General features: G+C 37.2%; 1 protein-coding gene across 1 annotated transcript; it reads right to left on the bottom strand.

The window, feature by feature from the left end:
* Positions 1-4,380: 4,380 nt before the first annotated feature.
* On the bottom strand, positions 4,381-57,363 carry LOC110458927 (echinoderm microtubule-associated protein-like 1). Its single transcript, XM_021510909.1, has 27 exons — positions 57,327-57,363; positions 50,477-50,614; positions 49,276-49,372; positions 48,630-48,793; positions 48,076-48,196; positions 47,277-47,479; positions 46,416-46,513; positions 45,842-46,016; positions 45,168-45,546; positions 43,211-43,282; positions 41,839-41,946; positions 40,934-41,096; positions 40,205-40,354; positions 39,492-39,558; positions 38,445-38,549; positions 37,520-37,606; positions 33,673-33,816; positions 22,938-23,078; positions 21,507-21,620; positions 19,823-19,978; positions 17,938-18,078; positions 15,362-15,432; positions 11,500-11,594; positions 7,493-7,599; positions 6,938-7,037; positions 6,367-6,593; positions 4,381-5,981 (listed from the first exon to the last, which is right to left on the bottom strand). The coding sequence occupies exons 1-27, from the start codon at positions 57,342-57,344 to the stop codon at positions 5,859-5,861; spliced, it is 3,564 nt and encodes a 1,187-aa protein (XP_021366584.1). The 5' UTR covers positions 57,345-57,363; the 3' UTR covers positions 4,381-5,858.
* Positions 57,364-60,948: the final 3,585 nt, after the last annotated feature.

Genomic DNA, 60,948 nt, shown 5'->3' with positions numbered 1-60,948 from the left:
TGAATTCGCTCAACTAAACATTTGATATCTGGAAAGTTGCAACTAATTCAATGGTTGTGTTTTAAAGATACACAAAAATCAAAATTTGCGCTAATCACTGATTAAGCTAATCACCTTTTGAACAACTAGGCCCAGGTGTTCAAACGCAAACATTGCCACCCGCGAAAATGTCCACTTTTACAGTATACGATCTTTTGTTATTGTAGAACTCTTCCGAGATTGATATTTCAGGCTGTCAGTGTTACAGGACGTATGCACACTCTCTGGATATGATACTTGATGATAAATCTGTACTACCTTTGGAATATCAGGTTATAGTCTTTGCGGCGATCATTTATAAGACGTAGTCAAGCTCTATATATAATATTACAGTGTATCAATGAATAGTGTATACCCAGTTTGGTTCTCGCGGTTACTTTGAATATGTTGGTATGAATGCTATTTAAAGTCATCACAACAACCAGGGCCATATTAAGACGGGTGACTAAGGAAAGGTTAGAGTATGGACGTGAGAGATATAGATAAATATCTTAAGTGTTTTAATAGGGGCAGCAAATGAATTTTGATTAGTTAAACCCCCTAACAGAAGATACGGGGGAAATACGGATTCTGCAGTGGCCCTATATTAGTCGCCTCTTTCAACATGGCTACCTGCACTGGATAGTTACTTTAAAAGCACCAAGGACATGTCATATACTCGTTCACGGTATATACATATACATTTCGTTATAACAATTGACAGTGCATGATTGCGCACGCAAGGAACAAATGTACATAGGAATGCAGCAAATGATGTTTCGTGTTGAACAGTATTGATATCATACACATCAGTAAAAATCATCGGTGACATCTCAATGTCACAAGGTAATAGTTTAATCATACCCTCATCCCATACAGGAACATACGAAGGACAAGTGTAGACAGCAGGTCAAACGAAGGCATACTCAAGAGCGATGGGAAAACACAAACGGCACGAAAATGTCATCCTCGATTAAGAAAAAAAATATTCTTAAATTTCAGCTTTCGTTTAGCTCATCCCAAAGTAAGTTTGCAAAAAGGGTTTAATTTCAAAAGAACTAAAAAAAAATGTTATTTATTGGTTTTCTATGACAAGTTTGCTCAACAAACAGATTTTGCACGTTACATCGTTTGATCTTTCACATTTTTATGGTCAACTTTTAATAATTAATCTTGCTTTTAACAAGCATTTTCATTGGCTTAAACAAATATTTTATCAGCCCAAAACGTAAAAAAGTGACGTCGCCGTTTGTAACGTCGCTTTTGTTTAGCTGATACAGCGGCGTAATAAATTCTAAGAGAAAAGAGTCCATCAATAAAAGTGGCGGTTTATTAAGAGCACACTCCGTTTTTTGTGTTATACCTCCATAACATAAAACAAAAATATTCAAGTTAATCCTTAATTATTTTTTTTTTTTTTTTTTTTTTTTTTTTTTTTTTTTTTTTTTTTTTTTTATAAGAGCATTAAAGTATCACCTCGTTTATTTCATGTATTTCATGTTGACGAAGAAATCATCGCTATACACTGAGAACGTTTCAACCATAACGTCATTACAAAACACAGTGTAGTTCACCCTATAGTTTTAGTCCTGAATATGGAAATCATAGTGGTGGATTAGTAAAGACCATTTATTGGAAATTACTTTAATTGCATGCTCAGTAGTAAACATTAACTGAACGGAAGCTTCATAATTTACTCTGGCAGAAATAACAGCATTACCCTAGCTCTAATCCAGTTATTACAGATTGAATCGAGTTTTGCAAATTCCAATATCGAGACTGTTGATATTTGTCCAAGATTTGTTCAAAATGAGTGGAAATTTAGCATAATTTACCACCCACGTTAATTAGAAAACCTAAATTATTAAATAAAACCTAATCATACATTTAGAACAAGAATCCCCATCAATAGTAGCTGTCGTATTGAATGACCGTGTTGCATCAACAACATATCCCCATAAATGACTTTTTTCTCGATGATAATTCTCCAATCAAAAGTAATGTTTTTCGAATCTGGAAAATGTGCTAAATATAAATAACTGAATACATCGCACAAGGCCACAAATACATATGGTTTTCAACCGAAAAGAACTAAACCTGCTCACATGTACTTAATATAATATTAATAATAATATTTCGTCTTGAGTATAAAGGATCGCATTCCGTGCAGGCCATCTAAATTTCCACAAAGCACGGAGGGTATATGAAATGCTAAAGGGTGATAAGCATGTGGTTTGAAATTTGCAAATAAAAAAGTGTTTTTATCATTATTCAGTCGAGTGTTTCTTTTGTATCTTCTGTTTAATGGACACCGAAAAACCAAAACCGATTCGTTGTCCACTCTTGCTTTGTTCAGAAAAAAAGGACATGCTCACGGAGGACTTGTTGATTTGATATTATGTATTCTGCCAGGGTTTATATAAAATCGGCCAAAACAACAAAACAACTACAAAACCCTATTAGTTTCGTTTTCAACTCTGCAGATAATTAGCATGTCCTTTTTTTCTGAACAAAGCAAGAGTGGACAACGAATCGGTTTTGGTTTTTCGGTGTCCCTTAAACAGAAGATACAAAAGAAACACTTTTATTATTTGTAAAATATCAATTCGTTGGACCAATACAAACCATACCCATTAAGATTATGTTTTGGCGGCAATGTTTATAGAGTATAGGGACTTTTATTTCATTGCATGATTTGTGGAGGTTGACTAATGAAGACTCCTCTGCATCATCGGTGTTTAATGTCTGAGGCGCACTTAGATCTTCCTTTTTTATATATCTCTCTACTTACTTTTATATTTGCTTCGTTAGTGTCTCCACTAGGCGCCAATTCGTGCCTGTTAGAATCAAATCAAAAGAAAATACCCCCATCCAGACTCTGATACTACTCACCATTTTCAATATAATAAAAATAGCATAGCTTAATTCACATTACACATTAAATAGCAAATGTTCACCAGTCAATGTTTTAAACGAATAAAGAAGAGAGACGAGTAAATCAAAACATATAAAATGTAGTGACCACTCACAAGTAACTGTCTGGCTATACGTAGTTACTCCACCCACATAGATGCCTGGTCTGTTTAAAGGGACATCACGGCGAAACATATTTTTTTTCATTTTTATTTCAAATACTTCATTAACATATCAAGTGAGTCTCCTTATGTAAAATAAAGGTCGGATTTGGCTGATATATATTCATGAAAATGAATAACATTAAGATAATTATCGGGATTTCTATCTGTCTGACCAACGTTTTGTTCAAGGATTTGCCTCTACTAGCGCATGCGCATAGCACACCATTATATTGTAAACAAAATGACTGGCTGTGAGAAGTTAGGGAGTGAAAATCGAGACCGCGTCAGCTACGAAGCGAAAAGCTGCCAAATGGTCAATAGATAGCCCAGTGATTACGTTACGGAAGTTTATTGTAGGTGGGAAGTATTCAAAAGAGAAAATAACTGCCCTAGCAGTTAGTGAGGTGCATGCATTCTTCTGGATAGCCGGTATAAAGCTGAAAACGAATCGACAGAAATGATGTTATGAATAAATATCTAAAAATATTAACCTCGCTAGTATCTTTGTTTAAGTTGGAACACAGATGAACTTATTATGCTATGTTATGGGCATGTATCGGAGACGGTCTACTTTGCGTTTCTGTATACAGTAGTTTATGCGGGAAAAGTGACTGGTTAATATGATTTCGCTATTGGCCCTTCCAAGGGGTAACTGTACATGTTGTGATGTCCTCTCCGAAGTGGCCGAAGACATTGAGTCGTAATAAAAAAAATCACAAACATTTCTTTTTTTTATGTATTTTTTTACTTGTCAATGCATACAGAAAGGTTTGTCCCATGTTTGAGGGAAGGTGTTCAGCTCCGTATCCATGTGTACCGGTCACATCCCGTATATATATATTTCCTGTGTCTATAAATAATGCCGAGAGGCCAACAAATATAAATTCATTTAAATTTTGAATAATGGCATGCGTGCAATTAACTTCTGATGATGAATAATTACTGCTAAGGGGATTCAAAAAGTTTCAACATGGACTATGAAACCATATTCCTTGATTTCATAGTGCGGTAAGAAGTGGCAGTTGCCTGACTGTCCCTCTCTGGGGGCCCCTTTGGAAACTTTGCATCTCGGTCAGACCACCATTGTTTTCTGCCTTGTTTCAAAACCTTAACGTGACGTTATTGGCACTATTTTTTACAGGGCATTCCCGAACAATTCAAGTGGTCAAACTGGACATTTGAAACGGACTATGAATATTGGGATAGCAAGGTTACATAAGTGGAAGTGCATACAACACATACTTTCATTAAAAACAATAACGCCGTTAACGTGATGTCCCTTTAATCATATGACGTGATACTGAATTTCAAATGTTGCACAATATATATGGATGCAACAGACACCTATAGAATGTCAACCCTTTGTCCTTCAAAACAATGTCATCTGTGATTTGCCGCAAACCAACTGTAATCATTCACTCACGAAAATTTCCAATTTATTTGTAACCGACCAGAGTGTTTGAGGATTGTTCTCACTAAAAGCGCCAATTTGTATATCGGGCAACATTGATACGAGTCTGGGTGAAAGTTGTGGCTTGGAGGTCCACACATCGAGACTTATATATATCAATTAACACCCTATAAATCAGTTTTCCGATATCTTTCTCAATAAATATGGACAGCCTATGTCTACGGTATGTAATTGGACAATATCGCCGTGACGTTAGCATTATCTTAAGCAGTAATTCCACTAGCATTGATCTGCTTTCCGGAGGCACTCCATCTGGGTACATGTTCGTCTACAATAGCCTGCGTTAACATAACTGTGGCATTGATGGATGGGAAGGATACACTTGTTTTAGTATGAGACATTATTGTGAATAAAAACAAAAGTTAGAAATAAAAATAACAGTGATTTATTTGTATGCGTCAAAACAGTCAATAACGTTATAATACAAGTACTTTTGCATCACACCGAAGGATATAACAAAAAACCGTGGGTTAAATTATTCTACCACTTGACGGTAAAATGGTGTAGACGTATCTTACCATCCTTAAATACTTCTGTAAGTAAGACACAATTTGTTGTTTCAAAGGAACTTTCTGCATGAAGAACACTAAATTTAAAGTTGTAACAGTTATAGATGATAAGCAAGTACTTAACAGAAAGAATGTGTTCATATAAGTATGAAATAAAGTCACTATTGTAGGTAATTGTGAGTGAAGAAGGTTTGATGAATCGAGGCCATTATACTGTAAACACATTATATTTACCTCCGGGCGAGGGGATGGTTGAATCAGGTCCCCTCAACCCCAATAATACTTATCATTTCAAATGTATTTAAATGGATATACATCTTTAAGATATGTATTTAGCAAATATTACTGATGAACTAATTTATTTGAAACCTAAAAAATGATATTCATTATGCTTATGTATCCGTGCAAATGTACAATGGTTACAGTAAATTGTTCAATCCCTTAAAAATTCAAAGCGAGACATGTTTGACTATTTGCACCGCACGCTTAGTATATATTTATCTTTATATGATAAACACTGCATCAGATGAGTTCCAAAAGAAGTGAATCAATCAATTGTCTTTTCCACTTTAAACTACACAGAGGTGTACTCCGAATGAATGATCAATGGACTTTATGGATGTGAACTTCAACACTGTATTCCGAATGATGCATAGGTTGTCGGTAGCACTGAAAACTGCACAAATGTACTCCGAATGACTGAATGCCGTTATCATCACATTAAATAAGAGAATATGCAGAGGTGTTCTTCAATATGAGACGCATATAACTTGTTGTTTGATATCACACAATCCTCCATTGTAGAATGCACGAGTCATTCCCACCGATCGTGATTACATATATCTTCCCGTACACAAACAGGACCTTCTGTATCGACGTATGGCTTTTGTATGTGTGACAGAACGCCTGAAAAGAAACCAGGAATCGGTGAACATTTTTTCAAATTAAAAGTAACGCTAACAGTGTATTCAACCAATTATATTTAGCAGATTTTCCTGATTGATTCAATAACCATTACTTTTGATTGAAGATTAATCATCGGGGAACAAATCAGTTATAATGATGTTGTTTGGTGCAACACGGTCATTCAATACGACAACTACTATTGATGGAGATTCTTGTTCTAAAGGTACGATTAGGTTTTATCTAATGTTTAAAAATGCGCCTCACCCACGTAACTTTCTAATATAAACACATAGAGTTGAATAATTAGATAAATACATTTAGTGTTGTAATTGACATATGACCCGAGGTGAGAAATAGACACTTAAAATAAAAGACGACTACATACCCCTCTCTTGGTACAGGGGTACCGGAAGAGACTGAGGTAACCATTACTGTCGCCCATGGCAACCAAATTCCCTGCATCATTGACGTCTATGCAATTGACATCACTCTCCTGGGCCTGCTTTGACCACCATAAACCAAACACGTGGCTGTCCAGTTTACAATGATGGGATGACCAGGCAACGGCCGCGACGTCAGGGCCACTTACTGCTGTTTGGTCGTCGAGCCGCCCTTGTAAAGTAATGTTAGAATACAGTTTAAATATGATATATTTCAACTACCAACTAAATTACACGTAAAGTATTTTATTTTATTATTGATTTAAAAGCAAAACGCACTATATATCAAGTTAGGTAAGAATAGAACTTTTAATTTAACATAACAATTTATATTATTCCAAACTTGGAAAAATGTGTGTTCTGTTTTTAAATCCATTATATATATCATATAAATTACAAATAAATAAGTTCAAATGTTCTAGTTAATTGCGGTACAAGTCCACGTTATAACAACGTTAGCATTGAGATCCTGTTTCACCATTTCGTTTTCAGATAAGTCTGTATCATGTAACTTACAATAAGAAATATCAGGTTTTGAAGAACAACTTTTTACAAGGTAGGACCCGTCTTGCTTTTCAGATGAAAAATCTAAGCTGTTTACAGGTCCGTTATGTCCCTGGAAGAAAATACGTAGAAATATCAACACAGCTGTTTAGGTCAGGTTAAAATTCAAAATATTTTTTCCTGATTATCAAAACTGAAAACAATCTCCAACAAAACCAGATGTAACAGAAAGGAACGATCCGTACCAAGCTGTACTCTTACATTTCAAATATGGTAGCATGACATGCCACCAGGTCACTTACCAGGGGAGGCCCTCGGGAGACACTGTGGGACAGACAGCTAGAGAGAAAGATCTACAGTGATATATCCTTAATGTGGGAAAGTGGGCAGCAGATCAATTATTGTCTCCGCGTTGTCTTCCGGTAAACGGACACAATGGCCGAATCGGTAGGAGGACAAATCCGCCCTTCTCATGATCATGCATGAGAAAACAAGATTTAATCCCTGAGCATGAAACGTGATAGCAAAATAGAGAGAACCTTGATAATAATATCGAATGATTCTTACATTAAATTTCCCAACAAATTCCCAAGGCGTAGAGCCATCTTCTTTGTTCTGGACGGAGAACACGTAAATACCGTTGTCATGACTGCCAGCAGCTAGATGTAGGTAATCTGAAATAAACAGAGAAACTGGTTACAGTGCTTCCTAATTCAACATACTTCGTTTTCGAACTTGAACGTCCTTGCGACATCTTTGGTAATATTTGTTTTTCATTTTTAACAAATTTCATTGTAAATAACAAAAAAAACGAAAGTCATTAGAAGACGAGACCCTTCGTAGACATTACCGGAAAGAGAGAGGATATAGTAAAGACAGATCGAGTGAGGGTCCTCATAGGGAAAGGAAAGGATGGCCAATGGGGGCAGCAAATTAACAATGGTTTCGTTAATGTCCCACATTTAAAAGACACAGAAGAATCTACCACCGATTATACAAGGGTAACATGAGTCAGCGCATACGATATCATGCGGTGCTTCTTTCTAGTTCGAAAGCCCGATATATGTCTCCTAGCTCAACCTTCATCTATTTAACGACCTTGCAACATCTAAGGTCATATGCAGATGGGTGCCTTCGGAGACACAACCTGAAAGGAAGAAAAGTAAATCGAGGAAAATCAAAGAAATGTCCCGTCCTCAAAGCAAGAAATTGGTTGACAATAAAACAACGAGGCACGCAATTATGTATGATCTAAATCATCGACCCTTCTTAACATAATCAGCTCTCTGATCGGGAATAGAGTTTAATATAAAACAGTATCAACAGACCAGGAAAACAATTCAGCATCGCCAACCGAGAAGAGCAAATATTAGTGTCAAGAAAAATGAAGAAAATAATATATAATACTGTCAACCGAGAAGAGCAAGATATGCTTCATTATCAACAAACAACGGCAAACAGTACTACAGCGTCACCACGGTACAAGGACAAACTGTACTACAGCGTCACCACGGTACAAACACAAACTGTATTACAGCGTCCCCACGGTACAAAGACAAACTGTACTATAGCGTCACCACGGTACAAGGACAAACTGTACTACAGTGTCACCACGGTACAAATACAAACTGTACTACAGCGTCACCACGGTACAAATACAAACAGTACTACAGCGTCACTACGGTTCAAACACAAACTGTACTACAGCGTCACCACGGTACAAACACAAACTGTGCTACAGCATCACTACGGTTCAAACACAAACTGTACTACAGCGTCACCACGGTAAAAACACAAACTGTACTACAGCGGCACCACGGTACAAAGACACACTGTAATACAACGTCACCACGGTACAAAGACACACTGGACTACATCGTCACCACGGTACAAAGACACACTGTTCTACAGCGTCACCACGGTTCAAACCCAAACTGTACTACAGCGTCACCACGGTACAAACACAAACTGTACTACAGCGTCACCACGGTACAAACCCAAACTGTATTACAGCGTCACCCCGGTACAACACAAACTGTACTACAGCGTCACCACGGTACAAGGACACACTGTACTACATCGTCACCACGGTACAAAGACACACTGTACTACAGCGTCACCACGGTACAAACACAAACTGTACTACAGCGTCACCACGGTACAAACACAAACAACTACAGCATCACCACGGTACAAACACAAACTGTACTACAGCGTCACCCCGGTACAACACAAACTGTACTACAGCATCACCACGGTACAAATACAAACTGCACTACAGCATCACCACGGTACAAGGACAAACTACTACAGTGTCACCACGGTACAAACACAAACTGTTTTACAGCGTCACCACGGTACAAATACAAACTGTACTACAGCGTCACCACGGTACAAACACAAACTGTACTACAGCATCACCACGGTACAAGGACAAACTACTACAGCGTCACCACGGTACAAACACAAACTGTATTACAGCGTCCCCACGGTACAAACACAAACTGTACTACAGAGTCACCACGGTACAAACACAAACTACTACAGAGTCACCACGGTACAAACACAAACTACTACAGAGTCACCACGGTACAAACACAAACTACTACAGCGTCACAACGGTACAAACACAAACTGTACTACAGCGTTACCACGGTACAAACACAAACTGTACTACAGCATCACCACGGCACAAACACAAACTGTACTACAGCGTCACCACGGAATATTTTTTTTTTGTATTACAGCGTCACCACGGTACAAACACAAACTGTTTTACAGCGTCACCCCGGTACAAATACAAACTGTACTACAGCGTCACCACGGTACAAAGACAAACTGTACTACAGCGTCACCACGGAATATTTTTTTTTTGTATTACAGCGTCACCACGGTACAAACACAAACTTTACTACAGCATCACCACGGTACAAACACACACTGTACTACAGCGTCACCACGGTACAAAAACAAACTGTACTACAGCATCACCACGGCACAAACAGAAACTACTACAGCGTCCCCACGGTACAAACACACACTGTCCTACAGCGTCCCCACGGTACAAACACAAACTGTACTACAGCGTTACCACGGTACAAACACAAACTGTACTACAGCGTCATCACGGTACAAGTGCACACTGTACTACAGCGTCACCACGGTACAAGGACACACTGTACTACAGCATCACCACGGTACAAACAGAAACTACTACAGCGTCCCCACGGTACAAACACACACTGTCCTACAGCGTCACCACGGTACAAACACAAACTGTACTACAGCGTCACCACGGTACAAACACAAACTGTACAACAGCATCACCACGGTTCAAACACAAACTGTACTACAGCGTCACCACGGTACAACACAAACTGTACTACAGCGTCACCACGGTACAAACACAAACTGTATTACAGCGTCACCACGGTTCAAACACAAACTGTACTACAGCGTTACCACGGTACAAACACAAACTGTATTACAGCGTCATCACGGTACAAGGACAAACTGTACTACAGCGTCACCACGGTACAAACACAAACTGTATTACAGCGTCACCACGGTTCAAACACAAACTGTACTACAGCGTTACCACGGTACAAACACAAACTGTACTACAGCGTCACACTGTACTACAGCGTCATCACGGTACAAGGGCAAACTGTACTACAGCGTCACCACGGTTCAAACACAAACTGTACTACAGCGTCACCACGGTACAAACCCAAACTGTACTACAGCGTCACCCCGGTACAACACAAACTATACTACAGCGTTACCACGGTACAAACACAAACTGTATTACAGCGTCACCACGGTACAAGGACACACTGTACTACAGCGTCACCACGGTACAAACACAAACTGTTCACCACGGTACAAACACAAACTGTACTACAGCGTCCCCCCGGTACAACACAAACTATACTACAGCGTCACCACAGTACAAACACAACCTGTACTACAGCGTCACCACGGTTCAAACACAAACTGTACTACTACAGCGTCACCACGGTACAAACACAAACTGTACTACAGCGTCACCCCGGTACAACACAAACTATACTACAGCGTCACCACAGTACAAACACAAACTGTACTACAGCGTCACCACGGTTCAAACACAAACTGTACTACAGCATCACCACGGTACAAGGGCACACTGTACTACAGCGTCACCACGGTACAAGGACAAACTACGACAGTGTCACCACGATACAAGGACAAAGTGTATCACAGTGTCACCACGGTACAAAGACAAAGTGTACCACAGCGTCACTACGGTACAAACACGATAGCATCAACATACCAGGAAAACATACAGGACAAAGTGTACCACAGTGCCACATGAAATATATATCCACCATTTAAATATGTTTTATGAAAACCAGGCGACTTTACTAAGGTGCTAATAGAACGTTAACCTAATAAAAAGAACGGACGTACTTCCATGTGTATTGTGTATGCGTGCACGTGTGTATGTGTGCTGGAGACAGGATATTTTGGTGTACTTGCGTCCTTGTGATAGCGCGGAACTGATGCATGTATACAGTTACGAATATACGTACCTGGCGAAAAGTTAATGGTGTCAATTCTATCTTTGCAGATTTTCTTATTAAAGGCATCCGAGCTGTTCTCTCCTTCTATCCTAATCAGCAAAACACTGTCAACATAATACAATTCTTATATATTCTACACAAATCAGAAAGCATCGAGACTGGATAGGAACAAGTATAGGAAACAACGCTTACAGCCATTTTTTGAGGAAAAAAGGACTATACAGTGAACTGACTAAAATTGAAATGTAAATCAAACGCTAACAATATTCTCGCACAAAAATATTCGTATCAATCACCATCTGTCACCGTTACATGAGACCCGTTAGAATGATAATACCACCCGGGCAGGGAGTAAAGTAAAAGAATGATAACAATAACGTTAACGTCGATTGCAACACATTAACACTTGTACTCATTTAGAGTACTGTCATAGCAACAACATATATTTTTTCTAGAGTTAACGACACAGATTTTACTAAACCTAGTAAGCCACATCCTGCCGGACTGTAACACCCTACAATGGATTCCAATTAACACAAGGTATATCCAGTAGATTGAGTGTATTCCGATAACGAACGTCATATCACGAGTTAGCTATCTTATGTTATTCCATAAGCTTGCACGTCATGCATCGTGTATCACAAGTTAGCTATTTTATTTTAATCCCATAAGCTTTACACGAAAGAAACAATAGTATGTGTTATAGCTACAGTATGCCCAAAATGAATAACCCTGTATCATTCAGCTGCTCCGTCCTACGATTAGTTATTGGTGAAGATAGGGGCCACAATATATATACTACTCACATTTTGCTAAGGATCACCTATATTTAAAAAAAAAAAATGTTAGAAAAGATATTATATTTTCTCTCCGTACTGTTTTGGGCGAATATGTTAGTCTTCCAAATCATCCTGTTTGGGTTTGTTCAGTCAACAATAAAAGCGCCTGCACGCTTTTCAACGTGTACATCCCTTTAAAAAGCTAAGCTAGGCTTAGTCCGAATTATTCTGACGTTTTATCGACTTTTCCTTATGTCGGTCTGTCGTCGATTAATGTCCGAACTCCGACCCTCTATAATATGCGGGAAATAAGCGACCCGCGCCAGGGTCGCTCTTTAAACTGATATTTTATAAACAAATCGTCACTTCCACACACATGTCGCACATGGATCGAACTATCTATTCTTTATGCAAAAGCTGAGCATACATAACATGCCTCAAACAACCAATACAATCACTAAAAACATATTTTTTCAAACTTACTCTGTTTTACTTAAAGTTTCTGATAGCCAGCCTTCTAATGTCACGTGACTAAAATATCGACGGCCTATGTCATAACGTTTGGAAAATACCTTCGGTAACGCGAGATCTCGTCAAGTCATGTGACATGGCTCATGTCCTAATTTCCATTTGATGCATGGGTTGGTATATAAAACGTTGGCAAATACTGTTGGTAATGATCTTTGAAACATGGTATTGATACCACCTAGTGCATAAAGAATAGATTTTTCGATCCATTTGCGACATGTGTGTGAAAGTGACGATTTGATTATAAAATATCAGTTTGAAGAGCAACCCTCGTGCGGGTCGCTTATTTCCCGCATATTATAGAGGGCCGGAGTGTTGGCGTTAATCGACGACAGACCGATATAAAAAAGACGATAAAACGTCAGAATAATTCGTACTAAGCTAGGCTAAGTAAGGCGTTGTTCAAATTGTTAAAGAAATCAATTTGATGAATATTCTTTGCGTGTTTTTGTTTTAATGTGGCACAAAGAAAAACCAGACAACGGTTAAATGACGGTGAACTGAATAGGGGCATCGGCATGCTGCAAGATAGCATGTCTCAGAGTCAGGTTGCAGCAGACATTGGGGTGGCAAAAATGTTGAATCGTTTCAAACTAACGGAAACCCTTCCAGACGTCAGGCTGGAGGTCGTTCTAGGGCTACAACGCAGCGCCAAGACCGATTTTTGCTCATACAGGCACGGTGTCACAGGTTCCAGACTGCCACAGCTTTACGAAATGACCTCCTAAATGCTTCTGGTACCCGTGAAGCCACTCAGACAGCTATGAACCGTCTTCATGATGCTGGTTTAATTTCACGTAGACCTTAACTGCCCGCCATGTTAAGGACCGTTTCGATTGGGCCCAAGTTCACAGCACTTGGACTCTTCAGGAATGGGAAACGGTTCTTTTTACTGACGAGTCCAGATTCCGTCTCGACTTCACCGACAGGCGCGTTAGAGTATGGAGACAACCTTGGGAGAGGTTCCTGGTAGGTAATGTTGTGGAACACAACCGATATGGCGGAGGTTCAGTAATGGTGTGGGGAGGCATAAGCCTTCGTGGGAAAACTGACCTCCATGTTTTCCATATTGGTACCGTTACGGCCCGGATTTACTACAATGAAATAATTGATGCCTATGTCAGACCCGACGCTGGCCCTATCGGCCCCTGACTTCGTCCTTATGGACGATAATGCTAGACCACATAGAACACGGGTGACTGAGCAGTATCTACAGCAAGAAAGTATTTAACGGATGGATTGACCAGCCCGCTCGCCGAATCTAAATCCCATCGAGCGTGTGTGCGACATGCTGCAGACAGCTCTCTCTGCCAGAAATGTTCAGCCAAGAACGCTCCATGAGCTGGGAACAGCTTTGGTAGCCGAGTGGAACGCTATCCCACAAAACCGGATACGCGAGCACATTCGGGGCATGCACAGACATTGTGAAGCTGTAATTAATGCTCATGGGCGTCACATTCGATACTAAAACAGTTTCTGTTAAGTTAGGATGAGTTTTGTTCAATTTAAGTTTTTTAGTGAATTCCTCGTTGTTAACAATTTACAGGGTAACCCTTTTCCTGTGGCTCATTTTCCATATAATTATTGAAAATCCAAATTGGTCTGAACTACTGTTCAAACAGAAGGGGCAGGTGCATAAACCCCTTAGTTTCTAAATTTCAAGATTTATTGTACCTACAAAAAATTCGATCGAGCCCTCATTAAAAAAGAAATGATATTGTATTGTGTTTAATAGATATCAATGACGTGTGGATGTTGTATTGGTTTAACAGGGTTGATAATGTGTGGTACATATTATATACAAAGCATTTGTTAGAAAACTATTGTCATTACTTTGCGCTCCCAGGACATGTTAAATTATGTAGGAGCATGGACAAAAACTGTTATATTCTCAAAACTGTTGCGGAACTTCTTTTATTTTCGTTTTAATGTGTAATTCATAAAAATAAATTTTGTTTTCTGTTAGACAGGTATTATTTATCGTGTAAGAAGGCAATTGTCTTAAAAACAATTAGTACACCGTGGTAGTATCGCGGTTACTTTGTGACCAGTAATACGACGTATCAAAATCAATGGAAACTGAACATTCAATAAATACGTCTGACCAATCAATTATCATCCAATCTTGTCTGGAAATAGAAGTTCCTAAGAGTTCTTCCGGTATCTTAAATATCCACTTATTTATTTTTTGTCGAAAAATCGATTCAATGTTTCTGTCATGTAATCCTCAATAGGTCAACCAAAGCGAGCGGTCACCACAGCGACTCCGTGAACAAAACAATCACATTTGCTAGAATCACTGACTAAATTTGACTTAATCATGTAGAAATGTTCTAAATGGCGAGGCGCGTAATGTTACTAGATTTTGTATAGGATAGTATGATGTTTTATATAGGATAGTATGATGTTTTATATAGGATAAGCAAAAACACGACAAGACGAAATTCGTCCGCGTACAAAACGTTAAAGACATTATACGAGAGCCGACATGGCATAATGTACTTCACGTGCGTCCCTAGTGACACATCTACAATGCATTAGACTGTGGGTATGTTGAAACTTACTGTCCATCCTTGGTCCCCAGGGCGATCAGCTTACCAGACGGATTACTGTCAATACACAGAAACTGCTGACCCTAGTATATAAAACATAAGTCAGTCATTTTAACGAAAAGCAAAATTTAACAACGTCGACATAAACACAACAGTCCAAATTCAACAGGGCCAAGATTCATTCAGTAAACATTAAATTAATCACAAATTAAGTTGGATATCAAAATATGTCCATTTAATCTGTATATGCACGAAGAGAATACCAACACAAGTAACAGTTGGATTGTAAGTCATTGAATAAAACACAAAAAATGTGCAGGCGATCAATAGCGTGGTTCAGCTTGTAATTAGAAGTATCTATGACGACAACGGACTAACTGAGTGGTTCGGTTAGTGACCTGAAATAAGTTAGTGTATACGGCGACAACACTATAATTAAAGGAAGTATCTATGAAGACGACGGACTGACTGAGTGGTTCGGTTAGTGACCTGATATAAGTTAGTGTATACGGGGACAACACTATAATTAAAGGAAGTATCTATGAAGACGACGGACTGACTGAGTGGTTCGGTTAGTGACCTGAAATATGTTAGTGTATACGGCGACAACACTATAATTAAAGCAAGTATCTATGAAGACGACGGACTGACTGAGTGGTTCGGTTAGTGACCTGAAATATGTTAGTGTATACGGCGACAACACTATAATTAAAGGAAGTATCTATGAAGACGACGGACTGACTGAGTGGTTCGGTTAGTGACCTGAAATATGTTAGTGTATACGGCGACAACACTATAATTAAAGGAAGTATCTATGAAGACGACGGACTGACTGAGTGGTTCGGTTAGTGACCTGAAATATGTTAGTGTATACGGCGACAACACTATAATTAAAGGAAGTATCTATGAAGACGACGGACTGACTGAGTGGTTCGGTTAGTGACCTGAAATATGTTAGTGTATACGGCGACAACACTATAATTAAAGGAAGCATCTATGAAGAGGACGGACTGACTGAGTGGTTCGGTTAGTGACCTGAAATATGTTAGTGTATACGGCGACAACACTATAATTAAAGGAAGTATCTATGAAGACGACGGACTGACTGAGTGGTTCGGTTAGTGACCTGAAATATGTTAGTGTATACGGCGACAACACTATAATTAAAGGAAGCATCTATGAAGACGACGGACTGACTGAGTGGTTCGGTTAGTGACCTGAAATATGTTAGTGTATACGGCGACAACACTATAATTAAAGGAAGTATCTATGAAGAGGACGGACTGACTGAGTGGTTCGGTTAGTGACCTGAAATATGTTAGTGTATACGGCGACAACCCACTAATTAAAGCGAAGTATCTATGACGACAACGGACTTACTGAGTGGTTCGGTTAGTGACCTGAAATAAGTTAGAGTATACGGCGACAACACACTAATTAAAGCGAAGTATTTATGACGACAACGGACTAACTGAGTGGTTCGATTAGTGACCTGAAATAAGTTAGAGTATACGGCGACAACACACTAACTAAAGCGAAGTATTTATGAAGACGACGGACTAACTGAGTGGTTCGGTTAGTGACCTGAAATATGTTAGTGTATACGGCGACAACACACTAACTAAAGCGAAGTATCTATGACGACAACACACTAACTAAAGCGAAGTATCTATGACAACACACTAACTAAAGCGAAGTATATATGAAGACAACGGACTGAGTGGTTAGATTCGTGATCTGTATTCAACACATTTGAAGTTTCTACGTCGACAATACACATACTTATGTTAAGTATCTATGAAGACAACGGGCTTTCTAGAGATATGAAGGTTTTAGCTTCTGGTGGGGTTTTTTTTGCATTGTTAGGGCTGAACGATCTCGCAACCGCTTAGGCTATCTGAAAACGGGCATTTAGGTAGATACCACCGAAAGGAAAGAACAGGGAAGTAAGAATAGGAAAATATATATATATCCCAAGTGCAAGTAGGTTTACTATGTAATTATCAAATTTTGTAATTTTACGTGGACGGATTAAGTATCGCGATCATTTGTATTTAAGAGGCTATGATAAGAAAAACAACGACGGATTCTTATTACGGTAAATCACACAGTTAGTGTATGACTATAATTCTGTCCAACAACACACGACTGGCGGTACAGGGTTCGTTCCAGTATGTAGGTTTGTTGTATGTAGATGTCAGAGTTATAAAAGCACAAGACTAGACAGGTTGCAGTTGCTATATATATATATTGACAAACAAAGTTTAATCACGAATGCGTGTCATTACATTTCCACGTCAATCATTTTGATAATCAATCACTGTTTTATTAACCACGTCCATTTACGTTGATATAGATATCTTTCAATGATATGACAGGTATCGGCTCTGTATTCATGTTTATATGCACGTATGTCATCATAGTTTGTCAGTGAAGTGCTGAATTTACCCTATTTGTACTAAAATATCTTTTAATGTAACGGTTTATACCGGTACGATTAAAAATAAAAGTACACAATAATTAATTGGATTATAATTGATCTACATTCGGGAAATATTACAACATATGTAATTGAGAAGAATGTCTACCTTTAGCACAAGTTTGCAGACAGGATCTCGTCTGCCCGAGTCAAACCAACATATAATGCCGTCCAGTCCAGCTGTGACAAAATCACCTCCTACTTCCGATCGTGGTACGCACGCTATCCCACGAAGGTCGTCAAAATGCCCCTGTAAAATAAAACGTACGGCTAATCCTTTTTAAACGGCGAGGAAAAAATATATTTGATTGGCATTTAATACCCTTGAGGTATATTTCCAATTACGTCCGACATGTGTTGTCAAAGCCTGGAAATATATCCGTGGACAATTAATATTAAGGAGGATAAATTGATGTAAGCGCGGTTTATTACATGGTACATGTATTACAACTTCATTTTCAATAAAACTTAATGTCAGCAATGTTCCAATTATATCAAACACATCTGTCAGAACCGATCATTAGGTATAATTATTTACAGAATGACGTCACAGCAAGTGTCAGTACCGATCCTACGAATCATTACAATGATCAGTGTTATTGAACAATACTATTCTTCTTGGTCGGTCACTGTATTAGAAATTTCGGTATTCTTTTTTGTTGAGAATTGTCAAAAACTTTTGATTTTTTTCTTGCATTTAAACGAACGGAAACTTAAGAGTGCTACAGAACTTCTAGCATATACACATTATCTTAAAATCTTGCAGTCACCGATTCATGCGTAACATTTACGCATGAAGAACATATTTTGAACAAATGTTTGTGACTTCCATTCATCTTTTCAAGATACAAGACAGTACAATTACGTGTTTAAATATACAAGCAAAACACTTTTTTTATATTAAATGACGAACGGATGCCTAGGGAGACTCCGGCAGAAAGAGAAAGAAGACGGTAAAAAAGACGACGAGAAAGATGTAAAACATTTTCTTGAATACCAGACCGCGATATCCGCATTTCCAGCGGTGCTGAAAAATTATATCCAACCCAGGGGTCTAGATCGCTTACACGCGCAGACTGGCGGGGGAATTATAGTGACCTTTCGGGGTCACGCTATTGTTCGTGACGTCATTTCATGACGTTTTGGGGTCAGTCAATGTCATTGACGTCACAAGCAATTGACATCCGGGCTTCATATGCAAATGAGCAATGTGCAGACATTTTACAACTTTACTAGAAGAGCAGCTGTTTTTACGGGTTTTAGGTAATAAGCAAGAAATAGAATCCATCCCTGATATGAGATATGGATAAGGTCATTCAAACCCTCGGGATAAGATATTGAGCAGGGATGGATTCAATTAATCCCAAGTTTCCAATGGGGGCAGCGGATCATTTTGTCTCTTCAATGTCACTTTAGTGAACCAACAAAGGAAAACTCCTTATTATATTATTGTTATTCATCTCTTATGGCCATGCAGTGGAATACACCAGGGCCCGTATTCATGAAACCGCTCTCGTGCTCAAGTGCAAATTCTGTGCCCAAAACTACTTTCTTGCCGCTGGCTTAAAATCATGTTAAACGGTCAAAAAGTCAACTTCAAACATTAAAAGAGATATTCAACTCTAAGACTCTTCCAAATTATTCCAGATCATTGACATAATGTAATATTGTATTGATTTATTGCCAAATAAGAAATAAGACTTTGAGCATGAGAACGGTTTCATGAATACATGACCTTGACTATTCTTTCCCCGAAAGCACTAGTGGTGTGCAGGGTGATCAGTGTAAAGCGGCTCTTCTGATACAGCTGTACCATGGATACGCGTAAAGTCAGGCGTGACTCACCTGTGTTATAAGTATTGTGTCCAGTGTCACATCGGTCAGGCGTGACTCACCTGTGTTATAGGTATTGCGTCCAGTGTCACATCGGTCAGGCGTGACTCACCTGTGTTATTGGTATTGTACCAGTGTCACATCGGTCAGGCGTGACTCACCTGTGTTATAGGTATTGCGTCCAGTGTCACATCGGCCAGTGGCGACGTCTTACTGGCGGCGAAAAAGGACGACAGCATTGAGTTCATTGTTGTCCCTATGAGGAGGGACTCATTGTGTATCTGTAGCATCCTGACTCCTCCTTCTGACCGGGGGATCTGACAACAGATACAACCCATATAATACAGTGTTACGTATGGGATAGTATTGATAAGGATTTATAGCTATTCCAGCGACAACATTTTTATGTAAGTCATTAGAATTGTTTTAAGGAGATATCTGTTTCTCCCACCCTTCACAGGTGTGTTTCCCGTTTTAGCCGGGAAAGATCAGCTTGTCACCCCGCAGGGGGAAAAAGCCTCGTGCCGATTAACACGTTTTCGATTGTGACGTCATTAAAATGCGTCACCGGTAATTGTGACGTCATCAAAAGTGAATGACGAAATTCATATCCCAAATGTGTTTTGTTTACACTACTGTCGGTGGTGGAGTTGTGACTGAAATAATAGGATGGGAGAAAAACAATCATCCCCTACCTTGAGGGTGTGACAGAGAAATATCCAACCCTCTGGGTGATTTTTTTGGTTGTCTAACCAAGAAACATCACCCCTCGGGTTGGAGATTTCTCTATCACACCTTCAAGAGGAAGATTCTATTAATCTTGAATAACACAGGTAAGATATCATGTTTCTGATATTAATACAGGTGACATAGAAAACACAATCAAGGTCAAAGAAAGTGTATAAATAGGATTTGTTGTTGTATTTGTGTTATCGACAATTTTTATCCGTCGTCTTAAAAAACCTTTATATCTTTTTTACGTCCGAGCATTACTGTAAGCCTACGTTATACTACCACCGTTTTGGCATTATAAAGGGGTTTTCCTTAGATAAACATATAAGGTGTTGTTAAAAGAAGAGGGGACATTACATTATGCAGGCTGTAAGTGAGACGACAAATGAAACGAATGCCTTATATCGCGGGTTTTTTCTGTATTGTTCTGACAAATCCACGAACACTTCGCTCTATAGGTGTTTTGCCAGCCTTCAAATTAGAACTAAACATGGCGTATCTCACTTTGTAAACGAATGTCGGGTTTTCAATTATTTCAACTCCACTATATGTTTTATAATTCTAAATTTAAATAATTTGTAAAATTAAACTCAAATCTGACATCGAGGAATCATTATGGCTAGTCATGAACTATGGTTTATCAAACTTAACTACTTTGTACCGGTTATGAAGTTGACTGTTTTAGTTTCAATAGGAGAGTTGCAGTATATTGAGTGGCACAGTCATCGCTTTCACTCGAATGGCAAGTTTTAATTATTTATTCCTCAAATACCATCAAAACGACATACATTTAAACTTAAACTTACCATACTTTTACACTAATGAAGCTAAGTCATAGCCGTACAGTTGTCTCCTGCCTTAAATGATCAGATTAAATGCTTTTAGTAAACGCAAGTTGTAATTTCATAAGATCGTTGCGCGCGGATTTAAATTAAAAAGCAATCTGACAAAGCACGCCAGAAGACAAATAATCTGAATACAGCTGCGAACCAGTTAAATTGTGGAAAAGATTGGATTGCTCGAACTAGTCTGCCATTATTGCCTTGAACTCTGTCGTTCAAATTAAACTTTCTGTCGCGACTTAATTGTGTGTACAAGGCGTGCTAGCCTTACCTGGAGGGATCCCGATTGGTCCATATTTTTGTTCCACAGCCAACAATAGACCATTCCGTCCCGGCCCCCAGATAGCAACAGTCCCTTGGAATAAAGCAACGTGAAAACAGGACCCTAAAATGTGAAAATAAGGCAGAGTAAATATATATAGGCCCTTAAAAAAGCGAAAATCACAGTAAGTACTGGTTTCTAAAATGTTAAAACGAAGAAGCAAAACACCGACCCCTTAAATACCAAAATAAACCTTAGTAGAAAATAGCCCCTATAATGTCAACACAAAAAGCATAAATACCGATTCCTTAACACCCCAATAAATCTGAGTAAACGGTTGCCCCTATAATGGTAAAACAAAGAAGTGTAAAATTATTGGACAATAAACGACAAGAACTCAACGTTAATACCGATTCCTAAAATATGTTGATTACAGCAGCATAAATACCAAATGTACTTGCTCATTCCTCTTTAATAAATGTTGGCTGAACAATATCTGCTTTTTAATTATTCTTGCAATTTAGTATAAGAATATAAACTATGTTTTAAGAAATTTTAAAGCTTCTGACGAAAAGGAAAATTACGTTAATCATAAGAACAAAAAATATGAAAACATGTTTGGGGGTATTATTTAGAGTAAACTAACCAACAATTCAATAGGTCATAATTTAATCTTGCTGGTAACAAGCATTTTGATTGGCTTAAAAAATTATGTTATCAGCCCATAACGTAAAAAATGACCTCGCCGTTTGTATCGTCATTTTGAGTGACTGATACAGCAGCGCAATAATTTCTAAGAGGAAAGAGTCCATCAATAAAAGTGGATATCCACATGGATTGTGTATAGTAGATTAAATTATAAGGGTTGACTTGAATATATTTTTCATGTTATGGAGCTATAACACACAAAAAACAGAGTGTACTCTCATCATAAACTGCTTCGCGGTTTATTTAGAGTACACTCCGTTTTTTTGTGTTATATCTCCATAACATAAAAAACATATTCAAGTTAATCCTTAAATAACATATTTAAAAGTGTACGGCCAAAGTAAACCATAGATTGTTGCGTTGGAAAGAGCGACAATTTAATTCAACGATATACCTTATAAATGCATGTAGGTATAGCAAAGAAATCGAGGATGCGTTTCATTAAAACATGTTTTGTGCATGTGCTCGTTAAATGCATCAACACTATATATGTATTGATCTTTAATCGAAATCACATATAACACCTTTTGGCAATGATGGAAACCAAAGTCATGGTGACTAAAATATTCAGTTTAGAATGTCTTGCGATCAATTTCAATAACTAAATAAAATATATTTGATGATGATGGAAACTCCAAAAGGGATGACAACAATACCAGGTCTGCGACATTTTTTCGAGCTATTGACTGGAGCAGATTAAACATTATAACTTATCTATTAAACATAACTTACGTCGTGCGCATGTTTGATGAAGTTAGTAATTCTGTTGCCGCCGTCGCCCCAGACGTAGATAGTCCCATTCGAGTCGCCCGTTATGAGATCTCCCTTGTCGTTGTGGGTTAGGCAGACAATAAACTTTGCCCTTAAGTACGTCTGAAAAAAAGTCATATAATGGAGAACGTGTACCCTAACCCTAACCCTAACATGTGATGTAATGTGTCAAAATATAGAAAGTTTAAATGATGATTAATTACGATTTTTTTATAAAAAGTTAAATTATTCTATCGTATTTCATATTGAAACAACAAAATTTATTGTGAGAACTATGCTTAATCATCATGGTTTGAATATTTGTATTTTTTTCATAACAGGAAAACCAAAACAAACGATGTGACGATCTCGTCACATAAGACTATTCATCACTGTGAAAATTTCTTGTAGCTACAAGAGGAATGCTGAAAAATCACATGCTAATTAAAACGAAAGGTGTTCGCGGTTGTCTTGCAATTTGATAAGCAGAAACACATTTGAGTGTGTCTAACTTACATACGTGGACAGGGTATCAAACGGCATCATTATGATATGTGTAACAGTCTTAAACAATAACGCTATAGTTGTAACCCTACGGAATTAAGGATGGCATTCATATCAGGTATAAATGCTATGGCCTGCGTGTTCATGGCATCATTATTATGACATTACAGTTGTGACGTTGCATGCCATTGACTCTCCTGGAACAGGGCTGTTCTAAGGGTTGAACGAGCTACACGATACATAAAGTTGTCTACACCTTCGTTGGCCGCCATTGACTCTTCTGGAAGAAGATGGATGTTCTATGAATTGAACAAGCCTACACGATTGTTACATGGTGATTACTATCTTGTTTTATATATTTTGTATGTATATTTGTCTATTTGTTTGTGCCCAAATTGTTTAGAGTGTGTAAAAGAGACATGTGTGTGTTATTGGTTACAGGGAGTGATTATTTGATTACTTACCTGTAGTTCTTTTTTTATATATCACCTTACCTGTATAGTTCTATTTTTATATTTCACATGACGTACATGTGATAGCTGTGCAGATTTAGTGAAACTATTATAATACCTTTTGGTCAGTTTGGCAGGAATATCTTTGTAAGGAAAATTAGTACTCTCTAGCCGGCCAAACTGAACAGATCTATTCTGAGCAAGACATTTTGTAATAAAGGGACTGAAAGACAGACAGGGAATTTGTAGATGTTATCACTTAAACAAAATGATCAGTTATAATATATAGTTGAACCAGAAGTAGAAAAATAGAAATACCAAAAATTGTGCATAGTTTGCCTGGATATCTTTGAGAAAAATCTAGGAATCTGATTGGTTAAAAACTACAGTGTACCAAACCGCGTACGAAAATCTCAGGGGGTATACGGTCATGTCACGGGATTCTCAGCAGTAAATACGGTGGAATCACGTGATTTTACAAGGGGTATACGGGTCACGTGACTTTGTATCTTGCGTCCGGGCATCGGGAGACAACTCGCATTCGTCGTCTGCTTCGCTGTTTACAAAATGGCAAAACGTTTCGCTTCGCATGCTGATGAGGAAATACTCGCCAAAAGGGCTAACTATGTGCCACAAAACAATTATAATAGACTCAAAGGGGTAATTAATTCGTTACACGGATTTTTGGCAGGGTATACGGGATTGTATGACCCTAAAGGGTTTCGTATTTCCTGAGGCCGATAGGCCGAAGGAAATACGAAATCCTGTAGGGTCATACCATCCCGTATACCCTGCCAAAAATCCGTGTAACTAATAATATGCGGAATGTTCCAGATATTGACCAACAATAAAGAATTTTTCAACTTGGCAGTAAATGGCTATTGTTTATATTTTCTGAAATCTTACTTATTTGAAATTGACCAGTATAACGATGGCACGATAACGCAAGGGTCTTACATTACTTAAATCTGGACATTACACTAGAAATATAAGTAGGGAGCACCGTTGACCGTCATGATGTCTTACTAGGTACTTTGCTCTCTGAAGACAAATTGTATTAGCGTCTCATTTGTAATAATATCTGCAAGCCTTTTCATCAGAACGGTCATCTCAACATAATAACAGTGGAGTTGCTTCGAAAATATCGATTTATTATTTTTCATACTTTGTAATTGACTCATTAACAGACAATGCCGTGAAGGTCACGAAAGGTTTTGGATAATTGGATATCGTGTATTTTCCAACCCGTTTTAATTAGAACTGTACTGTTAGTATAATTGCCATCGTTTATCTTCCACTTTGTTTTCCTGCATGTTTGGCGTTAGTAGTTATATCTTATGTTGTTCATACATTTATCAATTAACACAAAGCGGCTGTTATAAACACCACCTCAATTATATATCCGGCGTTGATGAATACTACAAATGGATTTGGCTATATGATCGTATATGTTATACACACTTCAATTTCTCCACAACTCTCCCCTAGGATTGCAAGTTATGTAAAACTCTTTGAAATAGTAACATATTTGTCATTATCAGAAACAAAACACTCATTCTACTTTCTAGTTCTAGTATTTTAAAAACGTTTAGTTCACATCTTTGCATTTAGAATAACGCCTCAAAATGTTAAAGAGGTATGGGACGGCGCGTTTTTCACAATATGAGTATTATATACCAGAAAATATTCTTTTTACGTCAGATAGATGTATACTAATACACCAAGGCAGATAATTCTTGTGTCAGATAGATCTAGACCAGATCACCAGGTAAGATAACTGTATTGTGTCGCATGGATGGCGGATTGGTCGAGTGGTTAACACTCCGGACTTCCAAACAGGCGGCCAGGGTTCGATCCCCGAAGTTGTCGTACGCATGGATATTCAGAGAAAGGGTTTTTCTCCTGCCCACTCAACTCAAAAAACCCAGGTGAAGTTTCAATTGGTGTGAGGTGGATGTTGCGGTATCTGTGCTGACGCATTCAAGTGAGATGGCACTATAAATGATGCCATTGGACGCAAGGTCCCACTACAAACAGTACATATTACATCTCCAGCACATACGCAGGCTTACACACATTGGGATATATTAGACAGGTGGCATAGAACTAGTAGTAAGCGCCTGATAAGGAAGCTTCTTCGAATTCCTCAAAGTTTGTATTGATTAATGTATATGCTTATTGTATCAATTGTATATCTATGTACTGTAAAACGCTTTAGAGCTAGATATGGCGCTATATCAAATGTTGTATAGTATTAGTAATATTAGTATTATTATAGATCTAGACCAGTACACCAGGTAAGATAATTCTTATGTCAGATAGATTTAAACCAGTACAACTGGTAAGATAATTCTTATGTCATATAGATTTAGACCAGTACCCCAGGTAAGATAATTCTTATGTCAGCTAGATTTAAACCATTACAACAGGTAAGATAATTCTTATGTCATATAGATTTAGACCAGTACCCCAGGTAAGATAATTCTTATGTCAGATAGATTTGGACCAGTACACCAGGTAAGATCATTCTTATGTCAGATAGATCTAGACCAGTACACCAGGGAAGATAATTCTTATGTCAGATAGATTTAGACCAGTACAACAGGTAAGATAATTCCTATGTCAGCTAGATTTAAACCAGTACAACAGGTAAGATAATTCTTATGTCAGATAGATTTAGACCAGTACACCAGATAAGATCATTCTTATGTCAGATAGATTTAGACCAGTACACCAGGTAAGATAATTCTTATGTCAGATAGATTTAGACCAGTACACCAGGTAAGATCATTCTTGCAAAGTTTCAGTTACTGACATGAAAGATATGAAAATTAGCATGTAATTGCTCCTTTATTTTTCAGCTTGTAGGTTTTGTTTTATTTTTGTTGTTGTTTGTTATTAGGTAGGAATATTTTAATTTGAGATTAATTACATGGGAGATTTATCGTCAACAAAATTGTCTAATTTGGAAGCCATTTTAAATATTTGTTCGTTAGAGAGTTGAGCTCGTTATGAATGGAAAGGCAGAAAAGTAGCAAGGCAATCAGCTTCATATATGGCACTTCACATAGTCTCCTCATTAAAACCTATAATAGGGTTTTTATTAATTAACAAGCGAATTCAAGTTTATTTGAAAAAAATACTGCTGAAGAAACTTGTGTTGTGTAAGTAGTTACGGGCATTGAGTGTGTATTTAAGACGCTATGGGAGATGGGAGATGCTGCAACTAATTGGTAAATGTAGCCCGAGGCAACGCGCTATCTGGCTCATTAGGTAGCGCCATGTTTCAAATTAACAGTACGAGCAGAAAATATTTATATTTAAAACAAAAAGACATTCTTATATGATAAAAAAACATGTTACCAGCACAATATAAACTCATTGTTTAAGCGACCTAATCACGTAAGAATGACAACACAAATTGGTCCAGTTAACAGTACATTTGCACATTTCACACCAAAGGATGTTTATGTCCCCATTGTCTTATGAACGTGAAGTTGAAGGAATAGCTATGTCCCCTTTGTCTTATGAACGTGAAGTTGAAGGAATAGCTATGTCCCCATTGTCTTATGAACGTGAAGTTGAAGGAATAGCTATGTCCCCATTGTCTTATGAACGTAAAGTTGAAGGAATAGCTATGTCCCCATTGTCTTATGAACGTAAAGTTGAAGGAATAGCTATGTCCCCATTGTCTTATGAACGTGAAGTTGAAGGAATAGCTATGTCCCCATTGTCTTATGAACGTAAAGTTGAAGGAATAGCTATGTCCCCATTGTCTTATGAACGTGAAGTTGAAGGAATAGCTATGTCCCCATTGTCTTATGAACGTAAAGTTGAAGGAATAGCTATGTCCCCATTGTCTTATGAACGTGAAGTTGAAGGAATAGCTATGTCCCCATTGTCTTATGAACGTAAAGTTGAAGGAATAGCTATGTCCCCATTGTCTTATGAACGTGAAGTTGAAGGAATAGCTATGTCCCCATTGTCTTATGAACGTAAAGTTGAAGGAATAGCTATGTCCCCATTGTCTTATGAACGTGAAGTTGAAGGAATAGCTATGTCCCCATTGTCTTATGAACGTAAAGTTGAAGGAATAGCTATGTCCCCATTGTCTTATGAACGTGAAGTTGAAGGAATAGCTATGTCCCCATTGTCTTATGAACGTAAAGTTGAAGGAATAGCTATGTCCCCATTGTCTTATGAACGTGAAGTTGAAGGAATAGCTATGTCCCCATTGTCTTATGAACGTAAAGTTGAAGGAATAGCTATGTCCCCATTGTCTTATGAACGTGAAGTTGAAGGAATAGCTATGTCCCCATTGTCTTATGAACGTAAAGTTGAAGGAATAGCTATGCCAATGCATGAACTGCCTGTGTTTAAAAAGGTGATTTGTTCTTTTTCTGGTCAAAGTTGAAGCATGCTTGAAAAGACATAAACCGATTACGTTAAGTCAATAATGCTGAAGCGTTAAAAACAATCTTGGATTAAATTTGTGTTATATTCAATTTTGTTACCAAGCGTAAAACCTAATGCGATTTCAAACTAAAGGGATATTTCCAAAAAAGACCTAACGATGCATAAATGAAGCGTTACAATAAACGTCAGAAACATTGTGATGTAAAAGCAATGAGGCCTGGAATTATCAAATTTACATTATTTATTTAGATAATAAATCATTATATTCAAGCCTTGTTATAACATTGGTATATATATATTATATATTTTTTTAAAGATTTTCAGAACATGTATATTATACAGAACATCACATCAACACACATCCACACATTCACACATATCAACTATTGAAATTATCATCATCCTCATCCTCATCATCTGATGATGATTTTATACAATCACCAAGACACATTCAATTTACACGCACTTTCACACATAGAGAAACAAAACAAATGGACAAAGAGCACTAAGAGAGAGAGAGAGAGAGAGAGAGAGAGAGAGAGAGAGAGAGAGAGAGAGAGAGAGAGAGATCAGATTGACAAATTGGAGAAGAAAATAAATAAAATAAATAACTGCTGTGAGCATTTGTCAATATTTTGTTTTAAGGTACATTTGTTTCTGTATGTAACCATCAAAAAAGATAGTAATAAGTTGGCGCAGCCTGCATCGTCACAAAAAACACAAATCTGACTTACACTGTATATGTTTACCTGCATCAGCAGTCATTGTTACTTATTCTAATTGAATAGAGACCTGCTTGTAAACATAAATAGGAGGGGTTGGAGTAAGCAAGAGAATAACACCTACTAACTTAATATAAATAGTCATAAGACTCAGGCTTAGGTGAGGTCAAGCTCTATTAATTTTAGTCATTTTATCCCATTCAGAAGTAAATCTTCTAAGACATTGTTCCCCTTTACCACGAGCAATATATTTCTGAATCTTATAGTAATCTTGAATCGAATTGACTAAAGCCGTCACATTAAGTGACTTATGAAAACATCTGGTTTTGTATATATATTGTTTAATGAACACAGTAATTTCTTTATCAATTCTCCTATAAATTCCAGTTTGGTTGATAAAACCAAAGATCATTGATTCTTTATTTAGTGAGAAACAAATAGTGAGAGCACCTAAAATACTTTCAAAATTGCTCAGAAATGTTTGTACTTCCCTACATTCCCATAAAACGTGGGTAATTGTCTCCCTTTCTATGATACAAAAAACACAGTATGGGTTATTTACAAGTCCAATTTTATATAAGTAAGAATTGGTTGTTAAAATATAATGATTAATTCTAAATTGCAACCATTGCAATTTTGAACTTTTTGTTACACTGAAAGGAATAGCATAACTTTTCCCCCAGGTTTCCTGATTATAGTCAAATATTGTCCTCCATTTTGTATGAGCAGTTATTGTTGCATTATTTCTGATAAGTATATTATAGAAGTCTTGAGATCCCTTTTTCTTCTTTAAAATTATTACAAGATGTAACGGTATAATTGGGTATATCAAATTAAGTTGTTTCAGATAATTCTTTATACTCGTTATCAATCCATGATATTCTAGATAGTTATTGTACCATGTAGATCACAAAATTCTTTAAAAGACAAGAAAGAGTAGTCAGTGTTGTTTTTCAACAAATCATTAATTATCATAATCCCATTTTTAAACCACTTACGATAAAAACAACTGTATTCCCAACAGAAATATTTTTGTTATACCATAAGGGTGTCTTAAGTAGGGTAACATTCTCATTTTTAAACAGCTCCTCTTTTGCTCTTAATTTATACCATGCCCTAAGCACATCTTTCCAAAACACATTTTTGCAATTTCCTTGAATTTTATTTAAGTACTCGTTTTACTGAGTTAGCCAAGATATGAGGATTTACCAAGATTTTAAAATGCTTACCCATTTACCTTCTGATCTAAAAAAACGTCTTATCCAACTTAATAAAAGACATTAAATTAACCATTTTTAGCCCACCTTCGTGATAATTTTGAATTATTATGTCCCGTTTAATCTTATCAGTTTTGCTATTCGATAAAAAATTGAAAAGAACAGAATTGAGCTGTTTTATAAAATTTTCAGATGGATTAGGTAAGGAAATAAACAGATGATTCATCTGAGAAATTAATAAAGATGTAATGATATTAATTCTACCAATAGGTGTGAGCAACCTTCTACTCCAGCTCTTAATATGAGCTTTAAGTTTAACAAATTTTTTATCAAAGTTCATTTTAGGTATTTTGTAAAGATCTACATGGAAATCTATCCCAAGAAAAATAAATGTATTCACTCCTCATCTAAGATTCATATTTGGAAGGAGAACATCATTGCTGTATTTTTCACTGTCTATCAAGACCACTTTATAACATTGGTATATATTTGCTACTTATAATGCTTGGATTGTTTGATAAGTCTACGTTTTAGTTTGTGTTTTGTATGAATGTTCATGAAGTCCAAGCTAGAATGTCTTTTCTGGGATTTTATCATTAGTTAAGTGCAAATACCGATCATGCATGTAAAAGATTTATTGAACAATTCATGTCCTACTGGTACTTGTACAAATGGAGAGAAACTAGATACGAAAAATACCCTTCAGAGATACTCTCGTATTCATACATCAACGGGTCCTAACCCATTGCTGATTTTGAGTTTAAAATTAGGACAATTCACATGGGACCTTGTTTATTTACCGAAGCTATCAATTACTTGGAAAGATAATTAAGTTGTCTGTAAACTGTGCGCAAAGAAAAGTAATCATGTTGTAACCCATTTTATTATTGAATGCTCAACAATATATGAAAGTAGAGATGTCTTTTTAGACAAAATTGTTGACTGTATCAATGTGCGCTCCTATGTTGCTTTTTCATTCTTTGAAGAGACTGATCATGCCAATTTTCTTCTTGGAGATCGTGTTAAAGTGAATTTACAGGATGACGAATGATAACAGTTACCAAAAACATCAAGCTGCTTTTGAAAAATATTAATTCTGCTCTATAAATGTTCTCATAATTTTCTCTAAATGTTGAAAATGGTTAAATGTGTTTAAATGTTTATATTCCCTCATGAAAGAGGAAATACAGAAAGTCTGTCTGGCTCTATGTTTGTCTGTCTGAGGGTTAGCGTCATTTTTGTTGCAAACATGGGCACGTTTCCGTTTGTGTATCGTATGCGTGTGTAATGGAGACAGTATGCTTGTGTTGGTGTCACCAATGTTAACTTACTACTTACTGAATTTACTGAAGGTACCCCGCACAGTATTCCAACAGGACGCATGACATTAAACTCAGAAACAGTGAAATAAACGCAATGATGCCTGGATTTAACAGATTTACCTTTTAATCATGGTATAAATCATTCTATTTAGCCTTGTTATAACATCGGTATTTACTGCCTTTCAGGTTTATATTGTTTTATGCGGTTTAGCGTCTTGTTTTGCAGACAATGTCATCCACGGATACGCTTGCGGATGTGTATTGCATGCGAGTGTGCTGCAGACTGTTTGTTGGTGTACAAGACTCCTTGCGATGCTACCTTACTCCTTACTGAAATACCATGGCAAAGGCATCCAGCACTGTACTCCAACAGGTCATATTATACTGACAACGGAATAACCAGCTGTTGCTTTGATTTTGGTTTTTCCACGCCATGGGTCAAAACTCATAGTATTGTAAACAATGATCCATATTTGAAGATTAACGAACTTACAAGTAAGTTCTGAAAGTTAAAATTTTGTGAAACCACGTTTTACTGTATACCAACATTGAAAGGCTGTGTATCGCTCTTTCCTGTGAAGACTGATCAGTTTAAGAACACTTTGTATTTCAAAATATCAAAATATGTTTATAATGAAGGCAAAACACTTTTTGTATAGAAATTTCAAAACGACGACAAAACTGGATACTGGTTAAATTTCCTATTTCCTGAATATCTTCAAAGTATATTTACAATGAAGGCAAAAACGTTATGTGTACAGATTCAAAAGAAGACAAAACAATGAATTAAAAAAATCTTATATCCTGTATATCTATAAAATATTATTACAATAAAGACAAAAACAAAAGATATAGAGATTCAAAACTGTATATATGAAACATTTCTGATTGTTCTCGACAATTGCATTCCTGATGTAAGAACACAGGTTAAGCTACTGATGTTACGAACAATAAAGACCAGATATAAACAAGTGATTCTTGGTCTTATATATAATTGACGTTTACGTATATAATCGAGTCAACTAAAATGGGTCGCCTTCCACCGAAATAAGCGACGTGGAAAAAAGAATTATTTAGATACTACAATAGATGAAAATAATGACAAACAGTCCCGGCTGTGTTAAGGAAGTGCACGCCTGATTATGAAGTGTTTTCCACATCAGTACGTATATAACATATCGATGCTGGGTAGGAAATCTGTGACAGCAATATACGTCAGATAATCAGCTATACTTTGTTAAACTGCTCGAATAAAACTACCTTATTTACAATGGTATCTTTGGTGCCTGATGTCCGAAAAGTACATAATAACAAATTACCCAGACAATGGATTTACGCTGCGTGAGGACATCCAATCCACATTATAATAATTCGAGGTGGTGATAGGGCCTTTGCAACCAGCCAACATCGTACAGCTCAGTAGACTGGAACAAGCGGAGTAAAGTATCCTGCTCAAAGATATAACATAGTGCCGTGCCGCGACTCGAATCCGCAACCCTTCGGTCACGAGCCCGGCGTCCTACCGCTAGACTAACGTGCCTTCTTTATATAGGATATTAATAATTTGTTATGTTGGTATTTTGATGACAGTTTTAAAGTTTATGATACAGTAAATAATGAAGTTATACAAGACAACATACGTATGAGGCACGCGATAAAGATTGATTATAACATTTTATTAAATATATTAGATATGATTTAAAACGGTTTTATTCCTTTCTAGATAGATTAAGTGCTTTACAGTGTATATGAACAAATAATATAATAATTACAATCAAAATATACTTTAGATAGTACATTATTAAATACAATTTTGAGGAATTTTAACTGCTAGTCCTATTCCACCTGACTAAAACCTCCCTATGTGTGTATGCTTGCGTGTGTGCAGTTCCTTTTGTAATGGGAAGACACAGATCTCCACCGCCCATATTCCTACCCCACAGCAGAGGGCACAGAAGAACACCGTCACCCACACCTCGTCACATAAACATAATATAACAATCTGCCTCTAGTTGGCCATCTGCTTGTTTGAAATAGGAATATTTAATCATTAAACCATTAACAGAACAATTATTAAAGCGTACCTCGTAGTCTGGCTGTGCCACTGACTGGATTGTACCAATACCTTGGTACACCTTCCACCACGTGATGTGTTCCTTTCCAGTAGACACCAATAAATCCGGGTACTTCGGGTTGAAATGTATGTCGCATATGACGTCAACATTTATCTAAAAAAAATATTCACACCTAAACGTCATTGAATAGTCAAAATAGTGGTATTAGTTCGCATTTCAAAAACATTGTAGTCAATCAATTTCCATTTAAGATGGGGCCACTTCTACTGGGGGGGTCATAACATTGTGGCTGTACATTCATCAAAATTCAGCCCTTACCGACACCCATTTATAGCCAATATAAAGCAGAACGTTGTATGGCCACGATCAGGGAAAAAAACCTACAACCATCCATGCATGGGTGCGCAACAATACAGTAGGCATTGTAAAGTAGGGCGTTAGTAAAAGAACAGAAGCAGTTAGAAAGAAAACACAAAATGTTTCTATCTCAAAAGTGGAACAGGTGTAGCGGACTTATTGTAATAGCATTTGTGTCTCGAAGTAAACCGGCTTCCCATACATGTCTTGGGAATGAGTGAAAAGATGATGGTGACATGGCGTACACTAAGATACATATACCGATGATATTGTTTTGTCTGTAGTTTATACAACTCATAGTTGGGGAACTAAGTCATCTCGATAACTTAGATTCACGTAATTCCATCGATAACCTTGGCCTCCTTATTTATGAGTCAGCAGAAAAAAAAATCGTTTCGCATGTACAGGTCAACTTTATGATAACTAAGGAAAAATAGCTTCATTAAGACGTTTGTATTTGTGAGCTGTTCATATCTAAAAAATACAAATGTACACGAACGGAAACAAAGAAGCATAGAAACATTTATTAGTTCTGGTCCTACGGTTTTCCTGTGGGAAGGGGGAGGGGTCTGTGTTGCATTTGCCTTGTGCTTGTTTATTTGCAAACTGAATATATATTGAATATCTTGGGGGGGGGGGGGAGAGTAATAACTAATGAAATATTTTGAAACGATAAAGCTTACAACGATGTTCACACAGAGAGCGAAGCTATTAACAAATTGTCATTGAGTCAATGATAGTGTGTTTTGTTGTTCACTTAAATAGTTTTTGACCATGAATGCACGGTTCACAAGCGGAGCATCCCTTATCCTATCAATATCAGTGTCTATTATATTAATGTCGGGTAATTTCTTATATTGATAGAATTATCTATAATGTAACAGACAGCACTACGTGACAGACGGTAATAAGTGAATTCGACAAAGCCAACGGGATATGGTTGGGACCATGTCTGGCTTGTTTCCAAAGGTAAGGTTGTCAGTTACACGACAATAATTAAATAAAGGCAAAACATGAACACATTCAAACGTGCTATGGGCCATGGGTCATGTGTGCAACTCTCCAAATCGAAACATTTTTATTCAATTTTTGCATTTTGTTTTACTTTTGTTGAGCGGAATTGCCGTTATACAAAATTTGATTCAATAATTTATTGCGCATATTTAAATAACTGCTAACAGTCAACCATAAAAATGCATTTTTTTATTTTGTGTGTTGCTTTAATTTCCAATGAGTTTGTGTTATAGTCTAAAACTTCTCCCACAAACTCAAACAGGCGAAACTGACAACAACTGCAAAGTGTCATACTAGACTTCATTGGTGGGTTATATTTACACGTGTGTAAATATGATATACTGTTTTGTTTCAGTTTATATCGGACATGAGTCCTTTTATTTAATTTCAATTCAAAGACTAAAATGTTAACGATGACGTTACAAACGGGAACTGAATCCGGACGTTCTCGTAAATGTCAGTGACCCATGACTAAACCACCGGATCGTTCTCTATATCTGTTAGTATACGTTTATGTTAACACAAAATATACAAAGAAAAAGGTTCAAGAATGAATTAATGAGTCCATGTTAAACACATTTTACTACTTTTAAATAAAGCCATAGCATCGGACAAAGATTTAAAAACATTTTTTAAAAAAAAAAAAAAAAAAAAAATTATGTAAATGTCATAACAATATATTTCAATTTATTTCTTTTATACCAAAACAATGGGCAACAGGTTTAGATAACTTAAGATGCATTTCATTGAATCTTTAATGACAGAGAGAGAGGGTGGGAGGGGTCTCTTACTCCGATATGTGTTTGGTTTAGTCTATTGTGTTTACCGTCCTATTAACAGCTTAGAACCTAGATTGTTTATTGTCTAATGTTTCTGAAAATAAACAATTAAGCATGTCCCTCATTCATTTATGAATGGTAATATTGCCAAGCAAGGCGTTAGGAAACAAACTACTTCTTAGAAGTAGAGAGAAAATATAATGATAGCACATTTTGCAATTGGGTTTCTTAAATACCACCTGCGCAGGGAACAAAGCGGGAAATCACGATCTGCAGCGGTTGGTACGGTAGTACTAAAGGTAGTAAGCGTTCTAACGATAAATATAAACATCCCAATTTTGTTTTCATATCAAACGTTATATCGTGAACGTTTGACACCGGGATGGCAGCGGGCTACACACGAAATTATTAAATAGTTCAAAGTCAGAATGCTTGTCAGACCAGCGAAAGTTTGACACTGAACAAGTCATGGACTTGTACAGTGAAAGTTTAACAGCACGGAGGAAGTCTGAAGAGTTAACATAGCTGCATGGACATCGCCATTCAGTCATTATCTGATTATATATAGCATAAAGAACTCCTTATGACGTATATAGAGTTAACATGTGATCGATACATTTCCGCTATACACAAGACATGCCTTATTGAGTTCCTTACATGTCTGTAAACTATATTGATACATAAACAAGTAAACATAACTATATACTACCTTCACTCTGACGTCACATCTCTTAAGCACATCAAACACATTATAACACATGGATAAAGGAACAGTACAGGGAGTGGCGGACATTGTTACACATTATCTAGTTGTCCTATTATTTGTCAATCTGATTATTGTCTACACGTTTACTACAGCGTCTGTCTGTAATAAGCTATAAATGGTCATTTACAAATTTCCTTCTGAATTAAAATTAGATTTAATTTATTATTCAGAACAGAACGGTCAATTTACAAGGCAAACAGTGCATGATCTTACAGGGACAAGTATTAGAGAAGGCAATAACGTAAGTGAATAAGGAGGAAAGGATGGTTCGGTTTTATTTTGTTTAACGTCCTATTAACAGCGGAGGTCAATTCAGGACGTAGGGGGAAAGGAAGTAACCTTTACCCTCTTAGCAGGGAAGAAACCCTCACCCTAACTGTCTTAGCAAGGAAGTAACCTTAACCCTACTCATCTTAGTAAACAATTAACCATAACCCTAACCCTCTTAGCAAGGAGGTAACCTAACCATCTTCGCGAGGAGGTAACCCTAACCCTTACCATCTTAGCAAGGAGGTAACCTAACCCTGTTAGCAAGCAAGTAATCCTAACCCTAACCCTCTTAGCAAGGAGGTAATCTAACCCTCTTAATAAGCAAGTAACCCTATCCCTAACCCTCTTTGCAAGCAAGTAAACCTAACCTTAACCCTCTTAGCAAGGAAGTAACCATAACACTAACCCTCTTAGCAAGCAAGTAACCATAACCCTAACCCTCTTAGCAAGCAAGTAACCATAACACTAATCCTCTTAGCAAGCAAGTAACCATAACACTAACCCTCTTGGCAAGCAAGTAACCATAACACTAACCCTCTTAGCAAGCAAGTAACCATAACACTAACCCTCTTAGCAAGGGTGACAGAACGAACCTTTTTTAGGGACCATTGGTTAGTCGTTCGTTATTGTATTTCATAAATTTCGATATCAACTGTAGAATTAGTCTTACCGTTGTCTCGCCGATCAGCGTCCCTGATCCAACATCCCATATAGTTAGTTTCTTCTCTAAGCTGTTGTCTATTGCTGCTAACACGTCCTAAATCGGACAAAAATATATTGCATACCGGCTGTCTTCTATATGATCGTTCACAAGTAGAATTTGATCATAACTTTTACGAATAAGAATAATTGTAACGGCAAATGTGATCCCGGAATGAGCTGAGTTTTCCCCGGAAATCCTACAGATACAGAAATGTAGTCAGCAGTGTATTCGGCACACATGACTTCAATGCTCAATATATCGTCAAAAGGGGAACAACCTTTATTTCACTCATGTTGGTACAATACAGCAACAGGTAAAGGGAGACTACTCACCATACACATCCTACTATTGTTTGGTTCTGTATACAATAAGTGTGTGCTGCTCACAATTTATAGAATAGTGTAAAATGGATTTGTTTTTGCTCTTGAATGAGTGAACAAAATCTACATGGCTCGAAAAAAGTCGGTTTAGTCAACAATGTAAGGATGATTTGGTAAAACTTAACGAGAGGTTGATGTTTTAACGATTTTAAGATTCTTGAAATGATACAGCTTGCAATAAATATATACCATTCTAATAAATAATTAACTGTCGGTTAAGATAGATCATGAGAGAAAACCACGACTGAACGGCCATTTCTTTTGTCTGACAATAAAAAAAGTTTTCCTTTTATTACAATACAATCATCGAAGAAAATATCCATCCCAATACCTCACCACTCTCGTTTATAACGTTAGAACAATTATTGTCCATTGCAGACACAAAATAAATTATTAATATATCTGAACCACATAAAATAGCTGAACCGTATTGAATATTTAACAACATTTAAGAAAAAAACCACTTTGTGGAGAATATTTCGGTGTAATATATTTTCGAAAGTTCAATATACCTGTCCGTTAGCGAACGACAGGGACATGACTGCTTTCTGGAACCTGCCTTCCCCGAGCACACACATCGTCTGTAGGCTGTCTACCCGCCATACCCGGATGTGGGCCTGAAATGATCAACAACATTGATAATAAGATTTCTGGAGACATCAACCCTAGTTTTCTGTAAAATCTTAATTGAAATTCTTCATCAGATAACATAAGTAATATTTGTCTTACTTCTCCTAGTCACAGATCAACTTTTCTTCAAGAATAGACAGTCAGAGCCATTGATGGCATTTGGGAAAACGCCGGAACCAGTCGAAGATCACAAGACGTGGTCGAAGAGTTCCAATGAAAACAAATGTAGTGATGTAACCTGACGGTCAATCAATGTTGTTTGGTGGTGCTTGGGAGATGAACGCTAGACACAAGTGAGTGTACCTTTAAATTTGGTTTTAGGTACAGTACTCCAAACAATTGTTACGCTGTGTCATACCGCTGTTACGTCCTTCTATGACTCATCGGTGTCGCTAGGGTCTAACCTACTGCTGATGCAGAAAGGAATGTAACTAAAACCCCTTGATTTATGAATTTACAAAATGAAATGAGTTCTTATAATTTTTTAACTAATATTGAGTAACGTGGGTATATTATGAACCTTGCCATGTCACTACTTAACTAAATACCAAGCTGACAGCAAACCTTTGTAATGAAGAAAACTACTTTCTTTGTCTACACTCTTGTGCAAAACTACTTTCTTTGTCTACACTCTTGAAAAATAAAATTAAGACACGCACGTGACAAAAATATAGACATGAGATATAATTAATCGTATTTAACTTAAGTAACCCCAATCACTATAGTAATAAACGAAACCTATCATATTTTAAATGTAAGACTGACTACAAATACGATCATAAAGCATTCTACCACAAGCGTATGTTTAAAACTAACATGCATATGATATGAAATTGAGTCCTCATCCAATTATAATATTAAACTTTCACAACGGAGAAAGAATCATATTTATATTATTGGTATAAAAAGAAAATATAATTCATATTTACACTGATATTGTCTTTCCCAGCATACTGTCCCGAGGCGACCACTGACAAGTTGGAATGTACTGCAATACTGTGTGATGTAACGATTACATGGTTTTAGAACAACATCACGGAACGAGACGGACACAATATCACAATTAACTAAACTTTATCCACATTTTGCCAATATTGTCAAATACTACTTTACTATACCCAATTTTAAATAAGAGTGTGTATGGCCATACTAGTAATGCAATTGAAGCTTGAAGAGTGGAATAAGAATGAAATATTATTATAAATTATTATATGCTCAAAAGGTTATTCGAAATTTGCTATTGACGGGGGAAATATTGGTAAAATTAACACTTATCATATTTGTAGTTTGACATGAAAGAAATGACAAACTGAAACAAGTCATTATTTTTATGATACAATTTTAACGTAAGTATTTAAAAAAATCATATGTTAAATTCTAAAATACTGTCCAAAATTGACAATTTTAATCATAATCAAATGTGTATAGTTTCTTTGTCAACCATTGAAATAAATCTTTTGCAGTGTAAATATATTATTGTTTTCCTCTATCAACACATTATATAGTGAACAAAATATGGTCGCTTCTAAATAGTCACACGATGCTTTAGTATTCGGGGACTATAGGGTTCATTGACAATAACATGCATGTCATTAACACATCATGGGAATAAAGGGAATTTAACCAATCAGCTTCCTCGTACCATTTAATATCCTCGGTGTGTTCCCGGTAGTGTCGCTGTCTGTGACTGGTCCGGTCGTACAGCACGGCGATCTTAGACACAAAGTACACTACGTCATCATTTCCGAGAACGTGGATATTGGACCGGCAGTCGTTACCACGGTAACCGTATCTAAACAAAAATATATCGTTAAAATAACATTTTTTTTTAAATTGAGTCATGTACAGTCAATTACTTATAAACTGCAGATGCGGTGTATGATTTGAATAAAGACCATTTGAAGATTTAGGGGCCATTCCTTTTTAGACAGGGAAATTAATATACAGACAACTTAATCTTTCAGAAACCTCTTACACGCTTGTTTTCCACTTCAACATTAAATCCGTCGTCCCTATTGCTGACATTGTCCCCGTGAATATTGCCTGGACTCCATGGTGTGTTAACCGTCTTATATCATTTGTTTGACTTTATTCTCTGTCACAGATGGATAAGACAAGTGATTATTCTTCTTTTACTGGGCACAAGAAGACAGATCACACGCGGATTAACTTAAAAATCTACCACTTCGCAAAATACCATAATGCCAATCCCTGTTTAACAGTTAAACACTACCGTTGGTTAAAGATTCACCTGTCTACAACATATAGCCATTATAAATAGTCTATCATTAGTGTCCCCAACAGGAAAGAAAATGTAAGAATAAAGTTCGACCGATTAATTAAGTAAACAAATTATCGTGTAATCACTTACACCCATTCCAGGGCCAGTCTTTCCTGAGGTGGGTCTAGGGTTGCCTCGTCCTTATCATAGTTAGCCGGCTTAAGCAGTTTAATCGTCTGCTCCCCGAGCTTGATGCATAGCATTCCACCATCTTCCTCCTCCTTCTCCTTCACAACCCTACTTTTGTCCTCTTCTGAAAATATAGAATTCAGTCCTGTTAAAAATGCTTAAAGAAAAAAAACCTGTTTAAGTGTTAAAGATGAAATGGTGAACTGGCAGGAAGCAAGTTGACGTGTAGTTATTGCTGTGTTTATCTGGAGAATGCTGAATACATCTTTTAACCATTTAACTGATCTGAAAATGCGGTAGACGGCATTCTGAAGATAATAAACATAAAAAGATAGCAACATTGTAATCTTTATTTAGACATGCAAAAGCGTGTTTAATGCAAAACGCGCTAATGTTGTCGATAACATGACAAATAGATTCGTCAATTCGTTTCCATTTCAGACGAAATTTATAAAAGTTTCTTATCATTTAATTTGTCCCATGTTGAGTTTACACGTGCAATTGTTAGCCTCGTTCCACGAATCTATTTTAAAATAAAAGCTCATCTAAATTCCTATATACAACTTTTAGGTCATGTGACCAAAGCGTATGTCATCTGAGTAGATAAATTTTTACCGGCAAGTAACACTTTGACCTAAATCGGGTGTCGCTCATGAAGCAGAAGACGCTTACCATTCTGGAACACCTGGTCTTACTCTGTATATACTTCTGCAAGGATCACCATGTAAATTGTGTATAATGAGATATGTTGTCCCCTGTTTTATCTATTTCGAGTTCGAACTACAATGTTGTAGACACATCGGTATTTTTCTACGTTTTGACAGTAGAGGGTTACATTTAGAACTGCATTCATTAAGATACTTCACGTTTCGTGTCGTTTGTAGAGTTGTCAGCCTGTTTGGATGTATTCTCGCCAGACTTCCTGTCCTCTTCAACAGGTTCTGCTTTAGCTTCCACCTCCAACTTCTTTTTACCTTTAGCAAATATTCATGAAATTAGTAATAATAACGCTTAAAATTATAAGCTGACTTTGTATTACATCCTATCACTATACCTTACCATGTAAATAAAACTTTCGTATTCCACGGATACATTGTTATCTATAAACATGTATTTGAAGATGAATGTAACTCACGTGACTGTGATTGTACAATTTGGTAATAGATCTAGCAAACAAGAACTGAATTACACTTCCTCATACAGCTGTTTCGTCCTTCTAGGACTTGTCAGTGATGCTAGGGGTCAAAATATTGGAAACCCAAATAATCTAAACTATTGCTGAAAGAGATGGGCAGGTGCTAAAACTCCTTAATTATGAAAAGTAGACAGCAAAAATGTAACACTTCACTGCATTCAATATGACTCTAAGACATATGTGTTTTCGTGTTAGGATATTTTGCATTACGTTTTTGCACAAAGTCAACACAGTTTAATTACATATCCGACGTGTTGTTACAGTCTAACTTCCATAAATCAAACTTCAAATAATTCATTGATAATGTGAACTTACGGTAAAGTCCGGATTGTTCTCTTTATATAACACTACTGATAATACATCAAACATTTATGACTCGAATTTCTCGCTGTTTCGCCTTTAATCAAGGTCTAATCTTAAAAAATATGGAAAATTACAGCTAATAAATCGAAGTAAATAAAAACATTAACGAGAACATATTGGAAACGTTTATTACATTGAATCCAATATTTATAGATTTCATATAATTTTTCTTGCCATGTGATGTCAGTTTAAACAAGATCAAAACTATATTTGATAATACTGCATTTTACACTTGACAACCCCTGGTTCTGTCCTTAGAACAAATGAATTGGTATTTGGTTTGCCAAAATATAAAATTGTTAACATAATGCTGTATATGAACATTTGTATATGATGACATCTGGAATATATATATATATATACATTATGAGATATCTGTTTTCTGGAGAAAAAAAAATGTTTCCAGTCTGCGAAAGAAACGAAAGGAGGTACAAAGTTTCATGGTTCAATCTGTAAAAAATAGATATATAACTCCATACGTAATGGAAAAATTCACACTGAAAAAATAAATCTCCAAAACATCGTAAATATTAATAATTAAAATAGGGAAATACAAAAATGAAAGGTAAATGACAACAAACAAATGAAATAAAAAATAAGAAATCGTTTGGGATATGTAAACATAACGGGATATATCACGTGACATCACACCTTACACACGTCACCCTGTGACGTCATACCTGATATAAACGACCTGACGGAATGAATGAATCCGGAAGATGTCTTCACCAGTCCCTTCATCTTGCGCATGTCTAAACAGAGTCGGTCAGTGTGGAAGGAAGAGCATGCGTATAGACTAAGACAGTTACATACTAACAGAGAGATGTGGGATTCAGAAGTGGTAACAACATACTCGTAATCATCGATTACCCAAACCCTGAATATAACCCGACTCCACGACCCAATATCCCGATTTCAACTCAAGCCATAACCTTGTAGCACCCTCGCTCTAGCTAAATACGTATACTCTGATTCACATCCCACCACTCTACCCACCGATACGGCGTCCCATGTTCTAGCACCCTCGCTCCAGCTAAATACGTATACTCTGATTCACATCCCACCACTCTACCCAACAATACGGCGTCCCATGTTACCGCTATTTACGGTGCTTCACATCAAGTCTGTGACCCATTCGTCCTCATTGTGTCTGAAAGTCAGGCCCTGATTCACTTCGAGACCATCCTAAACTAAGCACCATGTACAATTAATCCCACAAAGGTATGGGGTCACCTGCCCGACCACGTGGGTTTCCTCCAGATACTCCGTTTTCCTCCCACAACAATACCCCCCGCGTGCTAACATCCGGGCCAACAAGAGTGATTAATATAAGTTGAAATAACTTGTTAATTGTTGTGAAATAAATAGAGTTTATAATCAATCCCACACTCCTACATAAAATATCAAGAGCAATTGATATGGAATCTATTTCAGTCAATGTCCTACACTCGACCCTGACCCATTTACACCAAAATACTCTCCTTATAGCCTATCGTTTCACATTCTCTCAGTGGCAGCACATATCCGCCAATCCATATGCAAGGCCCAGGCTTAACCCTATAATGGACGAAACCTTTCCCTAGCCCCTACCCTACATTGTACCCGACAGTAAAATTCGAGCCAGTTAAAATGTCCTCAATATCAGCCTTATGTCGTTTTTTTTGCTATTTCGCATAGCCTCTGGTCTCATCCTTTCTGTCTCTCTCAAAACCATGTTTTGTAGTCAGGACACCAATTATTGTCATGTCTTACCATTTGCCCTTTTTATCTCACTCTTCCACAATTACCCCACATCCATACCTTGATCATCAAACATTACCACACATGCTTGTCCTAGGCTCGGTTATAACCAGAATACGGACGTCAAGCCTCATCAATCAATCACTCATACTCCACATTTGTAACTAACTCCTCAACCCATTCTTTATTCCTTAACCCTTTACCCACAATCATACATTACTCCTCAACCAGTACTTATTAGTAATACCTTACTCCTCAACGATTACCCCACATTCAGTCACCTGCCACTGGCGGTTCAGGCTGCTGATGCTTCAGGGGCGAAATGAAGAATGGTTTTCACCGTTTTGTTTATATGTTTGATTTTCGACCTGCACTCTTTTCTGCATATCAGAAACAAAATATTACACTTATTATTTAAGTGTTCCTTCGTTTAAAGAACCACATCCAATTCAATTATATATAATGTAGTCGTTCCATACACTTGAGAATGTAAGGAAGGACAACTCCCCTGACTGCCAAATGTGTAAACATATATAATAGCAGATAAAGATGTATAATCAGAAGAACACAATCATGCGAAACAGGTATGAAAGTATACTACAGATGTAAGATAATAGCTCATTTCAATGCTTATATGTAAGATTTCTAAATAAAATACACATGTATATGGATATACCTGTAAAATATATAGTCAGAGCTAAATATTAGAAAATGTCTACAAATGTTTCAAGACAAAGAACATGTGGAAACTTTGTGCGTGTGACACAATTACACCACAAGCATAAACAGTGAAGAGCACGTGCGCCTCTAGCTAGATTTATTTTGAGATTGAAATAATACAACAGGACCATTCAGATATTTGTGTAATAAAGTAGACTTGAAATAACTAAAACTTACTCTCTGTGTGTTTCAGGGACTTCGCTGCCTCACTCGACTCTATAGCCGGTTTATCTTCGGTTTTGTCCGTGTTGTCATTTTTCGGTTGTTTAGCTATTTCCGGTTTGTCGACGTCTTCCTGCTTGGTTTCGCTTTGTGGAACATCTTTTTTACTGTTCGGAAGGTTTCCCTCTTTGGAATTTGGTCGGGACACCTCTTCTGTCTTCACCGGCTTGGAATTATTTGCTAATTGGGCATCAGGTTGAACCTTTTCTTCTTTTTTAACCGGTTCTCCCGATAAAGGTTCCTGATTTTTTTCCGGTTTTTTGTCATTGTCTTTCGCTGCTTCATTTGGAGTTTCCTCCTTCTTTTTTGCATTTCGGACTTTAGAAAGGGATGCCTTTAAAACAAATGTATACGTTTTTAATAGAATATATACAAGAATAAAACGTATACTCTTAAAACGTACAGGTATTGGACTAATGAATGGAAGGCTGGGCGCACCTGGAACAATTTAACTGATTTCTCAAAATATATGGTATTATAAAATAGTATATAATAAGAAATCAAATCAGCATTGTCTCGAAAATAGAAAATTGAGCCCATTGAATTATAAAATTGATTCGAGGACGAGAAAACATTTGAGACTGCGGTAGTTGAAAAACAAGCATTGTCATGAACAAAATTCTTGTCACCTTTTTACTTAAAAGCTTGCCGATGAGTTTTGACTTCGTCTCCTCTGACAGCTCGACAATGGGGTCGGCTTGGATCCGGGCTTTTTTTGCCTGTTCTGGTAACTCGGCCATTTCCGGATGTTTCTTCCATGCTGTTTCCTGTGCCTTCTCCAGGAAGCTTAGGAACTCAGGCCAGCTTAAATTCGAACGTGCAATATGTTACTTCATGAAACATATGTATTACTAGTGTTTATAATTCAAAGGCTTTTACTCACAACATATGTATGTTATATGAAATAATATATATATCTACATCATATAAACTCTTTCAAGTTCAGAATACTAGGATGTATCTTGGGCAACTCATCATACGAGGACTGCTCAAGTTTTATAAGATAAGTGGAAGATGTTGTTCCGATCACACCGCTTGACAACTATTAAGCATATTGCTAATACACACACCCTATCCTGACCTTGTTGCTCCCATCACAGCGCTTGACCAGTAGTGACACTATTGTTGTTGTACAAGCAAGACTATAACAGTATTGTACATGCCACCCACGACCAGTAGTGACACTATTGCTAGTGGACATACCTGACCCTGCCGTTGTTATCACCATCACATCGTCTGACCAGTGCCTTCAGTAGAGCACCATACACAGGCACGTTCCTACGCCCACAGATGTCAAACATCTACATCAACAGATCACGTGATTATCGTTATATTGGTGTACTTAGGTAAGTGATGCAATGATTAAAGGTAGCACTATAGAACGGACTAAATAACCAAGCCTCCTTTTCCCGGATTTGCTACCCCTAACCCCGCCCCCAAATAAAGGACATCCGGTATACCGGATATCAAAGTGCCGTAACAACTACATAGATGGATGTTTTGCTACAATCGCGATTACAACATTAGCATACAAGAAGGTTAACTAATGAAATCGCGTCCAGAGTGTTTACAACTAGTGGTGAACCAAAAATGTTTACAAACACCTGGAAAGTTTATCCTATGAGTTCGGAGTGATAAAACCTATAGTAGTTGTGGGAGAATAGGATAAACCCAGTACATGCTGCAGCTGACGATTTCTGTTCAGTTCACAGGTTTTACTTTTGTGCCTTCTACCGGGGAAAACGAAAACGACTAAAGTACACATACTGAATACTAAACCTATTGCAGCATTGGACATATTTGGTTCTCTCTTTTTGTCTCACTTCTTCCGTGTCCTATCGCCACGTATTTGGACAAGAATGTCGTTTTTTGCAATAACTCGATTTGACGTTAATGTATCCTAAACAACACAAATCAATGTCCTAAAATTGGTATTTACTAATGCTTTCTGCTTGACGTTCAGCTTTGCGTGTGTCGTGAGTATAGCAGTGACTCTAGCGAATTAGTACACTGCTTTACCTACGACCGGCTTTGGCAATGAACCCTAACATTATTAGAACTGACCTCAGTCTTGTCGACCCGGCCAGTCTTATCGCGGTCCTTGTATTGGAAGGCCTCCCGTAGCTCAGGAAGGTCAAAAAAGGTATTACTGCGCACGAGTAGGTCCTCTAACCGCGCCAAAATGTCATTGTCCTTCTCTTCCGGGGTCATTTCCGGTCTGGGGATCATGTCGTTCCTGCTTTGTAACGCCATCACACTGTCCCTGCCTGGTAATGTAAAACAGAGTATTTATTTTAGAAACGGTCCAGTCGGGTTGTGATATGGCTTGGATGTCAAAACAAATAACCATAGTTCATACAGATTTCACTATTAGATAAATTGTAAACACTGACCAGGTCTCATCAATGTCCTGTCATAGTTAAATACGTTAGTATGCGGAACCGTCAGCAAATCAGATAGTAGTATGCTAAAAAATTACGGCCAGGTTTTGCTCACCTTTAGCTCAGCCTTTGTCATTGTATAAAATAAATATAAACCAAGTTTTATCAGAATCCGGTTATATTTGGAAAGCTATAATTTAGAAACTGTCAACTGATCACAGTATGCAAGTTAATTGTATGCAGATTTGCTCATGTTCAAACCTAGACTCAGTCGTTGTATTGTGTACAAGTATATAAAAATTCATAAAAAGTACGATATTTAAGCAACAGTGTTTACGAACGGACGCTCTACATACTATAAAACGCCCCTTTAATTTTTTAAAACAAAAAAGGTAGGCGGAGAGTTGACCTTAACCACTACTGACCTGGTAATTTGAAATCATAGACGAGCCAGCCTTGAGGGCGATTCTATTGGCCATTACCTGAACGAGTATGTGCCTCCGTCATGTATCTATACATCTTCTCAAAGTCAACGCCCTGCTGGTCCTCGAATCTCCCCAGTAGGATCTGTACCACTCTGTTAGACAGCTTCACGTGGTTCTCCTGTCGTAATCACACACAGTCGAAATGCAAATGTCTTATTGGTAAAATTAATCATTGAATTTTTAACGGGCCATCAACACAGAAGTAGTATTAAGGGCTTGTGAAAGTAGACACAACATGTAACATGTAAAATGAAATCAAATCAAATAAACGGAAAGATAAAAGATAAACGTCAACTCGAAAAGCAAACGAAGCTATTTCAAGGTTTTTTAAGTAAAGACGGCACTTAAACTTGAGGTAAAAGATCAGGTGATTACACGAGATTAATGTATGTTATTGTGACAATTTCCAAGGAACTGAATTGTTCGATCTGAAATGTCCCAATTTAAACTAGATCTTCCAGGCTACAAACTGCTACACAGTTTTGTTCTGATTTGCATACCAGGGCACCTAAACCGGTATTCCTAGCCATTTTACGTGACCTTTGACCTACCTGAAATGCCTGACCGAGGTCCTTCTGTGACACTCTCAGTTCTACGTTACTGTAGTGACGGAGACTCATGTGTACCGCCCGAAGGCGCTGTCGGCTGTAATCCCGGAGGTGTTCGGCTATGTATTGTAGCGCTTTCTCCTCAGGATCATTCACGTCCTGTATCGCTACAATACAGCACACATTTAAATAAGAAAGAAATCGCGTCAGTCTAGACACAAATGCGCAAAGAATGAAAATTCCTTACTTAGAACATTTTAGCTTCCGACGAAAATGTAAGTGTTCCATTTCTGATATTTAGGAAAGACTTTTAAATAATGCTTATATGTCATGCTTATTTGTCGTTATATGTTGAGGTTTCAGTCACCTATCAACCTGTACGAGGGACTGGATGCCCATAGGCTAATATGTGGTAGAGTATGGAAACTTCTTATCCCATATTTTGTAATGACAACTTGTTGACGAGCTATTTATCAAAACACCTTAAAACATGTAATATTTGAGTATACTAGGAGTTTTATAACTTTTAATACTCAATTTGTATTGTATTCCAATTACAGTAAAGTCTGTAAAGAAAACGTCTTAATAAATACCACTCGTAAGTATACTGCGAACTTAAAGGTGTTAGAGGAGTTCCGATCACACTTACGCTCTCTCTTAAATGTGTTGGGTGTTTCAACAATTTCTGTGGCCTTCGGAGTCTTTCTACCCTTTTTATCCGTTGTTCGGACATTCCTCCTTGTATCCTGTGGTAACAAAACAAAAATTACAGACATTTATTGAAAGTGTTTAACGGAAAGATGGTGTTCTTTCATTTTCGCCAAAATTATATGTCTTAAAGTTTAATGGCATCGGTTTCAATACAAAAACTGTCGATTATTCTGCGCATGTTTGGGATAAAAGAAACTATTGCAGCACAATATCGTTGGAAACCGTCTACAGTCTCCTATAAAATCAGAATTGTCTGCGCAGGGGTCCTATATGAGGCACGGTAGTCTGGTGGTAGGACACGGTGCTCGTGACCGAAGGATTGCGGTTCCGAGTGTCACGTAACGGCACTATGTTGTATCTTTAAACAAGATACTTTACTCCGTTTGTTCCAATCTATTCAGCTATTAATGAGTACGTGGTTGGGAAGCGCTTGAATTGTAGAATGCTAGCTGTGAACGCCGAAATGGCAGCACCGGTTGTATGCTTACCAGGGAGTTGAGAAAGATATTGGCTGGTTGCAAAGGCCCTATAACCACGGATAATAATTTGTGAACCGCTTTGAGACGACCTACGAACTAGGTGATGATAAAGCGGTATATAAGAACCTCGTATTATTATTATTATTATATGCATGTCGCCTCTCACGACATAGGAATGTCTGTACAGGTGTCCTATATATATATCGCCTCTTGCGACATGCATTAAGATAAAACAGGCCTATTGTTTGTCCCCTATCATACAGGGGTATAAAACAACCGGCCTGATTCTGATGAAAACGACTGTCAAAATACACGTTAACAGTGTAGGCGGGGGAAGGTTATAACTATCAAGAACCGTAGTGTTTACGATTATAAAAATCGAAATTGTCAAGTTGAGAGAACAGTGTTGACTGGATTTCGAACATAAATGACTTATCTCGCTAGTTGTTGATGTGTTGATGTTGAAAGGTACTAATGGATAAAGCTACCCGCAGAAAAAATGGGTTCACTTATGTTAGCCAGCCTAAAATAGGAATTGTTTTGGCAAATTTGTAAAGTAGCATTTAACACAATCATAAAAATATTCTAATCCTGAAACAAGATAATGTGAATTAAAAAATAATATGAAGTATGATAAAAAAATCGAGAAATACTGATTACCTTATCATCAACATTGTCTGGCTGGTTTCTTTTCCAAGGCGTGTTTGATCGCGCGCTTTTCACTCTAGACCTCGCTGAACCGGAAACGTTTTGATTTGCAGGCATTTCGGGATCACTTGCGTCACTTCCGGAACTGTACTAAACAGACATGGAATAATATTCATGTATACAAAATATGCCAAGATGGAAAAAGTCAAATAGACGATTAACAAATAATAACGGCGACAAAAGACAGTTCGGACTCACTTCTGCTCCTTTATTAAATAAATATGGAGATTAACAAAGTGAAATATATAGACAATAGACAAGCAAAAAATGCTACCTTAATGTAAACACATGACTCTATTTAATTACTTACTACGACGCTTGTTTTTGGATTTTGCACCATAGGAATGTTACTTTTCGTTAACAAATTCATTGTATGCAACTTTATAACCTACATGTGATTTTTTATTGATATCCATCTCGGTAACTTCTTCCAGCTTCAGATGCAAATTAGAGTCCTTCCCGCCATTCGACGACGGTATTTCGACCTCCTTTTCTTTTTCATCGGTTTTAACGGCATCCTGTTTAATTTCCCCTTTAACCTCGTTCTGGCCGTTACTTCCTTTTCCATTCGGAACTTCTCTTATTTGGTTTACTTTGGGCTGTTTCTGAGATTTTGGTTTGGCGTACACCCTGTATTGGCTATCCGGAGATGGTTTGATCTTGTTTAGTTTAGACGTACCACTAAACAATGACAATGACTCCTCCATTATTTTAGCATACGTGTCCTTTGAATGATGGTGGATAGTATCCACGTATCCCTTTCGTTTTTAATCCTCTTAGTCAACTTTCATGTTTTAAATGAAAAATAAATATTGATAACAACGTATATTTATCATAGTGTAATGTCCATGCTGATACTTTTAAGCTCTCGGTTTTTACCGGATTCACAATTATTGTCCAGTAGGTTTAGAAATAAAGCACCTGCACTTTTAACTATGGCCACAGTATTTTGTCGACGCGTCTGTATACGTCAGAGGTACCTCTCCATACCTAAACACCATTATAAATTATATCTCTGGTAGTATCCATACTCGGGTCCGGGAGTGATATTAAGTCATGGTTATATTTCATATCCTTGTCTGATGCCAATTATTCCCAAGAATCTATCTGGTGTTAACAGTTCGTATGATAATCAATATTGTATTTATAGTATAAACAAACGACACGTTCGAAAGGTTTCCTTTTATCTCACTGATGATCAAGTAAGTTCCCTTCGCTCCATGCAAGGTTACACCACAAGATATATCTTTCCACAAGTTCGACCTTCCTAAAACATCCTCCAAATTCGACTGATACCCTTTCTTCTATTTGCACACGGTACTTAGCTCTATATCGGGGTATCGCTGTCCCAGTTCCACTTCACACATGTCTGTTCTAACAAGTCACAAATCGTTAGCAACAATGATGGAAGTCAACGGGACTCCAACATACAGATTAACGCTACTTTCGCGTAATTGAAAATGCCAGCAGACACAGTTGGAATAATTCAACTCTGTTGATAAAGGCACTACTACTCATGTAATGCAAACAAACTTTCTTATCTAAATATTATGTTGATTTTCGATCAGATATCCGTCCTAATTGCGACATTGGTAGATTCCTATTGACATTTATTTAACGCCGACTACACCTTACCTGGTCCGGTTACAGAGCCATAGGTAACGAACAAACAAACACAGTTACACAGCCAACACACACATAGAACAGTATTGTGTTAAATGGTCAATGTTTTTTAATGATCCCATTTCTTTGAAAAGGTTTGGAAGGCAAACAGACGCGCTCTACCAGAACATGCCGGACCATTTCCATCAACTGTTCAACTGAGACTTCCATCAATAAGCCGGTGACATTATCTAAATGCAGTAGTTTAGAGCTTTGCACAGGTTTTCTACATGATTGGAGCTGTATGACACCAACACGACAGATCATTAACTCTTTGTAGCCCAGGAATCGGACGTCAGGAGAACGTGATTGAGACTACACCAGTTCAAGCAAGGCGTATGGCGTTATGGAAACCTTAATATGTTTTTGTTTATGTACTGAATCGCCCTTACATGACATAGAAATAACTGGTATGTTTTTCTATGTTTTACGTCATATTGACAGCTATGGTCATTTAAGGACGTGCCAGGTTTTCGTGGTGGAGGATAGCCGGAGTTTCGTTCCCAGAGAAAAAAACACCGAACTACGTCCAGTACCTGGCGACTGCCCCAAAAAGGTCTCGAACCCGCGACCCAGTGGTAGAGGTCTAGTGGTAGCAGAATGCCAGAAGCCTCAACCACTCGGCCACCGCGGCCCCTGACTGCCATGTTAAATGGCTCCAATTATTCTCTAAATAAATATGGTGATGGTTAATAACACATACTGTTTTACCATACATACCTTTCATATAAAAGGGTAGATGTTATCGGATTTCATGATGAGCATTTTGACAGTGTTTCGATGAAAATCGGGGTTTTGCTGTTCGGACAGTTTCCTTCACAAATACAAGAATTGCCGGTTGGAGCTATTCAACGAACATTAGATTTGTGAATGTTTATCACTAAGAAGATAACGTCCCGGAAACTAGGTTCACAACCGTTGGATGATGTATGATTAATGTTCAAACATTAACACTTGACTTGCAGAGATCAACGTTAAGCTGACATGATAAGCCTCTTCTTTGTCCAATATTCCATGGATACATCCAGCTGATTCTGTGACAATAATGGTTTCATTGGAAATTACATCTTATAAATCATACTCCAAAATTATCCACAACACGGGGAATAGCCAGTACTCCATACTTATGAATAACGCTCAAGAAAACAAAAATGGTACTCCATAATTATATTTTACTCCATAACATGAAAAAATATATTCAAATTAATCCTTATAATTGAATCTACTATACACAATCCCTGTTAAAATCCACTTTTATTGATGAACTCTTTTCTTTTAGAAAATATTGCGCTGCTGTATCAACCAATCAAAAGCGACGTTACAAATGGCGACGTCATGTTTTACGTTATGGACTGATAACATATTTTTTTAAGCCAATAAAAATGCTTGTTACAAGCGAGATTAAATTATTATTCCATAATCATCTAATACAACGAGGAAAAGGTATACTCCACAAGCGCACTAACGAAACCCCCAAAACTATGTTCCTCACTTGAAACAAGGGGTTCTCCAGAATAATATACAATACGTGAAAAAATGATACTCAATACTGATACATCACAGTAAGGAATAAAAGAATACATCAAAATGGTATTCCACAAGCAGACTAGCAAAGCCTTCAGAATAATGTTCTTCGCCGGCAATAACTGTTTCTCCAGAATTATATACGATATGTGGAATAACTAATATTTCAGAATTGTAAATATCATACAAGAAATAACTAGTACTCCAATATCACACAAGAAATAACTAGTACTCCAGAATAATAAACCACAAAAGGAATGTCTAATACTCCATAAAAATTCACGTCGAAACTTTATATAATCTCCATTAAGTTTATATGTTATTGACTGTAAACGAGGACATAATCATGTTTGAGAAATGCCTCGTTCATAGCTATACGAATACCATATACCATCAATTATCCGTGACACACATGAACATCATGATGATAACGTGGTATGTCAGGTACATCTATCCCAGTTGCTGTAGCCAATTATCCAGTTTATAAGATCTGTGTTGTATTCCTGTTTGCACCTCTCATATAGACAGGACGTATCACTACAACACGTACCTAATAGTTCATTTATCACGTTGGCAGTTATATCTTATGCTCTAGAATCCCTTGTATGTCTCCTGTAAGTCAGAACCATCCGGAATCGAAAATCTCCTGTTAGCCATATCACTGTTACCTTATTTTATTATTGCCTGCTATTCAGAACCAGACAGTCCAAAATCCTGATCATGTCAACTTATTTGGGTAAATATTCATAACATTTCGTAAGGTGTCCATGATGAAATATCATATGTCAATGACACATCAAAAATGAATATTTTAAATTGCATTTGATTGTAAATATTTAAGTTCCTGATTCTGTGAACTAACTATTTGAACAGGAAAACATTGTTTGAAGCAAAGTATATTCAATGGATTTTTATTCAATTTTCTAAAACAAAAACATTTTTACAATTCATAGTACATTCCTAGACACTAGGGGAGTACAAATAAAACCATAACACTTGCTTTAATGCTTTTAGATGATACGTTCCTGTGAAGCGTGCCATCAAGCTGATAATTTTTTATACGAAGGTGTCCTGATGGTACCAGATACCGGGTAAACACGCCTCATTCCACTAACCTCCATCCGTAATGTCCCGTAATGGATGGCCGGCCCGACACGTACTTATCAGGGCCTACTACCTGGATCGTATAGCCGTTATTATAAAGTACAGATAGGCCATTCTAATATCATGTATCGTCACCAAAGTGTATAATAGAACGTGATAAGACGGGAACTGATGGGTGAATGGGGGTACCAGAAGGGGAACGATGTGCGAAAGTATAGCATCTTACCCTGTATTGTGTAATAGTCGAATCTAAAACGGGCATATCCCCGAATACTGGCGCAACTAGAAGGTGAAAGAGGATTATTTCTGACGCCTGTTCAAACGTTTAGATTGGAAGAAATTTCTTCAAACGTGTACATTTGAGAGGGATTTATCCAACATTTCATATGTGCATCAAAGTTAGCAAAGGAGAATATATATTCACACATTTTATTATTCGAGAACGTTATCATGGCGTCATCTTATGTATCGTGAACAGGACAGCGTCATCAATGTTGTCCCATATATCATGCGCCCTTGATAATACCGCAGTGCATTGAGTTCACAGTTATAGGTTATTTTTTTCTAGGAAGTAGAGTGTGAAAGTAAAAGTAATCAATCACTCCTACGTGAAGAAAACAGAAAAATATCAATCTTCAGGATTAGCTGTTCTATAAACCTTAGCACGAGGATTCAGTAGGTTCAGATTTCTCTTGTCTGCAACACAGCAGTGAACATTTCTAATAATCCTGGACTGCTGGTTAATGGAGAGACAGAGGGGTGTATCTCTTATTGTGAAAAAAATCTTGTTACACAACCAATAAGTGTTTCTATGTGATGTTTCGATGACTAGTACGGTATATACTCTTTCACCTTCATCAGACGGTTTGATGAAGTCATCAAAACGTCACATATAACCCTTATTGGTTGTGTTACAAGAATCTTTTCATAATCCATACTTACCAACATATAGAAAATGTTTAGAAAGAAGGGGGTTTAACCCATGCCCAGATACATGTATGTATATACAAAAGTTATGTTTTCAGGTTTTACGCCTTCGCAACTGTAAAGGTAATATATAGATTGAGTACTAACACAGTAAGCCGTGTCCGTAACATTGATCAATGTGTTCTATAGTTTGTATTGGAATGGTGTTGGTTTACAAAATAGATCTAGTGCGTTTAGTCAGACCTGACATATTTGTATTGTACGCATGGAGAGCATGTTTATACGTCGTCATAACTTGCACCATATCATTTTGTTAATGTTCCGAGCAACAAGTAAATGAACGCATAAACTAAATAGTAATCCTTCTCTTTCGTTTCCTATACTTGCATCATGCTGGTCTTTTATATTCTCGACCGTAGGAACAGTTTTCAGCATGCAGTTGTTCGAAAATGTTCAATATAAACGTTTTATTATATGAGGTAAAGATATGACAAGCCGCGGATGCTTTACATTCACGGAATATATTGTAGAAATATACAACGTCAGTGAATTAAGGTTCCGCTTTCAATATCTTCTACCATGTTTCCATTGGCCTTATTGAAATAGCGAATAGTAGACAACCTCTTCTCATATCTCAAATTATCGACAAATCAATTATCAAAATCGATTTATCTGTGGACTTTGTTCTCCGGTTACATTTACTAGACGAAGTCAACAATACCATGTGGTCGATGGCTAATCTAGGATCTGGTGTCAGCCACCATCCCTGGTCCTGTTTGTCCTATATTAAAAACATTGGTTCACATTTAATAACATCTTATTAAAAGGACAAAATAATTTGTGAAATATTCATTCAGTGTAATCCTTTTCCAGGAGAGTGCAAAAATAACAATTACACTTGGTTTTCAAAAATGATGGAAAATGATGTTGTTTTCTGTATAATTGGTAGAGTGACCAGGGTCCAGTAATGTTGTCAAAATTCAAATTATTAAATATAAATTCTCGTCTGATTTCCAATTTGAATATCTCGTCTGACAGAAATGGTAGCCATCGAAAACGAAATCTTATTCAAAATGAGTACTTCAACATATGGTAAACTCTGCTGTAAACTCACAATGTTACATGAACCGAACAAAATCATCCCAATAAACAGATTTTTTTAATTTGTTATGAATATGAAAACAAATTGACTAAAATGCATTTATCACGTGACAGGAGCGATAAGACAACGTTCAAAAATGGGAATATACCACGCGTTATCAACAAAATCCATATCTTGCCGTACAACATCCTCTCTGGGTCAACACCCTAGCATGTATCCTTTAAGAAGTTTGTTTTGGGCGTTTAACATTTCTTCCCCCGTCACCTTTCATATTTGGTAGTATTCACGGAGTTGCAGTTTAACCATAGAATTATTCAACAACGCTTCGTCTTTAATATCTTCCCCAATTTTCACGTGACTGGAAGGATTAAAAAACAGATAACGTTTAAACATGGCACGTTGACGCGCACCATGGAATAGGTATGATCCGAACTGTGCCAAAGAAACTAACAAGACAACAGGCATAAAGGATGACGTACATACCTGGCTTTCTTGCTCCATGGTCGAGTCTTGTATAACATTACCTAGGTACGTTTGCCTTCGCTATGTATATCATTAGTGGTGGTTTTCCATATTTTCGTGTTTGGAATCACAGACTTTTCTTTAATCTCCACTACTGTTTTTCTAGTCAACTTAACGTTGTATACATGATCACCGTCATTCAATACAGAATCGACAAGCACGCAGCAAAGAGACCAAAGTATTGCCGTACAACTCTTCTGATTACTTTGACAAAAAATAAAATATATAAAAGATACGAGTCAGATTTACTTAACAAAAACTGCAATATCATATTTCATCACCAAAGGTTTACTATGCTTAAGGTGTTTGCCTGGACGTAATTACTTCGGCAAACAAGCTTGATTGATTCAGACAGGTTAAAATAAAGGACTCTTTTTATAACTACTACCGGACCTTGTCGCTCACGACTGATTGCGTCCTTCAGGAAAATATTGGAGCCGAGTCTCCAGGCCTATGAACCGGACGGTATAAGGTAAAATGCGGAAATAATTCGCTCAATATGAGCATTCGTTTTCACCGATTTGTCTGATGCCGTTGGTAACAGTATAAATAAAGCTATGAGAAGTATGTTACAGATTGAAAATCTTGACAACAGCTAAGGTCATATAACGACCGTAAAATATACATAATTCGCTTTACGCCCATACCGGTGTAAGGAAAATAGGCCTGCTGGATCCTACACCATGGCCTAATAGGCGACAACTGTGGGGCCCTGCACAATCGAGAGTGGGTTTCTTAGTTAATCTCTGCTTAGGAGTTTGGTTTGGTTTTATTTTGTTAAATTGTATATTAACAGCTAAGGTAATTTAAGGACGTGCCTCTGTGTATGTTGTGGATGCGTACATGTGTGTATGTATGCCGGAGAAACGGTATGTTGGGTGCTTGCCCCCTTATGATAGCGCGGATCTGATGCCGACTGAATAGTACCATTTCACTCAGATACAACTCAGGCACTGATCTACTGTTTTCAACGCAACGCATAGGATCTATTTCGCTAGCTTTCTTTTCGGTTGTGTTTCCTTAGGAACCTGTCTTCATTTGACCTAAGATGTCGCGAGAAAGCTATATATACCCTATATTTGTATATACAAACAAATAAACGAAACATATTACGTAGGTATTAATGCATTCTCTTACATTCGCCCGACCACGTCTATCAAATGAACACGGCAATATTAGCAAAAGGTGGATTCTGATTTAAGCATCGACCAATCAAATTGCTATAAGCTTTTTTGTGAACAAATGTGATATAAAATAGTTTCATTACAATTATTGCCACATTTATCTATTTTCCAATCAGTCACACGTTGCCGTGCACTTTGCAGGATACAAACGATTATTGGAGATCTATCTGCATTCGTAACACACATACCATAGTATACATTGCTGCACCGAAATACAGATACATTATCAGAAACCAGGACATTCGTATATATTCTACATTGCTGCACTGAAATACATATACCTGTTAATTAACAAGGACGCTGTAAACGAATTAGTGTCGGCTTAGAATAGCTCTCTATATGGATAAGTGCACAGGGGTATTATTGATTACCTACTCCTGCCGCAGACAAAAGAGCGCTTTTCGGTCGATAGCTAAAATAGTTTCTCGGAAATTTAATATACCCGTACAGGCCAGGTAAAGGACGCTGATCGATATTCCTGGTCAATAATGTAATCTCTTCGATCACCGGTAGTTTAGGCGACAGCATGTACATTTTTACAGGTAGAACGGGGGGATCTTGATAGTCACTACAGAGTTGTCTTTCCTGTGCCTGCTATTTTGATGAAGACATAATTCTGTCAGCATTTTCCAATTTCAAATTCCTTAACTTTTGGATAGTGCTTTCATTGGTTTGAAATATAAATAAGCCTCTCGTTCGGAACAAGAAAGATTTGCTGCATGTTTAAACATTAGCAAGCCACTAATTTATGCCCCTGCAGAATCGGGGGAGGGAGTTTCTCCTATCCCCAGTGCCTTTTATTTAGAGGAAGCATAAGAAACATTTATTGACATGCAAACCCTCATTACAAAGGTTACAAAATATGTTTAAAACATAGTTTCAGCGTTGGCTACCCACGCGCCAATATCAGTAAACAACCAGACAAGGAAGACACCAATAATGATCTGAAGCCTCAATTGCAACTATTGGAATCTTTTTCGTTGCCTTTCTTTCCAGACATCTTTCTTTTCTTTCTACTTTCAGTTTCAGGCGGTGGCTCCCTGGGCACCCGTCCTCATATGACATTGACTGTTGCAAGGACGTTAAACCCCAAGCAACAAACAAACATATTATTATATTTTCAAGCGACGCATTTACAAAGGTCTATCATGACAAATACCTACTACGGGATCCAAATCAACAGAACCTGTGAACGATGATACAAAGGTGTTTTACCTGTAAGGTTAAATATTCCGTCGGAAATGTTTTAAAACATTTTCATTGACATGTTAAGCTGGAGACATCCCCTAAAAGAGCTTCATTTACTCACACGATTTTAGATATATCCTCTGACGCTCGCTTTCGATAGATTGGTTTGCACCGAGATATGAACAAGAAAGTTTCTTTTACAAAACAGTTTAAAGGTATTATCTTAATCAATATTATGGAAAGATAAATTTGAAAATGTCTTTGAAAAAGACTCATCAAAAACAGACTCAGTTTGGAGGTATATCTGTAACTATTTTAATAGTAAAACAGATATTAACACCCACCTCCCGATAAATCAATGAAGTTTATCAAATCGAAATTTTACTTATAATTCAAAATAAATAAAAATAACGCTTTGATGCTTTATTCTATATAGTATAAATACTTTATGACTGAATTACTATTGCAGATGAACTCTTATCTTTTGCCATGAAATGATGCTATAACGGAAGACTATAAAGGAATAAAGATGACAACTGCTGATCTTCGTTATGTTCTGTGTATAACATCAGAATTAGTACACGGGCTCGCATGTCACGTAACAAAAAATCAATTTCGAATCTCTCTTTGTAATATCTGATTCTCATCATATTTGTAAGTTTTACTCGATACTAGCTGATGTTGTTTTATGTACAAAACCATAGGTGTTTTCTACAAGTGGTCACTTTTTTCATTCGGACAAGGTTTGGTTTCAACGGGTTTCGCGTCCTATTAACAGCTATGATAATTCAAGGAAGTGCCACTATGTGTGTTGTGCATGCGTATTTATGTGTACGGCGTAGGTGTACTGGAGGCAGGGTATGTTGGTGTATTGGTCTCCTTAAGATAGCAGATTCCAATGCCACCTGTATAGTGCTACCTCACTGTAATAAGCTGGTTAAAAGAAATGGATATATCCCTGTATCTGTAATTCGATTTATTTACTTCATCTATGCTACACTATATTACAACTGGTTTACCCGTTGTCAGTTAACTCTGACCGGGCGGAATGCTGTCCTGGGTGCCTGTGGCATGGCATTTCATTGAGCACTATTAAAGTCGGCATTATAACCGCGCTATCACAAGGAGGCAAATACACAAATACGCTCTGCATCCGACACACATGCAAGCATATACAAAACACACGGAGGCATGTCCTTAAATTACCTTAG

The sequence above is a fragment of the Mizuhopecten yessoensis genome, unplaced genomic scaffold (genome assembly GCF_002113885.1).
Source record: "Mizuhopecten yessoensis strain PY_sf001 unplaced genomic scaffold, ASM211388v2 scaffold1311, whole genome shotgun sequence".
NCBI classification, from domain to species: domain Eukaryota; kingdom Metazoa; phylum Mollusca; class Bivalvia; order Pectinida; family Pectinidae; genus Mizuhopecten; species Mizuhopecten yessoensis.
The sequence above is the reverse complement of the archived record's forward strand: the minus strand, read 5'-3'. Positions and strand labels throughout refer to the sequence as shown.

Bases quoted from the DNA above. Each gene is read 5' to 3' on its own strand.
- LOC110458927 (XM_021510909.1), bottom strand. The intron at 40,355-40,933 runs GTAAGTGATTAC...ATTTTTGTTTAG, and splicing joins AGACTGGCCCTGGAATGGGT to ATACGGTTACCGTGGTAACG. The intron at 37,607-38,444 runs GTATATTGAACT...TGTCCGATTTAG, and splicing joins TGTCGTTCGCTAACGGACAG to GACGTGTTAGCAGCAATAGA.